Consider the following 55,051-nt stretch of genomic DNA (forward strand, 5'->3'; position numbering starts at 1 on the left):
GAGCCAGATGATGGCAAGCTCTTGAGTTCAAGGGCATGTAAGAAAAGTTTGGAAGGAGCAGAAATGAAGAGACTTTCAGAAGGATCCAGGAAAACAGAACAAGAATGAGGAAAGACACAGATGTGGGCAGCCACTGCCTCCCATTTCTTCTGAGCTTTCTCTATACATTCCGTAGCTGAGCTCCATGAAGGTCCATTGAACCCTGATACTAACATCCTTCCACTGTCACTCACAGAATAGGCCAGAGGTCCTTGCAAGCAAAACACAGGACTAAAGTCCCCATTAACGCAGCAGAGGCTGTTAATCTCCACACCTATGAGCTGCATCCATCCTCTTGAGTGGATGGAATGTTATCTGTATTTACATGCCAGGCCTCCAAGGCTAGAGGCCTCAGTAACCCATGCAATGAGAAGGAAATGTCTATCAGACAATTCAAGCAACACATTCCAATCACATTGGATTGTTTTCTGGACCTCAGAGTCACCAAGCTCAACTTTGCCCTTAGGACCTATGCCCTTGCTATTCTCTGTGCCTGGAACCCAAATATTTCCATGACCCAAGGTAGGTTCCGTCCTTCCTTTCAGTGTAGACCTTACTTTTGCAAGAAAACTAATATGTCTCCTCACCAGCACTATCCAATGCTCTGTTCACCCATTGGCTTATTTATTTTCTGCCTCCCCACCCCCACTTTGGAATTCTTCCCAAAGACGTCATATCTCCTTGCTGTACACATTATGAATATCCCCAGTGCCCAGAACACTGTTCAGCACATGCTTATTTAGGAGCTACATAAGCATTTGTTGAATGGACAGACTGGCTCAATCCAAATAGCTAGTGAGTGATCCCAGGAAGATATAAAGGCTTATCTGGTTCCCAAAGCCTTGGTCTTCTTACTTTTTTAGTTACCTCTCCTTGTTGAGTTTTGGGGAGAGATTTTAGCCAGAGGAGTTATAAAAGAGTGATTCACAATTAGAAATCCATAAATCTAGACTAAATAAGAGGGAAATCAACAATGCAGGCAGAGGAGAAGAAACATCTGTTTCTGATTATTTCATATAAAATAAAATCTATGTCATAAGGTCTGGAGACATGGTTGTTTTTACCTCATCATTTCTTCTTAAAATTTGTGTGGGAATTGATAGGTTTTTCTTTTTTCAGCATAAAAAAAAATCTATTTTAAAAGCACCAGGGAATTTGTTATTTAAATGTAGCCTGAAGCAAATCCTTTTACACAGAAAATAATCTTGCCTTAATTTGTGTGTTATAAGCTGCCTTGTCTGTATGATGGAGGTTTTTTCCCTCCTAATATGATGCAGTTTTCATAGTTGATTGAACTTGTTAGATAGGCTTGACTTTGGCTTAAAGATACATTTCAAATGCAATCACCTAAGCACCTCAGGATCAGTATATGAACATACCCCCAGAGACTCAACTAAGCAGAAACTTTGAAACTGAAGAGAGAAAACCTAGAAACACAGACTCAGAATGTTGCCCTGCAGGGTTCTCGATTGGCACATTTCTCTGGTTCCCCTGCAAGCTTTCCCCTCTTGTTCCAATGGGATTACTGTTTGTTCAAGATAACTTTCCTGGAAAGATGGGAAAATGACATTATCCTGCCAATGACATCACACTGTTATCCAATAAGAAAAAGCCTCTTCAACATGTTTACATATGGAAACCTATTTTTCTCTTGGATTTATAATGATGTTCTTAATACCTCCGCCATTTGGGATTCCACTACCTGATTGTGTTACACCTGCTCTGGGATGCAGGAAAAAGCAAAAGGCCTCCTTTAAATAACCAGCACAACATTGCCGCATTCGTAAGAAAATGGAAGGACTTGGAAAAAATTATACTAAGTGAAGTGAGCCAGACCCAAAGAAACATGGACTCTATGGTCTCCCTCATAGGGAATAATTAGCACAGTTTTAGGCTAGTCATAGCAGAGTATCACAAGAGCCTAATAGCTATGCCCCTATGAATGCATAAGATAATGCTAAGTGAGATGAACTCCATGTTATGGAAACAAGTAATATATCACTGTTGTAATTACTTTCAACATGCCATGTGAAACCGTAGTTACTATTGTTGATGATCCTCTTGTATCCCCCTCCTGTGGTTGTACCTGCACTATCACTGTATCTTATCTGAGTACATTGGAAACTCTATGTACTGGTATTAGAACTAGGAAAGTGAAAGGGAATACTAAAATCGAGAGCCACAGGATAAAAAGACAAACGACTACAAAAGCAATACTTGCAAAACTGTTTGGTGTAAACCAACTGAACAACTCATGGGGGGAGAGAGAAAAGGGGAGAGGGAGGGGGGAAGGAGGGACGAGGTAACAAACAGTACAAGAAATGGATCCAATGCCTAAGGTATGAAACTGTAACCTCTCTGTACATCACTTTGACAATAAATAAGAAAAAAAAGGAAAAAAGAAAAAAACCAAAAACAAAAAAAAACTACCCTGGTAATGCTAATATTTTCTTGGGCTAGAGAAATAAAGTAATGAATGTATAAAAAAATAACCAGCACATCGCAGCTGCTAGTCATGGGCAGAGGTGAATCCAATGCTCTTATACCTCTGTTTCTAAATGCTTCAGCTATTTCTGGTTATTTCTGGATATTTTCTGAGCTTTGGTTTTTCTCCTAGGAAAGGGCACTGAGCTGGAGACAACGTTCCTAACCGGGAAGTCAGATAATACAAGATTGATTTTGAAATAAAAAATCAGTCCTGCCCACTCATGGGCTGGTTGCTAGCTCCTCAAGAAAGGGCTCAGTGGTAGCTGGCACTGGGGGCCATGAAGACCAGTCTGAAAAAAGGAGCAAGACAGAGCTATCCATCAAATCATGCTCCCTCAGGAAACCCAGTATCCTCTGGGTAAGGAGGGAATCTGCTCCCTCAGAGGAAAGACCATTATCTGACTAGCAACCAAATGATTTCTAATGTCAAACACAGCCTGCTTCTGGTCTTGTATCTGTGTATTGGAGATGGGGGACAATGATGCCCACTGAGTTCCCACTAGGTCCTGTGGGATAGAGAGTCCTGTTTGTTCCCAACCCTAGAAGATAGGTGCATCTGTTTTCTTTTATCCATGAGCAATCAGAGATTAAGAGGTGAAGCAACCTGCCCGAGAACACACAGTTCTAAAGGACCTTGGCTTAAAGCTGGTCCAGCAGGACACATGTGTTGTGGTCCTTCCACATCTCCCCACCGCTTCTGAAGATCCACATCCTAAACAGAGAGAATCAACTTCTATTACGGCCGCAGAGAGTTATTCGGCATTCTGTTTTGCATTATCTTATTGAACACTTGCAACAAGTTCTCCCAGAGCTTCTGTAATGAAATATCTAGGGGAGAGGGTGGTTAAATATTGTGTTCCAGGTCAAACAGAGTTGAAGCAATGCTTCTGGGTTCTTGTACCTCTAATGAATCTAATGACAGCTTCCTATGGACTTGCAACTGTGTCAACTTCTAAGAATACAAATCTTTTGATCTGAGAGATGGTTCCTCACCCCATTCTGTGATATCCACACTCACAGCCCCCGCCCCTTCTTCTAAGTCTGATCACCCCTAGGTAGAGGAAGGAATCCTCTGGCAGGCAGTGGAGCACAGGGCTTGGGTTGCCCCATCCCTGTTCAATTTGTGGCAGAGTTAGTGATCCCAATGTCCCATGGGACATGGCCTTTCCTATGCTGGCTCCTGCCTTCCAGAGATGAAGGTAACATTAGGGCAGATTAGAAAATCTCTTTACTCTTTAATCTGCCAATGTTTTCCACAGTACCAGGAACACTACAGACTCAGTAGATGCGTGTGTAAAGGGATACTCTCTTCTTCCATCTGAAGACTTGGTGGAAGCCACAAACTACACAGAGTGGCCAAGCAGAAAGAGGTGTCTTTGAGTTCTAGCCATCTGCTTACTGTGCTATGTCCAACAGAAGCCTTTCTGAGATTCTGTTTCCTTCTGCATGAAACAAAACAATTTCCCTTGCAGTCTTCTTGTTTGAGCTTTAGTAAGATCACTGTGTGTGGTGCCTTTTCCAAGGGCAGTGCTCAGTCCTTGCCTTCCTCTGTTCTTCCCCAGTTTACCCTTTTTCTACTCTAAGAATACCAACATGGAGCTGCAAACAAAACAGCTGTGAGTTGTTGAAAAAGTGGTCCTCGGTGCCGGGGCACCCTGCATGCCAGAGTAGGCGGCATTGATCCCGGGCTGTTTGGGCAGAGGATGTGGAGCTGCACCTGGCTCTGCCTCAGCGGAACCACATGGCTGTAGGGAGGTCACTGTAGGTTCAGTTCTAGCTATTTCATTTGTAAATTTGAGGTGGTAAGAAGAGTAAGAAATTTTAGAGGAAGTAATTTAATTTTTTTCCAGTATTAGGGTTTGAATTTAGAGCCTCACACTTGCTTAGCTGGTACTGTAACACTGGAGCTACTTCTCTAGCTCTGCTTTTTGCTGATTAATTAGAGATAGAGACTCATGAGATCTGGAGGAGCTTAGCCTCCTGATTAGCTAAATATTATAGGCATGAGCCCTCTGTACCTGGTGTTAAATCATTTATATCAAATAGATCTAAGGTATAGAACATACTAGTACGAGGACTTGGACTCAGAGCCTCTTGCTTACTTGATCAGTTTGTTTGCTCATGCTGGTGCTCTATTACTTGAACCACACCTCCAGTCCAGCTTTTTGCTGGTTAATTGGAAATAGAGTCTTGAGGTTTTTTCTTCCCAGGATTGTTTCAAATCATGATCCTCCAGATCCCAGCCTTCCTAGTACATAGATCACAGGAATGAGCCACCAGTGCCTGGCTCAAATTATTTTATATAAAAAGAAATTTAAACATATAGAAAAAATGAGAAAGAGGAAAGAAAAACTTGAGTAATAGATATTAGGAAAAAGCCTCTCTCTTAATGCTTTCTTTGTGTGATTTACCCAGTAGCTATGTAAAGGTTTATTTGTTGTTTCTTAAATGGTCATGAAATTTGACAGATCACCTAATGATCTTTGCAGTCATCTTACAATGGATGACATTGCTTTTGTCATTCCATCTGTTTGTTATTTTGTTGATTTTTGAACCAAGGAAAACATTTTTCTTGTATTTTCAATAGACACAGGCCACATTTCATCCTCGTGCGTCTATGTGCCTACATGTGTGTTTGTAAGAGTGTAGGCTTCCAAGAGAAGAGATTCATTCTCAGGAATAGGCTTGTGACTTCTAAATATTTGGTCATTTTCACAACTCTTAGTACAAGCCATCAGAACTGGTTTCCAAAAGCGCTGCACTGAGTCACAATGCCATCAGCTATTACCCATTTTGCTACAGCTTCTCTAGAACTGGTTATTATCATTTAAATGTTTGGAGATTTAATAGGCAATGTAGCACCTAATTGCTTTAATTTATATGCCATTGATTAACTGAGGCAGCCAACCTATCTTTTCATATTTTTGTAGCCCCCTCTCCTCATAGGTCAACTGATGTCTGTGATCCTTTCAGCCCTTACTCGTAACATTGAAAGGCTGAGAGTCCCCAAGAAAGCAGTTAGACAGTACATGATTACCGGGAACAGATCGGACAATATTTGGAGATGCAAATAACAGGGATTGCTGGTGGGGGGCATGGAAATCTAAGAATTAAGTGGAGAATGTCTATGGAGTTATTCCGGTCGAATTTAGAAGGGCTGTCTTCTCTTCTGACCAGCAGCTCCAGTGATATGTGATGGAAATAATAACCATTATTTTCCCTTCTGTGATTAAAAACAGAGCAAATGAGAGCCGAGCAGAGTGGCTCATACATGTAATCCCTAGCTACCTAGGAGGTAGAGACAGGAGGATCAGCCAGAGCCAAAAGTTAACAAAATCTGTCTCAAAGAACAAGCCAGGTGTTAAGGGAAATGCCTGTAATCCAAACTAAAGGGGAGACAAAGGTAGGAGAAAGTCAGTCTGAGGCCAGCCCTAGGCAAAAGTGTTAGACCTCATAAGAAAAATAGCCAGAGCAAGAAAGGCTGGGGTGTGGCTCAAGTAAGTGCTTTGCCTATCAAGTACCCGGCCTTGAGTTCGAATCCCAGTGCCACCAAAGGTGAAATGAAAATTTATTCCAGAAATAAAAGTATGAATGATATACATTATTTACATTGCACATGCTTTAAGGCAGGTTTTAAGAGTAGAGATTAATATTTTCCTTAGAGTCAGATATACTTTATCCTTTTTTTTTTCTGGATCTAGTCAAGAATTAATCTTGTCGCAACTGAATCTTTTTGAGAACTTTCATCATAACATTAGAGTAAGGCTAGTCATCTAACTGGCTTAATCAAGAGATCAGCAAACACTGCCACCCTCTAAGGACCTGGAATCTCACTGGTGGCTCCCGGGCTCTATTGTTTCTTTAATACTTACTTCAATGTTTCCCATATCTCTTCACCAAATTTCTCTATGACCAGCGACTGCAGACAGGTGTTGATAAATCCATACTAGAACGCAGAAGGAGAGGAAAAATATGTATAATGAAGCATGAAATCCTCACTGACCTTTTCATGATGTCTCTCAGGAAATGTACACCAAGACTCAAAACCTGGAAAACCCTGAGACAGAGCCCAGGTCCTGAATTCAAGCTCCAGTGCCAGGAAAAAAAAAAAAAAGAAGGGAGGGAGGGAGGGAGGGAGGGAGGAAAAAAATATCTGAAAATGTTGCAAGGTAGCCCAGTCCTTGTCCTGTAACCATGACTCCTCACTCCGTCTTGAGTTTTGCTTGCTATTCTGGCTTCTGGGTGGGGAACGAGGGGCTCCCTACCATAATGTGGCCCCCATGAACCCAGAGAGAGGTGCAGCTGAGAGGTAAGGGATTGGGCTCTGGAGACAAATAGATTTCTGTTTCCGTGTCTTGAAGCTGTGAGTTAAGGTAAATTGCCCAGCCTCTCCGAACCTAGTCTTCTCATGAGCTAAGCTGGAAATCATAATAGTGCCTTCTCTGTTGGAGGGCTACTGCAGTTAGTAATGGAGTAATTGAGTATCATGAAGTCAGAACCAACTGGCTGATTGCTGAGCCCAAGTCTTACCTGTTGTCTGACCCTGACCTTGACCCTTCAATCTCCCCCAGTTTCCCTTGCTTCATCTGGAAAATGGTACTGGGCTGATCCTTTCTTCCCAATGCTAGCTAAATGACATTAACAGGTGAAGCACACAGCAAGTGTAAGTGCTTGGAAGGCCACAACCATGCTTCTTACACACACACACACACACACACACACACACGTATATATATATACATATATATGTATATATATATATATGTATATATATATACACTGAACTGAAGCATTGCTCCACAGGGGAGGTTCCAGGGGTCAGAAAGTGAGTGAAAGGGCTGCTTACCATGGTGCTGTCCAGTGGCTTATCTTCAGGTTCCACGGTGGAACCCCAAGGATCCCTGATCTAGGGGGTTGCTTAGGTCTGCAGCACCACCCCAGGCCTATCTTGACCGAGGCTGATCTTGAAGGAGTCTAGATGATCCCAAAGGAAATTAGGAACACATCACTCTCACTTGCCTCCTAGCCAAGAACAAAGGGGTGAATACTGAGCCTCCCAGGGAGTAAAAAGTACAACTCTTCCTGCCCGTGGGTGAGTGGGACCCGCACCTGGCACCCCAAGGGGCACCCATTGTGGATGTCAGCCTCTTGGGGAAGCTAAAGCATCTCCCTGTGGTGCCAACACACAGTAGCACCACCAACATGCAAGCTCCAAGCCAATGCCTGGCTCTGTGCCATGAAGAAACAGAGCACTGGGAGGTGAGGCTCTGCAGGTTTGCCAGCCACATGGGGCAGGGGGAGGCTTGGGGAATGAGAGCATCCAGGCCCCGCTAGACCCTCAGGCTTATCTTCTATCCCTATGGAATCCAGCTGCAAATTCGGAAACTCACTGAGCATCCCACCCCCACCCCCACCCTCGCACACACACCTCTAGTCCTCTTCAGAGGCACTGGCTGGGGCCGGAGTCTTTCTGGGATGGGCTGACATGGAAAGCCAGGATCTCTGACAGCTTATGAGATTTTTAAACTCACCCCTCTTCATATTTGACAGGCCAGCAATGGTCATTGATGTGCATGACATCACCCTGGTGAGCACCCAAGGATGGAAGGGACTGAGGGCATCCGCTCTGCTCCCAGAACATCCCCAGAATTCTGAGCTTGGCTATGGAAATACCAGTAGGACCTTCACAAGGCCGCCTCATTGACTGTGGAGGGGTCTCTGATCAAAGCACTCTGGGTACCACCCAAGAAAGGCCTGCCAGGGGCAGCACTTGGCCCTGTGTTGCTACACCATGGAATCCTCTAATGCCTGATAGCTTCAAACCCCAACACTGTCACTGTTCCATGTTGATCTAGATAGGCTGTTTATGGTCAGGAGAAACCCAGCCACTAACCTGGTCCCATGACTGTTGCCTGTGGTAGTTCCAAGAAACCATCAGCTCTGGTGTAAAAACAAAATGCCAGACACAGTGGCTCATGTCTATAATCCAAGCTATGCAGGAATTAGACATGAGGAGGATCAGAGTTCAGCAAAATGGAGGCTCATGCCTGTAATACTAGCTACTCAGACGGCTGAGATCTGAGGATCAAAGTTCAAAGCCACCCTGGGCAACAAAGTCTGCGAGACTCTTATTTCCAATTAACCAACAAAAAAGCCAGAAGTGGAGCTGTGACTCAAGTGGTAGAGTGCTAGCCTTAGCAAAAAATGCTCGACGTCAGAGCCCAGACCCTGAGTTCAAGGCCCAGAACCAGCAGACACACACACACACACACACACACACACACACACACACACACACACACACACACACACTGCTTGAGACCCCATCTGAATTAGTAAACTTAATATGATTATTCCACCTGACATCCAAGCTACTGGGAGGGTTAAGTAGGAGGACCTTAGTCTGGGTACACAAAGGCGAAAATACAGAAGTCTGTTATCAAAATAACTAATGCAGAAAGACCAGAACATTGTTCATATGCTAGAGCATCTGCCAAACAAGCTTGAGGCCCTGAATTCAAACCCTAGTACTGACTACATAGATAGAAGATAGTTGGAGAGATAGATGATAGGTAGATAGGTAGGTAGATAGGTAGATAGATAGATACATACATACATACATACATATACACACATAAATATATACATGTAGATAGATAGGTGATAGAGCCAGATGATTGATGATAGAGTGAGATACAGATGATAGAGAAGGATAGATATATATAAATAGACAGGCCTCCAGGGTGAACTCTATAGGTACAGGATGGCTATTTGCATGTGACCCAGGATTAAGAAAGTGTCTCTAATTGGATGGTGCTAGAGGCAGGCACCAGGCACCCCATGGAAGCTTGTCATCCTACATCTTTATCTCAGCATATCCACCCTCACCACCCTCCCCTGTTCAGATTCCTCTCCCATCCAGCCTAGCCACTGTCTGAAGCTCCCCTGAGAAAGTACCAGACACCTCAGTCCCTGAGCCTTTCTCATTTCCTTGTTGACTATACTCCCGCTTCCCACCTGCTTTCCTTCACACTACCTCTTGGGTGCAGGGACCTAACACACAGACAGGACTTGCTTAAGTCCCACTGCTTTCTAAAGCAGGGACATGGCGTATTTGTGAATGCTGAGCTCTCTGTGCTGATCCTATATAGAAGAGACATGTGGTCAGGAGGAGAAAAATAGTCTCTGGAATAGTTGATTTCCATAATTATGCTTCCCAAGCCTTTGCCACCATTCAGCTGACAATTCTTCTTTCTGTCCTGCCAAGTGGGCTTGCTCTGGCTCTCTCTCTTCCAGCCCTCCACCCCACCCTGCTTTTTCAAACACACACTCCCGCACACTTGCATTTCACAATAAGTAAATGGTTAAAAAAAAAAAAAAAGCAACCTCTCTCCTTTTCCTTTTCATGCAGCAGATGGCACATCTCAGGAACTTGGTGGAAATTAGGCTTTCTGATTTTCTAATAAATTTCAGCAACACACACACACACACACACACACACACACGCACGCCAGTTCATTTTGATTGTGATGTTAAGGGCCATATGGTACACTATCCCAGGAACATGGCGGCTTCATAGTTAGAGTAATGAGGAAGGGATTTATTTCTTATAACACTAAGGGCTGGTGTGCAGGAACCAAGTGGATTCCTGAGTGAATACCTCTTGATAATAATATTGTATATGACAGTGAAGTCATTATCCCTCTTTGATGGTATGTTAATTTTTGCTGCCAGTTTCACTAATGACAACTGCCACCCCAAAGACTACTTTTTGTAAATACTCTGCAAACATTTGAGAAGATATAGACTGGGTGTGCATGAAGAGAAATGTCCTTGGATTTTGAAACTGGCTGACGTTTTCCTATGTTTATCCATGACACGCACAGCCAAGGGGAGCTGCCCCTGGGTCTTTCTCTCTTCCACGACCGCACGGGCCTTCTTGCCCTGTTGTGAGGGTTGTTTGGGGGATATTTTCTATTGCTATTGCTTTGTGGATCTTAAGTGAGAAGTTCCAACAGCTCTGACAAATGTATGTACCCACTTAATGCACACTCTAATAAAAATATAGAGCAAGAGGGCACTGGTAACTCTCTCCTGTAAGCTTAGCTACTCAGGAGGCTGGGATCTGAGGATCCCAGTTCAAAGCCAGCTCAGGCAGCAATCTTGTGAGCCTCTTATCTCCGATTAACCAACAAAAAGCCAGAAATGGAGCTGTGGCTCAAGGGGAGAGTGCCAACCTTGAGTGAAAAAACTAAGAAACAGCAATCAGGCCCTTAGTTCAAGGCGCAGTCCCTGTGTGTGCGCGCGCGTACACACACCCACACACACACACACACAGATATAAAACATCTCTATCATTTTAGGAAATTCCTTGAACTTTTCTGCCTTCTTAACTTTCAGCTCGTGTTGGGTGCACTGAGTTCATTCTCCACATTAGACAGTTGCCTGTATGCATGTTCCCTGGCTACATCTTCTATGAAGTAGAATGAGATCTCACAAGACAGCTTGTGCAAGTGTGCAAGGAGAAATGCAACCCTTTTCTTTATCGTAGGGGGAAAGGCAAGGTAAAATCTGTTACATAAAGAAAGATAGAAGAGGAAGAATTCAAGGGCAGCGTCTGGGAGGAAACTATCATTATGACCTGGGGTTGGCTGTGAGTGCTTGTCTCTGGGAACTCACCTGCTGCTCTCTTGTTTCTCCAGGCTGCCTCTGGCTTGTGGGCTCAGTGGCTGTACCCAGCCTATAGAAGCATAGGCAGCTGTCTCAGGACACATGTGGGCTGTAGCTGAGCTTCTCAGCTCCTAGCGAGGCTCTTCTGACCATAGCACACACAGGCTGGCCAGGTCCCTGAAATTCTCATTCTTTTAGCCTAATAGATCTGAAATCTTCTACCAAAACCAAAGAAAATAATCATGGCTTCCCTTGGTAGTCACTGAAGAGTCTGCCACAGAGTGCCATGAGGGGTGAGGGCTTCACAAGGAGAGGGGCAACGTCTTCCAGGGACAATGGAAAGTAAGGATGGAAAGAGCACCGTTTTACTCATACAGGCCTGGGTAAGCCTGGAGTCTCCTTTGGTGGTACTAACACCTATGGAAAGATGGTCGGTCCGTGGGGAAGATGACTTGACTGAAGGTAGGGCTGTGATAATGAGCTAGACTTTTAGGCCAGACATGGGGAATGGAGGGTGAGGATCACTTGAGCCCAGAAGTTCCAAACCAGCCTGGCCAACATCTCAAAACTTTATTAAAAAAAAAAAAGTACCATATTTCTTCCAGGCTTATTTTCATGTTTAGAACTTCTTTTACGTGCAGAAACTAGGGCATGACCAATCAATAAAACTCTTCAGGGGGGAAACAAATCCAAAAAACTGGGCTATTTTGTTTGCTATACATTCATAGGATGTGCCTGTTCTACTCTCGTCACACCAGCTGTGAAAATAATCGCTCATGTCTACTGAGTCTTGCCAGGCCTGGCGCATAGCACATCGCATTTGACCGTGAATCGCAGGGCACTGCTGTATTTGTAGGTCAACGACTACATAATTTTGTGTGATTCAGTCATTCCCCCTTATGACAACCCATTAACCTTTTCTTTTCTGTTTTGTCAGTTGTGGGGCTTGAACTCTGGGTCTGGGCCCTGTCCCTGCACTCTTCAGCTCAGGTCTAGCGCTCTACCACTAGAGTCACAGCATCACTTCCAGTTTTCTGGTGATTAACTGGAGATAAGAGTCTCATGGATTTTTCCTGTCTGGGCTGGCTTTGAACCGAAATCCTCAGACCTCAGCCTGCTGAGTAGCTAGGGTTACAGGCGTGAGCCACCAGTGACTGGTCCATTAACCTCTTTGAAGAATGGAAATATCCAGGTACAGAGAAGTTAAGCAACTTCCTGAGGCTCCCATACCAGTTATATTAGCCCAACCTTATATTACTTCCAGGAAGAGAATACAAATGACTAGGATCCTCTTGGAATCAGGTGATCGTTTCCCCAAACTTTCTTTTTCCAGGAAAATAAAAGCTCTGGCTTATGCAGGTCCTTTTCCTTACACCTACCAAGCTGGAAGATAATATCCCAATTGATATGTGAACTTGGGTGCAATGTTCTGGAAAGAAAATGAGCCCTAACTATGGAAATTTGGAGGGGGGGGTGGGGTTGTTGTTGTTGTTTCATTTTGAATCAGAGCCTTCCCTTAAGACCCAGGAACTGAGCAAGAACTAAAACTTTTTCCATTGTGTGGCGATTGAACAATGAACCAGTATCAGTGACAACGACATCTATGTATGCTAAGAATTAAAAAAAACAAGCAAACAAACAAACAAAACCGGGCCCTTTCCTTTCTGTTCGGATTTAATTTTTTTTCAGTGATACTGGGAAAGGATCAGCGAGATTGTTGGGGATGGAGCGCCACTGTGTGGTCAAAGTACTGAATAACAACTGGCTATGGTATGATTAATTCCTCCCCTGGAAAGGAAACCAAGGGTGTGTGTGTGTGTGTGTGTGTGTGTGTGTGTGTGTGTGTGTGTGTGTGTGTGTGTCTGCGTGTGTGTCTGTGTGTGTGTCTGCGTGTGTGTCTGTGTGTGTGCCTCATGACCAGGCAGAGGAATGAGCACTCCGTTCAGGTCTGTATTACTCAGGAAAACAGTTCACCTAGTGTCAGACAAGCCTGTGATTTCCAGGCTTGGTCATTTTGTGAAAGGTAGTTGAATATGTATTTGCCTTTCCATGTTAAATGCAAAAACGCACAAGACTGGAGGTGAGAAGTCAGACAACACAGAGACATTCCAAGTTAGCACTCATTTTGGATGCATGCAAATCAAATCTAACCTCCTCTATGCTTCTGTTTTATTCAGAGAAGGCCACAAAGAAATCAGGTGATCTGGAAAGAGGTACAAAGTGTTGTCACACTGCAATCAGCTAACAGTGCTTTTTGAAAGACCTGAGAATAATAACTGTAAAGCTGAGCATCAGTGTCTCTCACCTGTAATCCTAGGTATTTAGGAGGCTGAGATCTGTGGATCATGGTTCAAAGCCAGCCTGGGCAGGAAAGTCTGTGAGACTTTTATCGCCAATTAACCACAAGAAAGCTGGAAATGGCACTGTGGCTCAAGTGGTAGAGCCCTAGCCTTGAGCACAAAAGCTCAAGAACAGTGCTTAGATCCTGAGTTCTAGCCCCAGGACTGGCACTCATATGTGCACGCGTGCACACACACACACACACAAACACACAAACACACAAAAGCTGTAATAGTGACCATACCTATGATTCCTGTTTGATTTTTTAGTGTTATCCCAAATCATCTCTCATGTTCCACTTGTGCTTTTTTGTCTTCAGCTGAATGTACTAGTTTATCTATCTTGTTTTCATACTCTCAGTATTTTGGCTCCAACTTGATCCAGTCTATGGGAGGCTTTCAATAGCGCTTTTTTAGTTGTCTTCTTTAGATCTTCATTTCCAGAATTTTAATTTAATTTTTTTCAGAATTCCTACAATTCTACTGAATTTCCTCATTGTGCCCTGCATTTTTGTCTTTATTTCATTAAGCTCTTTACTGTATACTTTTAGAATTCATTCATTTTTAATTCATATATATATTTTAATCTTCTTGATTATTCTTATAACCACAGTGGATCCCATCTACTTCGCTGTTATGTGTACCTAAAATTATGTCCATAGGCTTGTTAGCTTTTGGAGAAGTTTGTGTTGCCTTCTTTTTTCATGGTTCTTTTTATTTGTTTCGGGAATTTTATTTTTGTCTTGTATTGGGATTTGCGCATCTAATTGCCTGCGTGTTACCAGAGTCATTTGTCTAATCTTGTCTTCCTAGGAAGCTAAATTTGGACTCAAGGACCTTTTTCTACTATTTTCTGTTGCCTTTCTCTTTTCTGTTAACCTGTCGCCTCATCTTGATTCCTGATGCTATTGCTTTCATTCTTCCAAACATAGTCTCTTCTTTATTAACCTGATCTTTTTATTCTTGGAGCCAAACAGAGGATGTTTCTAACCTGTCATTTTACTCTGTCTCTTCTCATTCTAATCTTTGATTACTCAATTCTTTATCCTCATCAAATCAGCTCCTCTTTTGTGCCCCCCCCCCATTGATTTTCCATGCATAGAAGCCCGGCCCTTCTATCAAAGACATCTCCTGACTACACCACCACTCCCATGACCATTTTGATAACTGTCCTTCATGTTTCTCCTTCTCCATAGTGCAAGGCCAGCCACCTTCAACAACCTTCTCTTGAAGTCCGAATCCGTCTTTCAAAGCTCTGCCATGACTGTAAAGCTCTTCCTTCACTGATCAAGTTGAAAGACACTTAGCTAAGCAGCAGGCACTTTTTATCTGGGTTCCTCTCTTTGGATCACCAGCTGCTGAGGGTCAGAAATCGTGTCTTATACTGTTGTTGTTGTGTTTTTTAACATCCAGTGGCTTAATAGTCTTGATGAATTGATTGAAGGAAAATACCCGCTTTGACATAGAAAAATCTATCCTCATCATTATAGGATTGAAATGCTCTATTGTCCTAAGTGGGAATTTTGTGTGCTTAAAGAATCAAATCTAAAATTGTAATCCATCAGGCAAGATCAAATTTCACTTTACAAGAATATAGGGTAACAGCTAGAACCAAAGGAATCTAGACATTTTAGCTAAGTCCAAGTTAACCACAGATGTCAGGCTGTTATAATCAAGCTTAAGTGGAAATTGGGCTAGGTTCATAGGAAGGACTAGAATATCCAATGGTACTAGGAGCTGCTGGTTGAATAACAAACTTCTCCAGGGTGTTTTACACCTCAATCCCCCAACAATGAGAATATCACCTTGCATGGCAAATGGAAATCTTCTGATTTAATGAAATGAAAGATCTTGACATGGGGAGAATATGCTAGATGATCCTGGTGAAGACTTGTCTAATCATAAAGAACCTTCTAAAAGAGGCAGGGGACCATTGTGAGCAGCTGGAGATCTGGGGAAGTTAGAGGTTGAAAGAATGTAAAGGAAGGCAGCGCCAGTGAACTGGGAACGACCAAGAAGTGGGTTCTCCCCTGGGGCCTCCAGAGGGCGCTCGATGCTGCTGACCCTGACTTGCCCCACGGTGGCTAAGATTTGGCTGACACTGACTTGCCCCACAGTGGCTGAGATTTGGGTTCTTTCTCCTTACTTCCAGACTTAATGAGAATACACTTGTCTAGGCTTTGTTAAGCCTTTAAACTTAGGATAATTTATTACAGCAGCAGCGAGAAACTAACGCATTCTGGAAAGGTAAACAGTGTTGTGGAAGGATACAGTTTCTTATCAGAGCACTCTGGACTTTGCGTCTGAGAGAGCATTCTGCTTCAGCAGCCATGCATAGCAACTAAGCATGATGCAAACCAAATCCACCCACCCCCCACCCCCTTCATGAAAAGAAAGCATTTTGTAGTGGAAACTAGAAATCAACTGCTAAAAAACAAGCCAGAGTCCTCCCTGCCCCCTTTCCTTTTTTTTTTTTTTTTTAACATTTTGTCTATGGATAAGTAGTAGATTTTCATGTATCCAAACTGGGACAGCCAAGGAGAACTAGTGCATGCCTGTAGACTGACACTCAGCAATCAAAAGGCTGAGGCAAGAAGATCTCAAGTTCTAAGTCAGCTTGGATTACATAGCAAGATCTTGTCTCAAAAGAATGATGAGATTACTAAACAAATAAACAGAAATCTTCTTGGGAAAGCTAGAGCTGCTAATACAGCGTCCCAGTGTCCCAGTGAGGAGCTGATTTCACTAAGTAACTGAACAACTCTAGGGGCACAAAAAATCAGTCAAATCAGCTTAGCTTTCCGAATTGACATTTATTATTTTAGATTTGATTTCATTAGGTTTAGATTTGATTCACTGGACTGAGCCTAGATCCTAGGGTTTATTAGCAACTTCAAAGACATAAAAATCATCCCCAAAGACAATCTAGTCTCATGTTTACAAGCATATGTTTCATGAAAATTTTCAGGAAGGCTCTGTATATTTTTATTAAGGATAAAAGCATACAAAACATGAAGCAAAATAGAAAAGCACAGTTTCACATCCCATAAGAAATTGATGCTAAAAAGAAAAGAAAAAAAATCAGGATCCAAACATCTCTGTCCTGTTTATATATGTGTATATTTGGAAAGAGCCAAATCTACACAAGGCCTTTGCTCCATAATGTTAGGTTGATTTGATGATGCATTATAGACTGATAGGGGCAGAGTAAAGAGACCTTTATCCTGAGTTTATCCCCAGCAGAAAACATTTAAACATGAGACTCCAAACAAGCCTCCCCGCCTTGGGGGAAAAGCTATCCAGGAAGGATAAGTTGCAGTGATTTAACGAAGTTTATAAAAACAAATCTCCCAAACATTTATTTTTCAGTCAAGCTTCTGGCTGTCATGAGGTTAGTATCGGCAACAAAAAATGAAAGAAATCTCCTAAACATTGACATTGGCACTCCAGAAATTTTTAAAAGAGAGTATTCAAACATCTCTAGTATGTTTTTCATTCTGAAAAGGTGTTGATATAAAATTTCTAAGAATGTTGCAGGATTTCCCCTTCTCCCTTTTAGAAGTTAAACATACCTACATTCTGATCATTGGGTTCACATGAATAAAGGCTCCTTAAAAAAAAAAAAAGCAATAAGAATATCATCACACAAGGATGGCAAAAAGAATGCCTTCATTCAGTTCTTAGAGTGACTTTAGTAGGAAGCATCCTTGGCTTAATTAGAGGCTGAGGTTTTATCTCACAAATCTCCTAGCCTCCCCGCACCCCCCCACCCCCAACCAGTCAGGCAGGCATGGGCAGGCACTCTTCAAAGGACCACTGTAGAAAATGCTAGAAAAGAAAAAAAAGCAAGATAGGACAGCATGCAGTGTTCTGTCCAAGCCAGGGGTTCTCAAGCACAAGTGAAAAGAGAGAGAGAGTGTGTGTTAGAAACACAAAGAATAGGTTTTTAAATGGAGTGTCTGCATGGTTCGAGTGATATAGCACTTATTTGCCTCGTAAGCATGAAGCCCTGAGTTCAAGCCCCAGTACCAAAACACAAAATAACTAAAAATCAAAAATGATGAAAAAGGATTTCTAGAAACAAGTGATGGCCATGAACATTTTTTGTAGATTATCTCATTTATGCTTTCTCATTACATGACAAAATGTTTATACGTAACATGTTACTTTCTTATACCATACCTTCACTTGAAATTATTTTCTTCTTTTGCTGAAAAATCAAAGATATTTTGCCACAGTTAGGAGTTACAACCTCAGCTCCTGTTATAAATACCATTTTTTAAAATGCTTTATTTGAAACTTAATTCTGGCTTCAGGTGAGTGCATTCATGATTATTAAAAGGAAAATTATGTTTAATTCACAAATAGAGTCCAGGCAGTTCCTGGAATACAGGAATATTTTCGAGACAAAAAGAACTGTATGTTGCTTCTTACCCTCAAAATGTCTGGCTTGTCATAAATTGTTCACATGCATACTTAAAAAGACTTTTTTGGGGTGTGTGGTTATTCAGAAGGAAGGAAAGAAGGGAGGGAGGGAAGGAGAGAGAGAGGGAGAGAAGGAAGGAAAAAGAGAGAGGAAGAAAGAAAAAAAAGAAAGGGAGGGAGGGAGGGAGGGCAGGCGGAGGCAGCAGGCATGGAGTAGCCCTTTCTTTCTCCTTCATGTACTTGCCTTTGGAAAGTGGAGCTTGGCCTGCAGGCTGCAGGAGACTGCATGTTCTCAAGTGCCGAGCCCTTCCTACCACCAGGACCCTGGCTTCATCTTCAGCCTAATTCAGCGGTAGACGTTTCCTGGAAAACTCTGAGAAAATCTAGAGAACAAAGGAGCTGCTGCCCCGACTGCATTCTGCACAAAAAGGCCTCTGAAGAAGCAAACCCACTAAGCTCATGGAATAGGGACCACCTTCTGGAAAACTTTGGCCCAGAGCTCTGGGGGGTGGGGGTGTTGGAATGTCCTGGTACTGAGCAGAGTGCAAGCGCCCCTTGTGCAGGCATCTACAACAAACCAGGACTGAGCTAGGACACACCAGGCAGGCTCCAGCCCCCTGCTCACTCATCCACCCTGTGGAGAAACCAAGCTTCAAGTTCCCTGAGGCACACCCTCTGGGAAGCCACAGGTTTGTTTGGCACGAGCTAGGCATGAGCTGGGCACCAGCGTGCAGTACTGAGGAGTCTGGTTGTATTACCATGCTCTTTGCCTTCTATCGACCATCTCATGCTATACTGAAAGTAGACGGCTTCTCAGAAACCAGCCTGAGACAAGTCAAGGAATCCTTCTGGAGTCAGGGCACTGTCCGCTCCCAGAGTCTTTCCCGAAGTAGCCACTGTCCCTTGGGGTTCTCTGTCTCACAGTAGTAGTTATCCCCGGGCGGTTCCGGGGGCTCCGATGCAAAGAGCTCTGCATCCCAGTCCATGTCTTCTCCGGAGAAGTAGGAGAGGATCTGTCTGGAGCTCCCCAGTCTGCAAGGGAGGAATGAAGCACAGGTTCAAGTTCAGCTTGGCCACTGCACACACAGAGGGAAGAGATGCCTGGATTGCCACTATGCTTGAGGAGAACATCAGATTGAACCCCCAGTCCAGGGTCTCGGGAAGTATCGAGCCGTGGCATCAGGGGGGTTGTGGATGGACCTCAGGTGATTCTTGGCCTGGCCTGGAAGGAGAAAAGCAAGGATTGGGCTGGGTCATGTTATGGGGGGGAGGGGTTGTTGGCTTGTGTTTTGATGTTGATGATTGCTTTTACTATGTCTAGTATAAGTCTAGCAAGGGAGGGAGGAGAAATCTATCTAGGGAACCTTGGATCTAGTAGTGTTGAGTTACTTATGCAAAGGAAACAGCTAGGTGGCTTTCACCAGGCCTGTTGCATGGGACAGGCCTTGCAGGATGGACTAGCCAGAGCAAGAGAGAATTTACAGCACCACACAACTAGGCAGGGACCTGGTCCCAGGGGAGGAGAATTCCAGGGAAGGGGGCCACCGGACAAAAAGCCAAGATGGCCCCCTGGGGCCTAGCCAGCAGGAAATCCTCCACCTCAGAGGCGGTAGGGGTACCTGCTCCTCAGCTTGCTACTTCTTCCTTGCTGGTACTCTGCTCTGTTCAGCCTGAGCTCTCATTAAAGAGCAGTAGCGGGGTGGGATGTAGCTCAGTGGCAAAGCGCTTGCCTAGCAAGTGCAACATCCTGGGTTTGATCCCCAATACAAAAAAAAAAAAAAAAGGAGCAGTGGCATACCATGTGTCCTTGGCACTGGGTGGTGGAGGATGAATGGGGAACCCAAAGCATGAGGACTATGTAAGTGGGTCAGAGAGAGAAAGAGGCAGATGAAGAGCTAGAGCAAATGCCCAGGCAGGGATAGCAGTTCACCAGGCTAGAGTACCATGAAAAAATTATAAAACAGTCCCTGACACCTCAAATAAACAAGAATAATGCTGGCATGTAGGACAGGGTCCCCAAACACCTTCAAGAACCATTTCAACCAGGTGCCAGAGGTTCATGCCCATAATCTTAGCTACTCAGATCTGAGGATCAAAGCCAACCTGGGCAGGAAAATCTGTGAACATCTTATTTTCAATTAACAAGCAAAATGTTGGAGGGGGAGCTGTGGCTCAAGTTGTAGAGCACTGACCTTGAGCACAAAAACTCAAGGATAGTGTCTGAAGTGCCAGACTTTGAAGTCAGTCCCCACTTTACCACGCGAACCTGAGATAAGCAGGTCCTGTGAGCAGACCCAGGACAAGCTTATTAGGGCCCAGTCAGTCAAGAACTCTAACCGCTGGGAATGCTTAACTCTAACCACCCCTAGAATGCCTGGAGCCCTGTGCCTTGAGCCCTGAGCCAATCAGATTTGTACTCGTGTCCGGGTCTTGCTTGCTTGAACACCTGATTGCTGTAACTTTGTTTTTTTGTCTTGTTTGAACACCTGATGGCTGTAACTTTGTCTTTTGCCTTTATAAGCCCCGTGTAATCGCAGCTCGGGGCGCCCTCCTAACCTCCGCTGTGTCAGTGGGTAGGACGAGGCCCGAGTTGCAGCTGGCTTGAATAAAGTCTTGCCTTGCTTTTGCATTTCGGAACGTCTGAGTCTCGGTGGCCTTCTTGGTGGTCGTTTTGCGGCTTGGCACAACAGTGTCCAGACCCTGAGTTCAAGCCCCATGAATGGTACACACTCCCCACCCCCACACAGAGAACCACTTCAGAGGCAGAGGCGTGCAGCTGGGAAGAATGAGCGAGAATGATGGAGAATTGATCATGATGCATTGTACTTATAAACAGACATGTTGGATGGTAACCCCTTTGTACAACTACTTACAGGGATGGAAGGAAGGGAGGAAGGGAAGGAGGGAGGGAGGAAGGGGGGAGGGAGAGAGAGAGACAGAGACAGAGACAGAGACAGAGACAGAGAGAGATTCCAGAAACTGGGACACAAGCAATCCTCTTGGTTGCATTCAAGTACTTACTCCTTTTTATGAGCTTTGGGCTTAAATTTCAGGGTGTTGAATGCCCCTTCTACAGCCTTAGGAAGGTAAATGGGGTGTCTCTCAAGCCTCCTCTGAATGCCAATGGTCCTGCACTCTGTGCTCCTGCGCAGCTGGCCTTCGGGGCTATGTGAAGCATGCAGGATCATGTCCTCTGAATGTCTACGCGGAGCCCTCAGGATCCAGTTGGAATGCAGGCTGTGCTCTCGAGAGCTGGTGGCCACTGGAAGAGAGATGCAGGTGCCCCGGCCCAGAGGACTCATTCTCAGGAGGAACAGAAAGGGCAGGAGTGAGTGGGCAGGCTGAGGATAGGTAGAGACAACCGTGCTCATCCCAGTGAGCACTTGGAGGTCTGGAGAGCCTAGCCAGGGGGGTCAGACCCTCCAGTTATGGTGCAGGCATAACATGGAATATACTTTCCATTCACAATGAGGGCAGCCAGGCACTAATGGCTCACACCTGTAATCCTAGCTAGTCATGGACCTGAGATCATGGTTCAAAGCCAGTCCAGGTAGGAAAGTCTGTAAGACTCTTATCTTCAATTAACTACCAAAAAGCCAGTTCTGGAGCTGTGGCTCAAGTGATAGAGCGTTGAGTGCAAAAACTCTCAGTGGCCAGGTTCTGAGTCAGAGACCCAGGATTAGAACAAGAAAAAAAAAAAAAAGGAGGACATAGCTCTGTATTTAACAACTTGAAAAGTTGCCAAAGATGTATTTTATGCTAGTAAGTAAAAAGAACTTTGGGCCTATCTATCAATAGCTAAATAATATATTTCTATGGATAAATGAGCATGAGGCATGAATGGGCTGAATTTTCGCTCTCTGTCAGGATAGTACTAGGGATGGTAAGGAGAGAATCAACCTCAAGCCAGGCTTCCTCCCTCTTTTGGGGTACACTAGGAGCCAAAGTAGATTCTGAGCCCCCACTGCCCTTACACCCCACTGCCTAGCTTACTTAGTAAGATCTGAGCTGGATTTTCAAAATGTGGTTTGTCTTTTCCCTTTCTAGTTTTACAAAATTTTTAGGTGGGTGTGCATAACACCAAATGCTCCATCTTAGCCATGTGTAAGTCTGCTTTTCACTCATGCTACTAAGTGTATACACATTATTATGCAAAAATCTCTAGAACATTCCCATTTGACAGCTGAAACTGTCCCTGTCAAACAAAACCCCAACCAACCAATTCTTTCTTTCATCATTTATCTATTGCTTTGCCAAATAGAAAGTTTCTCAAATAGGAAACTTTCCCAAATAAGAAAGTTCTCCCCTGCCTTAGCTGGGCTAAGTAGAGTATATGAAAGTTTTTGTCCAGACATTGTCCAAGCAGCAGAGGCCTGGACTAGAGCAATGGCTACAGGGACAACTAAAGCAGGAAGTCCCACATGGGATCAAAGGGAGGTGACAGGGTTGGTTGTGCAAGGGCAAGGCTAGGGCTCCCTTTGATGGGAGAGGTGGGATTCCTGAGGCTTGTCTGAGAAGCCACCCACAGCCCTGCCCCCCTCCAGCCACCATGCTCCAGTGTCTTTCCAGTGCTCACCGTCGAAGTCCACATCTTCATTGGGCAGGTCGGCCTCAGCCCTTGGCCGCCTCTCAGTCTCCAGCTCTGCGATGATGGAGTCAAAGAAAGCGATTGCCTCGGCCACATCGGCACTGAACTGGGAGTATTTCTTTGAGGATGCTTTCTGCTCAATGTGAAAGGGAGGAGGAGACACGGGGGTCAGGGCCAGTTTCTGAATGCCTCCTGCACAGGAGCCAGAGATCCTGAACAGATGCTGTGCAGAGGTAGGAACGTGTGGGGTTTCAAAGGGAGATGTGATAGTCACAATACGGAATCGGCAACGCTTTTCAACAGATGAATGGATAAAGAAAGCGTGGCATGTGTACACACACAAGAAACTTAATTGGCCCATTAAAACAATAAATCCTTGCCATTTGCTACAACATGGATGGAACTGGAGGCCTTTATCTAAGTGAAATAATTCAGGCACAGGAAGCAAATAATGCACATACTAAGTCACAGGAAGAATTGAAATCATTTGTTTTGTACAAATGGAGAACAGAATTGTGCTCCTGGGAGGAAGGGAAGGTGTGAGGTAACATCGGAGGAGGTCAGACAACAAGCACCAAAATACAGTTCATTTGGAGGAACAAGTTCTAATGGCTTACTGTATGATCAGGTGTCAAAATTCAGAACAATTTATTATGTATTTTATAAAGAACTGGAAGAGAGGAATTTGAAGGTTCCCAAATAATGAATAACTAATGTTGGGTGTTGGTGGCTCATGTCTGCAATCCTCCCTTCTAAGGTATCTGAGATCTGAGGATCAAGGTCCAAAGCCAGGCCAGCAAAGTCTGTGATACTGGTACCTACAGTTAATCACCAAAAAAAGCCAGAAGTGAAGGTGTGGCTCAAATGGTAGAACATGAGCCTTGAGCAAAAAAGCCAAGCAAGAACTTGGCCAAGCAAGCTGAGTTCAAGTCCCAGTATTGACACAGAAACAAAACAAAACAACAAAGAATTATAAATGTTTAAGGAGAAGGAAATGCTAACCACTTAGCTTTGATTATTATGTGTTGGATATATATATTGAATCATCCCACTGTATCACATCAATGTTTACAACTATTGTATGTCAATTAAAAGTGTTAAAGGTAAACTTAATTAAGTGCCCTGTGGAAGGAAGGCAAAGAGTCCAGATCCATAATTGCCATAGGTCAATGGATTTTCAATTATCTCAAAGAGAAAGAGAAAGTGAAAGGTCAATACGATCTACTTCTTTCATGATCACAGATTTGTCAGCAGACATTAGGCCAAATAATTTGTCTTTCTCTGGCCATGTTTCCTGCTGACAAAATTATAGAGATTTTAGTATGATTATTTGAGAGGTACAACAAACAATAAAACACGGAGCCAGAAAAATCTGTTCAGTTTCTAACCAAGTTTCAGGTTCTGTGCTGACTCAAGTTATCATCTTCAACATGGCTCACAAAAAAGGACTGGGAGCTGAGAGCAACTAACAAATTGGGGCACTGGGTGGTCAGTGTGGAGGGGAACTCCAGATGAGAGAGACAGAACCAACAGGGGAACTGAAGGGTTTAGGAGGTAATAGAACCCTTCCCAAGTTTTGTCATATGGGCTATTTCCTTTATCCTCTGTGGGCATTTTGGAAGTGGAATGTGGGGATGGCTATATCAGTGACTAGGATCACATTATAGACTGACAGGCTGGGAAAGAAAAGAATGACATTTCCATGTGTGTACTTCATTTTGTGACATGTATGTGCTTTATACTACTAGGAAAAACTTTCAAATTAGTGGGTTCTTTTCCTTATTGTAATTACAAGGATTTTTCTTAATAAGAAATAGCAGAGGACTACAGCATAGACCTGGATCATTTTAAAAAAATACTATATTTATTATAAAGGTGATATAAATAGGTACTACAGTTATATAAGTCAGGTAATTAGTATATTTCTTTTTGGACAATGTCACCCCTTCCCTCGCTCTCTCCTAGTTTTCCCCTCCCAAACCTACCCATATATTTTATAGTTCATTTTCAACATAGTGTCTAGTTAATACCACTGCTGCATTTGTTAACCTTTTGTCCCTCCATTTCTGTGCCTCCCCTTATCCTCCCAATGACATATAAATGAACAAACATAACAAAAAGAAAAGAAGGCAAAAAATGAAAAACCTCTTGACTTCATTCCCTTCAGTTCATTTTGATAAGTATTATTTTGTATGATCAGATGCACATAGTCATTGTGCCTTCCCATTCCACTCCTAAGAGTTTCCTCCTTTGGTCTCAATATGTGAGACCCATATAATTTATTATGTCCTGGTATTTTAGATCTAGCTTCCACATATGAGAGAAAACATGCTGTTTGTCTGTAAGCTTGGCTTACCTTGCTTAACAGGATTTGTTCTAGGTCCATTCATTTCCTTGCAAAATGACATAATACTATTCTTTGTAATGGCTGTGTAAAATTCCATTGTGTCTAGGTACAACATTTTTAGGATCCATTCATCTATTGTAAGGCATCTGGGCTGTTTCTACAACTTGGTTATTATGAGTAGTGCAGTAGACATGAATCTTTTTATTAAAAGTGGAAGACTGGCTGGGGGAATGGTTCAAGTGACAGTGCCATGTCTAAGAAGCTTTTGATCCCGAGTTATAAGCCCAGTACCATAAAAAATGGAAGATTAATTTTATATATTTATCCAGTCTCTTTAAAACATAAAGTGAAGACTAGTGAAAAGTAGGAATCTCATGGACAAAGAGAACAAGAGAGAGGTCATTCTCCTCTTGGGGCTAGCAGGAACAGAGGAGCCAGCTCCCAGAGTATCAGGGGTGAGAAAGTAGCTGAGATGAGAAGAGGACAATCTGACTCCCAGAAAGCAAAGATGCTCAAGACTTGGTGATGCCAGATACACCAAAGGTTAAGAGTTGGATGTTGGCCCATAATCCCCAGAGTCTGATCGGAAATCTTTGTTAGTGTAGTGCAGGGAACTCAGTCAATAGGCATCCTTCTTACTGATGAATGGCAGGGCCCGTGTCAGGGGCGGGTCTAGATTCTCTCAGCCTTCCTGTGTCCTCCTGCTACTTCCTCCACCTTCAGATGAGATAGACAGTTACACTGACAAACTCCTGTTTATCCATCTGGACGGGAGAGAGATCCAGCTCTTGACTTCAATAGCTAGAAGTTCGAGAAATAAGCAACATGACTGAATATTCAGAATAATTAAGTGTGGGGAGATAAAAGAAAAATACTATCCACTAGCTTCCATGAGAGAGCTCAGTGATTAAGGTGCTGCTGCACACTTGTTGATTACTCCAAATACTGAATGATGTGGCTTATTCCCCAGACTTCAAGCCACAGCATTCAGGTCCTGGGTCTTCTTTCTGTACCTGGCCCATCTGTTGTGGGTGGCATCCAAGAATCACCCAAAAACATAGACCCCACTCCTGCTCTCTCTACTGAGTCACTCAACATGCTGTCGTTATGGTTTTGTTTGTATGGTTTGTTCCTGTAGAGAGTTTTGTATTCTGGCCTGGCCCATCCAGATCACTGGAGTGGGGTGGGGTGGGGGGACACAACACCGATAATGTTTCTCACAGCTTTCTCCTAGGTGCTATGTGACCGAGTTCCATCACAACACAAGGTTTCCCCTTGCTTCCCCATCACCTGTATTCAGTTCTCAGATTGTTCATGGCATGAGCATAAATGAATAAGCAAATCACGTCTTTGCTTACTTAACCTTGCCTTTCTTTCCTGCAAACAAAAGCACCCAGCCCTGGACCTCATCCTGAAGGCTCAGCCCAAGAAGGTGGCAGTCAGAGTGGTACCAGCTGAATGTAGGAATGTCTGCATTTGCCCTTTTCCCAGACCAATAAACAAAGGTGATGCAATGACTCTTACCAGGAAGCAACTGAAAACTGCTGCCCTCTTCAGGGACCTGGGCGAGGGGAGGGGCCCACAAATCCTCATCATGATGGCTGCTTTGAAATGAAAAACTCATAGTCTGTTATTGGAGATGCTTGCCACAGGCTTGACTCTGCGGATGTCAACAAGACCACATACAGTCACTTATTTGCCTTGCTTAAAAGGAAGAAACGTCTTTTGCTAAAAAGCACTGACTCCAGCCGGTTGCCTGTGATTCATGCCTGTTATCCCAGCTACTCAGGAGGCTGAGATTTGAGGATCATGGTTCAAAGCCAGCCTGGGCAGAAAAGTCCCTGAGACTCTTATCTCCAATTAACTACTCAGAAAAAGCCAGAGGTGGCGCTGTGGCTCAAGTGGTGGAGCTGTGCTAGTTTTGTGCACAAAGAGCCTCAGGGACAGCATCCAGGGGCTCTGAGTTCAAGCCCCAGGACAAGAAGGAGGAGGAGGAAGAGAAGGAGGAAGAGTAAGAGAAGGAGGAGACTCCTTGCTTGGGGCCATGAGTTAACTAAAAGCCAGATTCATCCCAGACATCTCTGCCTCCATTTTGTATGTCTCCTTTGCTCTCAGTCTCTTTCGCCTAGGGTCACCGAGGATTCCAGGAATGACAGGGCTGACTGATAGGATATCTCTTTACGAGAAAAGATCCAAACTACCCCCAAGCAACAATGATCCTCCAGGACAGACCACCTACAGAAGGAGGGCAATTATCTCTAATGATGAGGCTCCTGGAGTAAGAAGTCATCTGCTGGGAACCAGATGGCCCTCACCAGTGACAATAGTGATAACAACCTCAGCTCCTCACAGGGCCAAAACTGAAATAATGACCAACCACGCCACACTTTTCCCAGGGTTGCTTAATTATGTATACTGTAACCCCTGCCCTATTTCTTCCTCTGTTTTATGGGAAATCTCATGTGGGTACTCCATAGATGAGCTGAAGTGTTTACCCCACCCTCTTCCCCAAAGCAGCCAGTGTGCTCATCAATCTCCTTTCCCTGACGTTCACCTCTGCGTATGTGTTTAATTGGCATATTGGAGTGCTGGACTCACTGAGCCGGACATGTTGAACCGTGGAGCTAGGCCTCTGGCCTAGGTTCCTGTGACACTGCCTTATTGAAAGTCTAATTTACAAAGAGAGAATTATGGTAAAGCAAGAATTTATTCTGTTTAACCAAAACCAGGAAGACAGTCTAGAAATCTGTCTTCCCTATTTGAACAGCAGCTACAGGACTAAACAGGAAAAGGACAAAGGCAGGTTGCCAAGAACAGCATGTGCATGTCACAGCTCAAGTTCTGTGGGTTCCCCTGGCATCGGGACTTGAGAGAAGACTTTTTACTTCCAGCAAAAAATGAATCCAGAAAGAAAAAGCCACTTAAGGAGAATAGATTAGAATGATGGATATGTCTTTAAATTCTCAAAGTTTAATGTATTCCCTGTTACAATTCTAAGTCTTACTCTCTGCCTTTACTAGTCATGAGAAGTACCTCATGATGAGGAGGGCACAGGGCAAAGGGCCCAACAACTGGTCATGATATACAGGTGAGTGAGGACAGAGAATAAAAGCTACTGGACTAAGTGCCCTAGACTCTGCTGGTGCTTAACACACAGAGAGATCAACCCAGCTCCTGCAACTTACCCTGGAAACAGAGCATCCCACCCACCAGGGACGTACCTTCCCAACCCCAAACCTTACCCAAGCCTTCTTCTGGGCAGGATCTCACTGCTGTATCCCTGAGGTTTGTTTGCTTCTAGGTTCAGTGTTTTGCACCCAGCCCTGCTTTCTGGTTAGACACAGCTGCTGCCTCAATATATTTTTTTTCAATACTGGGATTTGAACTCAGAACCTCCTCATGTTTGTGCTCACAGGGCTAGTGCTTGACCACTTGAGCTATACCTCCTAGGGGGCAGAGTTGGGGGCAGGGCGAGGTTGCTGGTTACTTAGAGATAAGAGTCTCACAAAGACTTTTCTGCCTGGATTGGCTTAGAACTGCCTACTTCAGATCTCAGCCAGTGCCTGGCTTCAATGAGTTTTAAAAGCTGAGGATTCTAATAGTTTCCCATCATCAAGGTGACCATACATCTTGTTTTGCTCAGGAATCATCCCAGTTTAAGAAAGATTTTCCCACTCTCCCTAGTGTACCTAGGACTGGGAATGTGGCCTAGTGGTAAAATGCTTGCCTAGCATGCATGAAGCCCTGGGTTCGATTCCTCAGCACCAAATAAACAGAAAAAGCTGTGGCTCAAGTGGTAAAGTGCTAGCCTTGAGCAAAAAGAAGCCAGGGACAGTGCTCAGGCCCTGAGTCCAAGCTCCACAACTGGCAAAAACAAAAAACAAAAAAACAACAACAATTTAGATGTTCACAATTTTTCTTTGATCTTCTATATTTTCTTTGTCCAAGTTTGTTCTTTCTTTTTAAAAAAACAGCTATATTTTTAAAGCCTTCAACTCAATTTTCATAGAAGAAATTTTTTCGTATTCATCTTACCACCTGTCATACTTAAATTAGTATATTTGATAAATTAGCATATTTGATAAACCCCAAAATCAAACAGATTTGGGTAGAAATGTAACTACTTTAATGAGAACATACTCATTGGTGATTGGAATGAATGTAAGTGTAGACTAGCTTGAGAAACATTTTTTTTGTGTGCTTGTGTGCCAGTTCTGGGGCTTGAACTCAGGGCCTGGAAGCTGTCCCTGACCTTCTTATTCTCAAGTCTAGATCTCTACCACTTGAGCCATAGCTCTACTTCTGGCTTTTTGCTGGTTAATTGGAGATAAGAGTATCATAGACTTTCCTGCCTGGGCTGGCTTCAAACCATGATCCTCACATCTCAACTTCCTGAATAGCTAGGATTACAGGCATGAGCCACTGGTGCATGATTTTAAAAATAACTTTAAATGTAAAAACTGTAGGAGTTATGACCCAGCAATCCCACTCCTGGACATCTATCCAAATCACCACAAACCAGGTCACCAGCACAGCCATGTTCACTGAAGTATTGTTTATCACTGCCAAGACATGGAATCAACCCAGATGGCCCTCAGAGGACTAACGATCAAGCAAATGTAGTATATACACACAATGGAGTTCTATGCTTCCATCAGAAAGAATTACATAGCTCCATTCATAAAGAAATGGATAAGACTTGGAAAAAATTATACTAAGTGAAGTAAGCCAGACCCAAAGACACACAGCCTGCATGGTTTCCCTCATTTGTAATAATTAGAATGTGCCTGCAAATCTACAGGTAAACTCAATGGATAGTAAAAGACAAAAATTACACCTGAACACAATTAATTGAACAACAGTCTAAACATTCACACGGTGAGAACAAAGGGATATTCTTAGGGGAGGATCACAAGGGCTTAATAGCTACATGCAGATGATCATATAAAATGATGCTTATCAAAATGAACTCTAAGAAATGGAAACAAGAGGTTTTTAATTGCACTGTGTGTGGTTCTTTTTGTCTTCTTTCCTTTTTGCTTTGGTTTATTCTCTTCTGCTGCTGTTTTTGATTTCTGCATCCTTTTTCTTGTATATAAGTTTATCTGACTGGGGGAGGGGAAGGGGAATCACAGAAATAGTGGGACCCAATTCAGTTGTAAAACCCACTAGACACTGTGTTGGAAATGAACTATACAACTTGAGTGGGGTGGGGTGGGGGGGAGTCAGGAAGAGAAAAACTGGGAGGGCCTGAGGGAGGGGTGACACTGTTCAAAAGAAAATGTACTCATTGCTTGATTTATGTAACTATAACCACTTTGTGCATCACATTACAATAAAAATTTAAAAATCTAAAAAAATATATACTTCAGAAATCAGTACCACGAATCCTTCATTCTCATCACCAGATTTCACAACTACCACCTGCCATCTCTCATTTGTTAAAGCTAATCTTAAACATATATAATTTACTCTTAAATACTTCAAAATATGTCTCTAACAGATAAACTTTCAATAATATATTACACTCAACAAAAGGTATTATTTTTTTTTTGGGTTTTTTTTTGTTTTTTTTTTTTTTGGCCAGTCCTGGGCCTTGGACTCAGGGCCTGAGCACTGTCCCTGGCTTCTTCCCGCTCAAGGCTAGCACTCTGCCACTTGAGCCACAGCGCCGCTTCTGGCCGTTTTCTGTATATGTGGTGCTGGGGAATCGAACCTAGGGCCTCGTGTATCCGAGGCAGGCACTCTTGCCACTAGGCTATATCCCCAGCCCAAAAGGTATTGTTTTTTGATATCAGCAAGTGCCCAGGATATGTTGTCTTTTTCCTAACTGGCAAAAAAAGTATTATGCAAGTGGTTTGGTCAGATTAGGATGCAAACAAAATAGACATTTCTATGTTCTTAAGCTCTTTAAGTATTTTTTGTCTGCCAAAAGAAGAGTGTGTATGCCACTGAAGAATCTGAGGGATTTGTTCTGTACAGTTTCTCACACATAGGGCATATTTTCCTGCAGAAGGAAGGTAGCAAGGGAGGAAGGGAGGAAAGAAGGGAGGGAGGGAGGGAAGGAGGGAGGGAGGAGCAAAGAAAGAAAGGAAAGGAGATTAAAAACCCAAAGCAAAAGGGACTCAGGAAATAGTGGCTTATATTTCCATTCCTACCTACTCAGGAGCCTGAAACCTCCAAGTTTTGGAGACTCTACCTCCAAAACATCAGTGAAAAGCAGAGTAGGTGGTGGTAGAGTAGTAGAGCATGAGCAAGCTAGTGAGATCCTGAGTTCAAGCACTGGTTCCAGAAAAGAAAAAAAAAAAAAAAGGAAGCTTACAATGCACAGCAAGAACACTGCTTTCTCTGTCTATGAAGGATCACTCCCCAGCTTTACACTGAGAGCCTCCTCAGCCTCTTCAGAGCTGCATAGTTCTCCACTAAATATACCCATTGTGGGAACTAATGACAGCACCATACAAATGGAGCTATCAGTCTCTGCATCTTCTGCTACAACAATTATTAGCACTGAAATGTACATATGTCATTTTTGCATTTTGTCAGTAGAATGCTAGCTCAGGCCATAGCTGTATGCAAGTTTAGTACTTTAAAGTACAGTATATATTACAGAGGAGATAGTACGTAAGCATCAAGTGACCTGGAAAGTTAGTTAAATGGAATTTGATGAATAGGACTTCTATTGACCTTTATAAGTATACTTTAAAATGTCTCCAGATTAATTTTGTGATCATATTCTTTATGCCAAAGATTAACTATGAGTCAAGTCCTGGCTCGATTCTAGCTTCTTCTGCCTTCCCAAGATTCCACGGTACCTTTCTGCCTTATGATCTTGGTGATTCCTCCTACTGCACTGACAGGGACTCAGGGTTTGGGGCTCAGGCTAACATCATAGGAGTATCCATTTTACAAAGAGGTGATTGTGCAAATTGAGACAAGAGTCATCAACACTAAAATCCATGAACTTGTACACTTGAGAGCCATTCAGAGACTGACTCATTTACCTAAATTCTCATATTTAGTTTCCTATTTCTCACTTCATTACAGATCAAAAACAGCAAGATAAAATACCAAACTGCATTAATATCATCAAAAGTTACCAGTGGATTTTAGTAACTAAATGCCTTTTGCTATGTATTTAGTGAAATTCATTTCTTACTTGCTCATATGTAGATATGCTATTGCTAAACAGAAATTATGATTGCTTTTAGGAGGCAGTCAAATGAGTCACTACACATCTGCTAATATATACTTGTGAAATATATAATTTACTTAACAATAACAACATCCAAAGAAAGTCTTATATCTTGCATGCAGGATGGTTTGGTTTGAAATATATATTACAGCAAAGCTTTTGGTTTTTAATATGTGATACTTTCTGGATTCTTTCCTAGGTTTTCAGATCAATAAATTTGTGACTAAACTCCAAAAAAAAAAAAAGTCATCAATACGCCTGCATACAACCCCAAGTGATCTTCCTTTCCTGAACTCAGCACTCCAAGCAGAAGGGAACATTGCCCTTTCAACCTTGACTATCTTCTAGAACTTTTGAGCTATGTCTTTGTAAAGGCCAAATAGAACGCAGGGTGTCCTACACCACCTCTGTAATCTTATCTGAGTATATTGGAAACCATGTATACTGGTATTAGAAGTAGGAAATTGAAAGGGAATACCAAAATTGAGAGACACAGGGTAAAAAAAGACAAACAACTACAAAAGCAATACTTGCAAAACTGTTTGGTCTAAGTGAACTGAACTCCTCATGGGGGTAAAGGGAAAGGGGGAGGAGGGAGGGAGGGTATGAGGGACGAGGTAACAATCAGTACAAGTAATGTATCCAATGCCTAACGTATGAAACTGTAACCTCTCTGTACATCAGTTTGATAATAAAAATTTGAAAAAAAAAAAAAAAAAAGAACGCAGGGTGTCTGCTGGTGCAACCTGGCTGTGCCTGAGATCCCCCGGCTCCCGTTCCCACCCTCCCTGCAGCAGCCCCAGGAAGAAGGAACATCTCTAAGCTCATCTTCATTGTACCCTGACTCCGCTCACTTACCTTTCACCAGGCCCAGGGCTTAACTTCCTTTTCCCAGATGGAATCTTTGCATTTTTTTCCAAACCAAACTCAATGATATTTCTCATTTCCGTTTCTGAATCCCTAGAGGCAATTGCTGGTCTTTTTCTGTATTTCCTATCTGTTTGCCAACCTGCCCTGATGTCATCTGCCCTGTGGGTACCTACATTGTCCCCTCCTCCAGTCTGTCCATTTTCCTGCTGGTCTCAGTAGGAGATAAAAAATGTACAAAATGAGCGTCCTGTTTTACACAGCAGTATTCTGTCACTGTATTGGGGAGGGGAACATTCTAACTCCAGCCAACACAAAGGAGATCATCATGAGTGTTCAATCCTCTTTCCCCCTCTCCTATCCATCAATATCTTTGTCCTCCCTAACAGTCATTTTATGGGTTCCCCTTCTCCATGAAATTTGTGCTGATTGCAGCATGCTCAGTTTCTGCCTCATGTGCACCTGTCGCACACTGTGTTACACCCTTGCAGGTCTATCCTAGATCAAGGATTCTGAGCTTCTTCCTTGAGATGGCTTTGGGAAAACAGCACTCACAAATGGAATATAACTGCTTTTGATTGACTCTCCTGACTGCTGCATACATGAGACAGATTGGATATTGGAAACTCCAAAAACTCTGTTCGAAAATTTTATTTTATTTTTGTCAGTCATGGGGCTTGAACTCAGAGTCTGGGTGATATCCCTGAGCTTTTGTGCTCAAGACTAGCACCCTATCAGTTTGAGCCACAGCTCCACTTATGATTTCTGGGTGGTCTGTTTGTAATTTTTTAAATTATAATTTGATTGTCTTTAGTTTACAAAGGGGTTACCATCCAGCACATCATTTTACGTGGAAAGTGAATCTCAATGTCATTCTACCTGCTTTCACTTCATGGAACCTCACCACATATGTGTGGTTCTAGCTGTGGTAATGAGAGTCGCTGCTTCAGATCATGGCTGCTCACACCTGTCATCCTAGCTACTCAGGAGGCTGTGATTTGAGGATTGTGGTTCAAAACCAACCTGGACAGGAAGTCCATAAGACTCTCATCTGCAATTAAGCACCAAAAAAGCTGGAAGTGGAGTCGTGTGGCTCAAGTGGTAGAGCACTAGTCTTGAGCAGAAAAGCTCAAGGACAGTGCTCAGGCCCTGAATTCAAACCCAAGACCCGCTTCAAAAAATTATAAAAAGTTCTTTTAAAAAGAGAGAAAACATTGTCTTCACATCTAAACATCAAGCACGACATGGTGTAAAACTACTTTTGGAGCCAATTAATAGGACCAGTGTATGTACTATCACCTAGTGTTATATTCGCCATTCAGTTTGAATGTTGCTAATTTATGACTCTGGAATTTAACTTGACAGATTTGAAAAGCTCTATACTTCTCAAGATGTCCTGTCAGCTTACAATAGTTACATTCTGATAAACTGACATTATCTTGAAAATATTGAAAGTGCATTCAATACACCTAATCTGCCAAGCATCATAGCTTAGCCCTAGCCTACATAAACATGGTTAGAATACTTAGAGTGGCTTACGGTTGGGTCAAGTTCATCTCTCTCAAAGCCTGTTTTACAAAGTGTTTGATATTTCATGTATTTTACTGAATACTGCATGAAAACCAAAAAGCAGAATAGTTGCCTAGAAACACTCCCACATCATGAAGTCAGAGTATCAGAAGTTGAACCATCATAAGTTGCAGATGATCTGTATTTATTATTTCTATAGAGTTGTGGTAACACTGTTCTGGGCTAGTCAGAGATATAAGCCCAAATGTCACTAACAGTAATATAATTGCTAGAATAAAATGTGAAATTGGTCTGGATTGGGAAGTTGGTTCTACCATTGGTTGGATCATTCACCTGGGTGAAATTAAATGTGAAATGGCTCATATCAACCCACATAAAAATTAACATCATTGAAAGAATATTTTCGGGATAAATCTTAAGAGCTCCAACTTCTGCCATACTTTAGATGGAGTTTCCGAACCAAGTCAAAAGTGATGTTTATCTTCTCCTTTTGGCATTGTAGCACTAAGAAAATAGACACCCATAACCCAGATTTTATGAAAAGTGAACGGTAGTTTAAAAACAAGAACTGCAGTTATTAGAACAGACAGCTTAACAAAAATACAGTCACTGACATTTAAATACTCACACAGGCACATAAACATGTTTTCAATAGATAAGCTAAATAATTGGTAGACTTGCCATAGCTGAAGAAAAAAAATCAGTGAAGTCGAAAATCAACACAAAGAGATAAAAAAGAGGAATGCAGATCTCCAGATGAATGAAACATTGGCACTATTACGAATAAACATCAACAATCCACCCAAAAAACTTCTGTGACAAAACATGGGGGTGATTTTCCTGCACATCAAGTGAGCAACCAGCGCTGTGGCAGACAATGAGTAGGTGTCCTCTAAGTTCGGGGGCTATCTACCCAGAGTAGTGTCAGATACTGCAGGTAGGGAGCTCAGTTCCCAAGATGGCCCTCTCCCCCCTTCAGATGCCAGTCATGAGCCCCAGCTGTTTCACCTGGGCTTCTGATTAGCCAAGTTGTAGATCAGCCTTTCCACAGTCTCTTTCTTGGGTTCAAATAATTTGTTAGACTAACTCACAGGACATGGAAACGTGTTTACTGTTCTGTTTGTATAAAGCCTATTGTAAAGGATACTCAGGAGCAGCCGGTATAGATAGAAAGTCTAACGGTATAGATAGAAAGTCTAACTATATGAGACAGTTTCCATATCCTCCCTCTAGGGGGAGCCTCACTATAGAACCTTCCCAATCTTTTTGGGGGGGCTTAGGGAAGCTCCATTACATGGACATGATTGATTCAATAATTTCAGTCATTAGCCATTGGTAATCAATTTAACTTTCAAAGCCTCCCCCTCCCCCGCTTGCATGGCCAGTTAATAGAGCTAAAGACCACAATCCTCTTATCCTGCCTTGGTCTTTCTGGTGACCAGCCCCATCCTGATGCTACCCAAGGGCTGTCAGCCATCAATCTACTCAGCACGCAGACTGATTTGGAGAGTTTGAGGAACTTGAAAGATGAAATCAATATTTCACCTCATCACATATATAAATAAGAGTCTTTAAAAATTAACCATCTTTCTAATTTTACCCATTAATCACACCTTTAGAAATCTGTTTAAAATTCTTTATGGCCCATAAGATATATTTATATTTAATGCTTGATAATTGAAGTATTGCCAAGTTTTTGCCTTTAAAACTTAGATTTACAAAAACTAGTCAATGCCATACATGCCTATGTATATCTACACACACACACGCATGTACACTAGACTTTCCAGATTTAGCAGAGAAAATACAAGTTGGATATTAAACTTTAATTTCAGGTGAACAATGAATAATTTCTGAGTTTAAGTATGTACCCAACCATATGTCCCTTGGTGCCACATCTCTTTTTGTCTCTCATCTTCAGGAGGATCACTCAACCTCAAGCCCTCAAGACAAACCTGGGTCATATAGACCAAAGTTGGCATGGGGAAAATTTGTGCTTAAAAATATTATCCAACATAGCAAGTAGCAGTGGCTCAAACCTGTCATTTTACTCAGGAGGTGGAGTTCAGGAGGATTGTGGTTATAAGCCAGCCTGAGCAAAGAAAGATCCTGCCTCAACAGCAAAATGGATATGTGGTTTGGGTGGTACATGCGATCCCATCTACAGTGTGAAATGCAAATAGGAGGATCACAGTCCAGAATAGCCCTGGCAAGAAGAGAGATCCTATCTCAAAGATAATCACAGCCAGAATAGTTAGAGGTAACTAGGTTCAAGCACATGCCTAGCAAGTGAGAAGCCCTGAGTCAAGTCCAGTACCACCAAATAAATGAATAAACAAACACGCCTACCCATCAGATACCTGAAATACGAATTAAACATCCTCATTTTATTTACACTAATATGCATATTAAATTTAAATACATTTGTAGAAAAATTATTTTAAAAGATGTACTTAAAATTTATGTAATGATTAGTTCTAGATGGTAGGATTCATAAATTAGTTTTGGTTCTTATCGTTTTGGGTGTTTTGTTTTTTTGCCAGTTCTGAGGCTTGAACTCAGGGCCTGAGCACTTTTCCTGGCTTCTTTTTGCTCAATGCTAGCACTGTATCTCTTGAGCCACAGTACCATTTCCAGCTTTTTTTGGTTTGTTTGTTTATGTGGTGCTGAGGAATCGAACCCAGGGCTTCATGCATGCTAGGCAAGCACTCTAACACTAAGCCACATTTCCAGCCCATTGGTTTTGTTCTTATGCCTCCTATGTTTCATAAATTTCATCTAACAAGCAAATATAGCTTTGTCACCATAGAAAATGTACAATTAAAAAGCATCCTTTTGATGATGGGCTCTGGGTCAATTACACATTGAATGCTTTGATCATTAGAATATGACTCCATATAAACATATTCAACCAACATTTTATCCCCATTAAAAAGAAAAGGCAAATCTTTACCCATCCAAACAACTGACCTCTGCTTTTTCCCAGTCTACCATGAAATTTTGTAAACGTTTTTTGTTGTTGTTGTTTTACTATTAGAGTTTCTCGGCTATTGATTACTATGCATCTACCATGTGCCTGGATTTCTGCTAGAGATTGGGGTTAAGAAGATCAATGAGAAGATGAACTCCCATCAGATGATCTCACAGTCAGTGACCAGGATTATCAAGTGAGCAATTTCAACACATAGGCTGGGTGCTGAGGGAGAACTCTGACCCAATCTACAGAGTCAGATTGCATATGTGAGAAAAGGCAGTCTGGGGAAGTGCTCATAGGATAAGAAGCCAGTCAAATAAACAAGGTGGAAGGAAAGGAAGAGGAGGAAAAAGTATTGCTTCTAGGTGGGGCAAAGAACTTTGGTGTGGAGAGCAGGCTTAGAAATGCAATCCCATATCTGTGGCTTGACTGAGAGCAAGTGACTGCGGGGCTCACACGCTCTGTTATCCATCATGGTTACAGTGCCTGCCATCTTGCAGAAAGTTCTGCCAAGAATAATGGAATACTCTTTGCAGGTCATATTGAATTTTTACTGCCTTTCAACTCTGCAAACTAGATATGGGCCAAAAGATAGATTCCTGCACCCACCCTCTAGTAACTATTCAGAAAAATCTGTGCTTTAGTATCACTGCATCTGAACAGTAGTTCCCAGAAGTGCAAACCAGAATCCATTTTCCATCGCATATGCCATTAATCTATGGATGATTTGGAATATTTACTTACAGCACTAGATTCAGACCCTTCTGCTATTTGCTACTGACCCTATCTTTTTTTTTAATGAATGAAGACCATATGGTTTTAATAGAAAAATGATTCTGAAAGATAACTATGTTCAGAATAAAACTGTTTTATCACTCTGGGCAGCCTTTCTCCAGAGCTCAACTGGTTCCTTTGAAATCATTCTTTCTTCCTTTTTATTTTTTTTGTGGGAGGTGCTCATTCTGGGATTTGAACTTAGGGCCCAGGCACTGTCACTAACCTTTTGTTCTCAAAGCCTCAAAGCTAGTGCTCTACCACTTAGCCACATCTTCACTTCTTGATTTCTGTGGTGCTTAATTGGAGATAAGAGTCTTGCAGACTTTCCTGCCTGGGCTGGCTTTGAACCGTGATCTTCAAATCTCAGCCTCCTGAGTTGCTAGGATTACAGGTATGAGACACCAGTGCATATCTTGAAATCATTCTTATAGCAGGTGAATTTCTTTAGTCAAGGGACGGAAATGGGTGTTCATTTTGTAATTAGTACAGTCTAGGCACACATATACACAAGCTTCCCATAGCTTGTGTTGCACACATAATTCTTTAGTATTTTGGAGTGGAGCTCACTGACTTCAGATTCTTTGTAGGATGAGCTGTGAGGAAGCACTTGTGCTGGAATGAACAGAGGCCCAGTTCCTACCCATGACAACATGCCCATGGAAAGACTGTCCCTGTAGTCTTTTCCTAAGGGAGGTTGAAAAGTGCAAAAGTAGATAGGACAGGCTCAATATTTCAGTGATGAGGAGACCGTGGTGAAGTAGAATCAATAGTAACCATGTAAAGAAAAGGTGTCCGAATGGAAGAGTATTTTATATCTAAATTTTTCAGAAGCATTCATTTAGTGCATTTCTGGTCATCTGTTAGCCATATTTCTCCTGGGAAAAGGGAGCCCAGGTCCCGCACACCCCTTCAGGGGACTTGTAGCACAGACATGCTCAATAGCAGGCAGACATCGCCCTCACCATTGTCCCTGACCCAGAAGGACAGGATAAAGCAGCCATTCATTGCATCCCAAGCTGTACATGCCAAAATCTTGTGTTACATTTGCTCAAAATGTGTTTCCCCAATGGAAAGGTGCTGGGACACATGAACATGTGAGCTGTGACGTGGTACAGAGTAGATTTAAAAACTTGGCTCTCTCTTAGTCAGGAATTTGGCCTTTCATGAATCCATCCATGCCTCTGATCCCATACTTCTCATCTGTAGAGTGGGGCTTGCTTACCTTCTATGTCAGAAGTGAAGGATAACAGCTGGTTGTCCCTATTGTGTCATGGCTGAGCTCTAAGGCCAGAAGAATTGGAGGTGTCTTCTCTCCCCTGACAGACACAATGAAGAGGCCCAGAGCAGGAGGCTCTCACTTTGTCAGTTCAGAGACTCTACATTCTGGGACAAACTCCATTTCAAATATGCTGTCCTTCTGCAGTGGGCATCAGGCCTTGAGTTAGGCATTCTAACATCTGAGCATCTTGACCCCAAGTCTCAAATTGCAGCTCAAGCCCAACACTAGTGTAAAATTCACCAGATTGCTGTTGTTTAATTTTTAAAACATTGAAAACTGTTTTAAGTTCATTTTTACAATGACTTCTTGCTCTGAGGGAAAAGCAGATTGCCAACGAGACTGGCTGGGACTCCCACATGCAGGGTCTCAGGGGGCTTGCTATACTAACCTCAGGTTCAACTCCTTTCCAGATTGTTCTCACTGGCTCCTCTCTCTTAGGCTCAGAGCAATGAGATGGAAGACCAGCTGGCATCCTAGTACTTTATGTCTTAAACCTCATTCGTGCTTCAATCAGCCTATTAAAATTAAAACTCCAGAGCATGACACTCAGCACCTCTGGACCCCAGCAGTGGCTTGTGAGAGCAAATTAATGTGGCCTGTCCAACATCCCAACATAAAATAATACAGAATGTTTTGGCAAAACATTATAGCATCAAACAAATAAGGAGGAATAAGTGTATATCTCAAAATCTTCTTTATGGTTGTATGCTTATCTAAACCAGTCAATATCTAATATTTCTTAGTTCTGTGGATCTTAATCAAAATAGGTTTAAAGCTACTTCTCCTAAGAGAACAGATAAAGAAAGCCAGGTTCTGACAGGTCCAGAGGCTGCTATTTGGAGAGAGGGAAGGAGAGACCACCATGATAACTTGGGGCCACAGAACATAGCTCTCATACTCCCCCATCTCTAAACAGAGCCTATAATCCTAGAAGATTCAAGCTAGAAGAAAATCTAGAAGCCCTGTCATCAGAGGTGGCCTCCAAAGAGCAAAAGGTTGGATCTACAGCTGACTAGCCATAGACCTTGGCTCAAAGGCTTTTCTATAGAGCCCAACACTGACATACTTTTGCAGTTAAAATGATTATTTAAACGAGTCCCACTTGGTATTAAATGCAGACAGTTGAAACCAGTAAGTAAGGTTAGGCCAAGTCCTAGAGATTTGATAACAGTCCAATCAGTCATTCAACATTAATGGATGTTGTATGGCCTGCAGGCCGCTGCTCTGGAAGAGCCAGGCAGGAAGACAGCGACAGGCCTGTTCTGAATGCCTTCTAGCCTAGCTATCAGGAAAATGCTTGGCAGATATGTGCAACAAGAGAGCCTCAACGACAGACACAAAAAATAAAACGAATTTGAGAAATTGAAAGGAAAAGAAACTGACTGAGATGCGAAGGTAGGCCACTGACACCAGGTGATCTGGCAGGTAACAATGGGGTAACTGGGTGTCCATTTTCCATGATGGGGAAGTGTCTTCCCACCTTCTGTATGGGCCTTATATGTATGCTCAAGAAAACCTTAAGAGTTACAAAACTCTCTGTAAAGCATAAATGACAAAGTAAATTCAAGTGATTTCTTTCACTAATTTCAAGCTTGCCCCTGGCTGGAAGCCCCAGTCCCCAGCCAGAACACCTGGGTCCAAGTCAAGAGTGAAGAAAATCTCCCACTTGTTTCACTGGCCCTAGAGTTTAACACTAAGACACTAGGAATTACCTAGTACATGTGAACATTCCACTTTTCACTGGCATGTCTCAATGTAATCACAGTAATTTTTTAGGAAGTAACAAAAAGTATTGAGAAATTATTCATTATCATCCAAATGCCATATAAACATCTTATCTATAAAGTCTAGCCACAAGTGACAGATGAAGATGCACAATCTCTTCCCAGCAGGCAGCTCTGAGATTCCTCACTTGCTCTTCTGTCCATCCTCAGCAGGAAAAACTGTAAGCAAGGGCTGGGAATATGGCCTAGTGGTAAAGTGCTCGCCTTTATGAAGCCCTGGGTTTGATTCCTCAGCACCACATAAACAGAAAAAGCCAGAAGTGATGCTGTGGCTCAAGTGGTAGAGTGCCATCCTTGAGCAAAAAGAAGCCAGGGACAGTGCTCAGATCCTGAATTCAAGCCCCAGGACTGGCAAAAAAAAAAAAATGTAAGCAAGAAGCTGGGGGCTGGGGACTCACACCTGAAATCCTAGTTACTCAGGAGGCTGAGATCTGAGGGTCATGGTTTGAAGCCAACACAAGTAGGAAAGTCCATGTGACTCTTAGCTCCACTTAACCACTCAAAAGCCAGAAGTAGAGCTACTCTGAAGCGGCAGTGAGTGCACCAGCCTGTTGGAGGAAAAGCTAATGGAGGGTTCTTGGGCCCTGAGTTCAAGTCCTAGTACCGGCCAAATAAATAAGCAGGAGCCTAGGCCACTCCCAGGCCAGGCAAAGTCTTTGAGGACTATTGACCCATTGCTCAGAAGGTATCTCATGGATTAAACAACACATGCCTAAGGTTGTCCGCCACACTTACCTTGGTCTCTTGGGGCTTTTTCCCTCCCTTGGAGGACTTCTTGGAGGAGGTGGAGGAGGAGCCGTACTCACGGCGGGGCTTCAGGTCGCTGAGGCTGCTGAGGTATTTTCTGCGCAGGGCCAGCAGCTCCTGCAGGTACTGCAGGCAGTCCTGCGTGCGCGAGTACATCCACGCCCGGTCCTCCTCCTGCTGCAGGTAGTACAAGCTGCTGTCCATGCTGCTCGTGCTTTTATACTTCTTTAAGGACTCGCTGAATTTCTCACCGTGGTCCCCAGCCACGTACATGGAGGTGCTTCGAAGGAGCCTGACGTTGGCACCGGCTCCCGGGTAGTAAGGGCTCTCGGCGGTTGCCTTCCTCTGGGGGCCTGAGCTAAAGATCGAATGGATCTTTCTGAACATGGTGCCGGGTTTCTACCTGTGGGTCCCTTCCAGCTGCCTGCGCGGCTGCCACTTGATCTAGCTGAGGGTACAGGAGCCCACACCCAGGCCCCGTGCCATCTGCTTGGCAGGAGGCTCTCGGGGCTGGAATCCCAGCACGCGCCGGCTGGGTCAGGCTGGGGGCCTGTGGCTGTCCGGTGGGGTGCTGCTCGCACCCATGCAGCGCCCGGAGGATGTGCAGGGATCAGATACAAGCGTGCCAGCCGGCGCCCGGCGCGCTCCGTGCGCTCCCATGGACGGCCCGGGCTGGATGGAGGCAGGAGGTGGAGGCTCGGTTACGCCCTTTCGTCCTTTTCCTTTTCCATCTCTGGGCGTGGTCTCACTCAATTCTCTGACTCCGTCTCTCCGGAGGATCTCTTTTCACCTTTCCACTTTGCTTGATCTGGCTGTGGTGCGGAAGCCTCTGGCTCTCAAAAAAGAAGTCCTACTTAGCAAGGACATCTCATAACCAAACCAAACATGAAGAAAAGGGGGAGGGGTCGTATTGCTCAGGGTAAAAATCTAATAGCCCCCCTCCCCCCACGCCCAAGGTGAGCCAGGAAGGACAGAGGCAAGGCCCTTGGCAGGAGCTCGCAGATGCCCTGATAAGCTGGGTTCCAAGCAGGCAGCAGAGAGAGGCCTCGGCCTGCAGTAAGGGGACCTGGTCCGTCACCGGATAGCAGCTCTTTGTGTAGGCGGAGGATTCAGATATCTGGACCATGACTTTTTGCATAAATACATCTGTGAGCTGGAGAGTAGCCATGTATATGGAGAAGGCTTGTTTCTTCACTTGAGCTCATTTTAATTCAAAACAATTAGAATCTGACATATGCTACTTCTTTCTCCAGAGCATTGCCCATTCATATCCAAGGGCTATTTTCTCTAGGCAGGTGCTGAACACCATGACTATATTAATTTCCATTCATTTCTCTGCAGAGGCTATTCTTCTCCAGAATTTCGGTCCAGCAGCTGAAACCTATGCGTGTCTAGGGACAGGCATTGTCCTAAGAGGAAATGCATATTAGAGACGCTGATGAGCCTGGAAAGTATTATATGATGTATGTATCTGAATGGTTTGTTGTTGTTGTTGTTTTGTTGTTGTTACTTGCTAGGTTCGTTTTATTTTATTTTGAAAGAGAAAAAAAGCCCTTTGTTTTATCAGATAAAAAGAAAATCTCAATTTTTGAAATTTACATTGAAATTACAATTTCAATGTTTATATCCTGCTTTCCCATAGCAGCCGTGTCTTTTTATGAAGCCACAAAATGGCATTAACCTGTAATTATATGGAGGGTATTCTTCTAGGCCCTATAGAAACTCAGCTTCTATTATCTATAAAAGTGTTTAGGCCTAGTTTAGGCAGAGAGCTGTAAGGGGGGAGATATGAGTCATTTCTTCCTATTATTTAGTATTCCCAAATAATATTAGTATTAGCTTCCATGAGAGAGAAGAGTCATTTCCATCATTATCTTTTGTGGCCATCGATTCCTGGGTGAAGAAGAGTGATGAGTTTTTCAGGTCTTAACATCCTGATTGCAAGTCTAATCTGCCCCCCTCATCAAGATCCAAAGTCTCCTGGGAGGTCAGGACCCAACATTGCTCCTGCTTTCCTCGGGCTTCATGGTCCATCCAGGTGGACAGTGACTGACAGGATTTCTTCTCAGAGCTATCTAAGATTGATGTCACGACCTTTCTCATTAGATTGTGCCAGTGGGTTCAGGATTATGTTGATTTTACATGGTTTGAGAAAAAGTATAAGTAGATAAAAATTACATGGACTTTCCTACCTGGGATGTCATGTACAACCTAACCTCTTGATCATAAAGGGAATACAATTATCTCCTCTCTTTTCACTCCAGCTCCTCTACTGGGTTCTTCCTGAAGGCCAGACTTCCAGAGAACATAAAGAGAGAATTATGCTGACATCCACTTGCACAGAACTTCATGCATACTAATAGACCAGACATTTAGCAGAAGCCACATTCCCACTAACTGACACTCCTTACCTGCTGTGCCAGCCCCACCCTCAAAGCCGCCCCTCTCCCAGAGCTCCTAGGGGAAAGGGTTTGAGAAGAGAGAATGATGTCTCCTTACAAAACACTCATCATCATTTCTGCACAATGATGGAAATCCAGCTAGAATGGTGACTGCTTCTTCTGTGTTTTATTTGGATTTTCTCTTGGCCTCAGCTATTTTTAAAAAAGTGGGATTACAGTTTAATGCCATCACCTTGTGGCTTTCCAAGTGTCTATAAAGGATACTGCAAATGCCCTTCAGACTCCAAGTTGGGCACCACAGGATTAACTCTTTCTCATATCCTGAAGAATTCTGGAGGAACCTGCAGCTGCAGGAGTGGAGAGGCTGTGTCCTTTCTCAGCCCAGCCTCTGCCCTCTAGTCCCACTGTGGGCCAGACACAGACAAGAATTCTACTTAAGTTGGCATCTGGGCCTTGAGGTGTGACCAAGGAATCTGCCAGAAATGATGACTCCATGTGGTAAATCTCACATTATTTCAGACTAATAATAATTTCTCAAAGGTAAAAGGTGGAATCCTCAGGCAGTAGTAGAGCAGTCCAGAGGATTTGCTTTGCAGTAGTCATAGAAAAAGGTGACTGAGCATCTGCCTATTCTTATGGAGCCTTGTCTTGTGTTGATGCTCACGGCCTGGTAGCCTTGTGGGCAGAGCAGAGTGCTGGAAGAAAATGTGAGTATGGACTCACTCCAGTCCACTTTGAATCTCAGCTTAGCTGCCTACAAGCTTGGGGAAGTTAAACTCTATGAGCTTGGAATCGCTCATATGCAAAGTAGCTACCACTCATTTCATAGGGCTGCTGAAATGATTCAGTGAGATAATACAGAATGAATGCTTAGCATATATGCTCCATCAAAAATGCACACTGCTGGGCTGGGGATATGGCCTAGTGGCAAGAGTGCCTGCCTCATATACATGAGGCCCTGGGTTCGATTCCCCGGCACCACATATACAGAAAATGGCCAGAAGTGGTGCTGTGGCTCAAGTGGCAGAGTGCTAGCCTTGAGCAAAAAGAAGCCAGGGACAGTGCTCAGGCCCTGAGTCCAAGCCCCAGGACTGGCAAAAAAAAAAAAAAATGCACACTGCTAAAAAAATAAAAAACACAATACTACCTATTTTCTAGGGTTCTTGTAATGATTAAATGAGATTATGGTGTTAGTTTTTCATTGCTGTAACAAAATACCTAAGGCAAGCCACTTAAGGGAGGAAAGATTTATTTTGGCTACAGGTTCAATATGGTCAAGTGCTAGTGGCTCACAACTGTATTCCTAGCTATTCAGAAGTCTGACATCTGAGGATTGCTGTTCAAAGCTAGCCAGGACAGGAAAGTCTGTGAGACTCTTATCTTCAGTTAACCACCAAAAAGCTAAAAGTAGAGCTGTGGCTCAAGTGGAAGAATGCTAGCTTTAAGCAAAAGAACTCAGAAGCAGCCCTGACCTTAAGCCCTAGGACTGGCACAGAAACAAAACAAATTCAGTTTCCGAATATGGTCAGCGAGCTCTATCATTTTGTGCCTGAGATAAGGTGGAACATCAAGGTGATAAGAACACTTGTGGTGAAGGCTGTTCACCTCTCGCCAGGAAGCAAGGATAAGAAAGAGGAAAGGCTGGGACAAGAGATATCCTCCAAAGGCATGCATGCTCTTGGTGAACTAACTTCCTCCAGCGAGGCCTCATTCCTAATCCTGCCACCACTCCCCAATAATGCCAACAAATTAGGAATCCATTTTTGGTAATCCTTCATGATCCAATTGCTTTCATAGCCTCACCTCAGAAAATCTCAGTGGTAACTAAGTCTTCCACACATGAGCCTTCTTAGAGGATACTTATATCCAAGCCATCCAACACTATAGCCCTTGGTTCACAAGTCTCCATTCCCTACCTCCTTCCCATCATGGTTTTATTGGCTATCTCTGTGGACTCAACTTTTTTTGCTTTCAGAGTTCACATATTAATGTGATTATGCAGAAGTTTTTTTTAATATATATTTTTATTATCAAACTGAATTACAGAGAGGTTACAGTTTTATACATTAGGCATTGGATACATTTCTTGTACTGTTTGTTACCTCGTCCCTCATTCCCCACTCCCCGCTTCCTCTTTCCCTTCCCCCTCCCGCCCCCACGAGTTGTTCAGTTGTTCAGTTCATTTTCATCAAACAGTTTGAAAGTATTGCTTTTGTAGTTGTTTGTCTTTTTTTTACCGTGTCTCTCGATTTTGGTATTTGCAGAAGTTTTTATTCTATCTTAACATGATATCCTTCAGGTCCATCTATGTCATGGCAAGTGGCAAGATATCCTTTTGTTAAGACTGAATAATACTCCATTGTGTTCACAGACTATGGGCTTTTTCTGCACCCATTCATTGTTCATTAGACACTTTATGTGATTGTGGTGAACACTGTGGACGTGTGCACCCATGAAGGATAAATGTCTGGGAATCTAATGTACCACATGAGCACTAGAGTTCGTAATATCATGTTGTATTTGGGACTAAGTTTTCAGTACTCTTGTCCTCCAAAATGGGTGATTATGTAAGATTATGAATATTCTAGTAATGTATATCAAAACATCATATTGTACACCTTAAATCTATACAATAAAAGTGGAGGAAGGAAGAAAATGCAGTCATTATAGCTAATGTACATTATGTAAAAAAATCAACTATATACCTCGAGGGTAGGAATTGGAGGGAGAAAATAGGAGGAAGAAAATGAGAATGATGGAAGGTGTGACACTGACCAAGAACCATTGTAGTCATAACCTGGCTTATGGAATTGTAACCCCTTTGTACAACTACTTAATAGTATTTTTAATTAATAAAATAAACAAAAACTATGCAAGATAATATAGAGCACTTAGCTATCATCTTTGATCAATCTGAAGTAACAATGATTATTTTATAAAATATGAAACATTATTACTAGTATTTGTGTGTTTGCAGGTCCTGTCACACAATTGCCAAATTTCTTGTAGGCAAATATTTAGGGCTCAGTCATAATTCAAAAGGCCTCCCATATTCAGATAAATATAATCCTTATTTCTAAGGATTCACAGAATCAGATGCCCCAGCAGTACCAGGCAGCTCAGAAACTGCTAGATCAGCCCATCGTTTTGAATGTGGCTAAGTGGGTCACATATCAGAAACACCCTACCTGTTCATAGGACACCTGTCCAACACAGCACACCTTCATGGCATGGATTCAGGTGAGCCTCTCATCACCTGTCCTATGGTTGGGCATGCTGGTGACCTGGAATTGTGCATGGAATCACCTGGAATTGTCTCAGTGAGATACTTCTCAAAGTCATGGCAATATCCATCCCAGCAGCCTGCAACTACTACCTCTAAAGTGTCCTGACTCAAAGAAACTAATGAATAGCTTTGTCCCTTCATTGTTTGTATAGAATTCCCATTGGCTGTGGCTCTAACAAGAAAGACTTTGAGTCAATTCAGTATTTCCAAGAAGGTGGGAAACCAGGGGTGGGGCAAGATGGAAGGAAGTGTGCAGAGGAACAAGGGAGAAGCTGAGAAAAGGAAGAGATCAAATAATTGCATTGCATATTTAATGAAGGATAAGATGACAAAGTAAGACAACCTATATCCCATGTCACGCTGGTCCATTTGCACAGTGTACTGGAACATCTTACTTTGGTTGTGCTACAAATGAGGAGGAAAATAGTTTTCCTTGTAAACCAGCTTCCTGTATCAGGCAGTCTCTCTGACTAAAGGAAGTAGAGCTGCCCCTTCGTCTGACAAAACACAGTCTAGGGACAGTGCAGCTCCAAGTCTCCCTGGGCTCAACCCTCCTCCACATAGGAAGACCAAAAGCACAAAATCAAGTGGCCTTGCCCATATGCTTATTTTAATGTGCTCAGAGATCCTAGAAACACATCTGCTAGGAGCAAATATTAATGTCCCTGTGATTTGCAAGACTCAAAACTCCTAGTGACTGAGTCTGCCCCAGAGAAGGCACAGCCTCCATTTTGGGACATGTGACAACCAGACAATAAAGAAGCTCAGCCAGATTGGAGAGTAAGAATGAGAGGCTGGACTAGAGAAAGTGGAGTCGATGGAGAAATGTTAAAGGTGGGACTTGAAGGATAGAACTACAACTGTTTGGGTTTGTTTGTACATTTGTTTTTGAGGTGATGGGGATTGAACCGAGGGTCTCTCTTGTGCTAAGCAAATAACATAAATGTGAGCCAAATCCCCAAGTTTTTGTGGGTTTTTGTGTGTAGATACTGGGGCTTTAACTCAGAGCCTTGGTTTTATTGCCCAGGACTGGTGCTTTATCTACCACACCTCTACTTCTGTCTTTTTTTTTGTTGTTGGTTGGTTGGTTGGTTAATTGGAGATAATGGTCTCACAAACTTTTTTGTCTGGTCTGGCTTCAAACTATGATCCTCAGAGCTCAGCCTCCTGAATAGATAGGATTTCAGGAGTGTGCCACTGACATCTGGCAAATGCAACCTTGGATTTGATTACTGAACGTGTCTTTATTCAGTAAGAAAACTCACAAGCCATTTTCATTCCATTCAGAAAACATGCCTCTGCAGGAGAAGGCCAGGCAAGCAATCTGGCTTCCTAAAAAGAAGTCCTTGAAGTCGCCAGTCCCCACAACCACACATAGCAACAGTGACTGCTTAGAAACCTACTGCAAAAGATAGGACAAATGGAATTGTAATAAAATTCCACTTAAATTCCATAGACTCAAGAAAGCTTGACTTCTTCATTTCTGTGTCACTATGTGTAAACCCCAGCAAGACTCGTAGGCTTAAAACAACGACTGTTTTGGTTCACATGTCAGCAATGTAGACTTCTGGCTTTGTCTGTATATATCAGTGGCCATTCTGTGCCCACCTTCAGTGACTGTTATCTAGGTTTCAGACATCAGTGAAACTGGGACACTAGCCTGTCCTTTCTGCAACTCATCTCTCCAAAAGTATAGCATGCTGTTTTTATGTTTCTTCTTTCTGTTTCTGTTTTTGTTTTGTACTAGGGATAGAACCCAGGTGTTTTCTACCACTTGAGTCATGCTCCCAGCCCTTTCCATTTTTTGGTTTGCTTACTGGATAATTATCCCAGAGAAGCTGGGATTACCCAACAGGGCCTGGCATACTTACATAGCCACTCGGGGCTCCCACAGCAGAAAAATAGAGGACAATCAGCCTATCTGCTCCATTTCCTTCTGCGACATTCTATTCATCTAGTCAAATCACACGGCCAGCTAAGGTTAAGGGCAGGGGTTACACATAGGTGCCTACTGGGGCCACCAGACAATCGTGTACCAGTCCTTTAGGGAGCTAATAACCTACCAGTCGATTAGTTTTCTTTTTCTAGGTGCATCTGCTAAGATTAAATGAGATTAAATTACTCAAAATCAAGTTTAATAAATCGTTGAAGAAATACATGTCATATTCCCAACATGAAAGATAAATGTGGATAATTAGAAGTAGATTGTGTCACACTTAGACAAACTGAAGGGCCCAACCTTATTCTTAATTATTTTCCAGTACTGTAGCATTTTATCAGAACTTTCAGAAACAAGCATATATTCTTCTCACGGACAGTTACATTTCTTTACCAAACATTTACACAACAATCAGAATAGAAAACAGTTTTCTAATCTCCAGCTGGAAGGCAGATCCTGCAGATGTGGAATGAAATGAAGTATCTGCTGTCCACACTTTTTTCACATTCACGAACACCAGTCTCCCCCTCCCTACCTCAGTTCCCAGTCCCTCTTCTCCTGGTATGGGATCAGTTAGACTTCCAGAAGAGAGATAAGAGGGTTCACATTGTTTCTCTCCATGTAAACACCCTAGGGCCCAGGAGCTTTCCAGATTTCTTTCTCTTGCCCTCATGGTCAAAATAAAGATTCTTGCCTTTAGAAGGTTCACAGTTATGCTGAGGAGCACCACCAAAGAGCCATCCAGTCAGAGTTGGAGCCCAGAGCCCTCCAACTCACAATGGGAAATGTAGACTGATCCCAAATGCCATTCATCATAGATAATCAAAGATACTTACATTCAGATTAACACTTAATATTTGTGGGAAAGAGCCTTTCTTTTCTTTTCCAACACAAGGAGGTGAACCTAGCACCTCATGTTTGACCACTTGAGTCATGCCTCTAGGACTTTCAGTTTGTTTTACAGATGTTGTCTCATGCTAGTCCAACTTTGATCTTCCATCTGGGGGTAAAACTTTTAGAAAATAAGTACTCTATGTTATGAGGATGGGAAAAGTTGAAAAGAAAGAGGGAGTGGGGGACATTCAAATATACCAGGAGTGAGAGTACATACTAGAATAATGTTGGTGGAGGTAGTTTGTAAAGAAAAATTCATATCCTCAAGATTGTGCAAAAACTTCAGCCTAGTTATTCTACTTCAAGCATTCCAACCTACAAAAGCATACATGGTTATGTGTAAATATTTGGCTGTATGTTTTCTACAACTGAGAATCAGCTAAATAAATAATACTCACATGAAGCCCTAGAACCATGGTTAATAACACAATAAGATGTTTATAATGCCCCAAGTGAACAAAATCTAGTGTAAAATAGTCTATAAAATAATATTCCTTTTTATATTCAAATCATAAATATTTCATATACTGTTGGTGCTATAAGTACAACTGCATTGTTTTTTAATTCACATAGAAAAGAATACTTAAATATGCAAGAATTATTGATTCACTATATTGAAAATGAACTACACAATGTGTAGGTGGGGATGGAAGAGAAAACCTGGAAGAGAGTGAGGAAAGAGGTGACATTGTCCAAAAAGAAATGTACTCTTTTTTAAATTTAACTTTTATTGTAAAGGTGACTGCAGAGAGGTTATGCAACTGTGCCCCTCTGGCTGGCTCCTTCAATGAGTTCTTCAACACAGCTCTGGGCCTCATCCCAGACTTCAGTTACCATCACTTCATAGTGGTTCCTACTTAGAATCCCAGCTACTCAGGTGGTGGTGTCATGAGGATCACAACTTGAAGCCAGCCCAAGCAAAAGTTTAGTGGAGAGACTCTATCTCAGAAACAGACTAAGAACTGAAAGGGCTGGAGTAGGGGATGTCACTCAGGTGATTCAGGGTATAGTATACACAAGGCCCGGGGTTCAACTCTCAATACCAACTAACAGAGTTGTCAGAGTTACAGTTTAAATACTGCATTCCCCCTGTGCTCTATTTAGAATGAGATGGAAAGCAACAGAAGGCAATAAAATATTTTCTTAGAGAGCTTATATCAGATTTGTCCTATTAAAATATTAGCAAGTTCTGGGTGCTGATGGCTCATGCCTGTACTCCTAGCTACTCAGGAGGCTGAAATCTGAGGATTATGGCTTGAAGCCAGCCTGGGCAGAAAAATCCATGAGATTCATATCTACAATTAAACATCAAAAATGCTAGGAGTGGAGCTGTGGCTCAAGTGGTAGAATGCTAGATTTGAGCACAAAAGGTCAGGGACACAACCCAGGCCCTGAGTTCAAGATCCAGGACTGTCACCAATAGATGTGTGTGTATGTGTGTATGTAGGTATGTATATATGTAGGTATATATGCATATTTAGGTATATATGCACATATATATGTATATGTTTGTGTGTATATGTATACATTTTTATATATACACACATACATATGTTTGTATAAGCAAGAAGGTATGTTTCCATTGAATTAAAATATCCCTATGATATAGTCCAAAGAAGTACATGTCAATGGCTCTCACCAAAATATAAATCTGAGCAAATGTGTGCACAGCTCTCCTTGCAGGTTCCTTCCTGCCCCTCCACTGCCTTCCTAATGAATAAGTCCTGACTCTGCTGCCTGCTGGTGACATAGCAATCCTATGTCCAAGATGCTGCTTTTCTGCTGGTCACAGATTTTTACAAGTTGTCTAATTCACTGGCTCTACTTTTGGCCTTATCACCTCAGGACATATATGAAATAATAAACTCTGTGCCTAATAAATATGAGCATTTTACAAAGAATACACACAAATGGTCATGGTTAGAATTAAAATCTGTCTCCTAGATGTGAAAATACAAGCAAAGAGCCCCTTCCTCACCTTCTTTCTCTCCCTCTTTACTTTTTGAGAAACTATGTTTGGTACAACACTAGTTTCAAGGGGCAGATTTAATAAAGGCCACTCCCAGAAGATAATTATTCCTAAAAATGAACACAAAGGCATTAATATGGGGATTGTTATTATCTTCTTACTTTGAGCATTAAGATTCATTCTTTAATGCTCAGCAATAGTAACTAAAGTATACATACAGTACAGTGGCTAGATAGCCTGAACCAACCTGACAGGCACAGAAATACATATACACCCTCCTGGCTTCTCCTTCTCAAGCTTTGGTGGAAAGAGGGCCTATATCATTTCTCGGAGCTCTGAGAGTTAGCAGCATGCCTCATCTTTCCTTTCAGCAACAGCCTTTCTCCTGGGCAGAGGTGCCCGTCTTGTTTGTGACAAGTAAATTAGGAACAGGTGTAGCTCAAGGCAACAAATCTTTCCAGGTTTGCAGGAAGCTTGGCAAACATGCCAGCAGCCTGTCCATCCTAACCTGTAATTACATTATCTCCCCCTGGAAGTTCTTGGCTCCCCAGCTTGGCCCTTCCAGCCATACTTATTCTTTGCCTCTTCTTGAAAGGGCCGGGTGAAATGGCTACTGCACCTCACATTGAATATTGATGCCCAGCTGAAGGGAGGTTTCCATGGCAGGCCTTGCACCTGTCAAGAATGCATATTTCATCTCTAACCCCTTTCACTCCCTTTGAGTGGAAAATGGCTGACCATCTCAATACTATAATTCAAACAGCTGATGAAGGAAAGCCTCACACCTCATTTACAGGGCTGGGTAGATTGAGTGGTTACTGAAAGTGAATACTGCAATGTTTCAAGACTCAGCAGGATTCCCAGGGCTATGCAGAATTATTGAGGCCACCTCAGCAGTCAGCCTTCAGGTCCCCACCCCCACCCCCAGTGTCTCCAAATCAGCATTGTCCACAGCTTATGCTCTTAATTATACAACAAATAGTTACTCGGAGAGACTCTGTGCAGCTCATGGATATCATGGCCTCTATGGGGATTTCTCTCCAAGTCCTTCATAGTTCCCTCTTCATCTGTCTGGTGTTAAATAAATACAACCGCAACACAAGCTAACACTGAGCTCTCGCTGGTTGATGGTTGATCTTTCTTTAGCTAAACATGCAATTATTCTAGCTTCCACCAGAGGGAGCACCTCACACACTCAGCCCCAGCTCTGGGCCACATTCTTTGCACAGCAAACAATCCTGGCAAGGGTTGGAGGGAGAGAGGGAAGCCTGTCAGAATTACTAAGTGCATCTTTAGGGGCTGAGGATATGGCCTAGTGGCAAAGAGTGCTTACCTCGTATACATGAAGCCCTGAGTTCAATTCCCCAGCACCACATATACAGAAAACGGCCAGAAGTGGCGCTGCAGAGCCCCAGGACTGGCAAAAAAAAAAAAAAACTAAGTGCATCTTTACTTTATAGCTATGTATGAGGACAGTGGAACTACAAGTACATATTGCTGCCAAAGTCATTGTCACCACGTTATGCAGTGTTTATTGAACACCTACCATAGGCCAGAACTTGCACTACTTGCTTGAGGTTTTGCCTTTAATGAAGAATGATCTGTCATGGGCACGTTATACGAAGGCTAGCACAATGAAATGCATTGAAATACATTTGTCTTAACAGATAAAATAAGCCTTTCCCTCTAATCTTGATGATCACCATCTAGTTGGCTTGTGAAACCATCTTTCCCATTAGTAATATCATTATAGAGTGATTACATGCAGACAAAACTCTGTTTTAATGAGCTGAGAATAAGAGAGAGAGAGACTCAAGAGAAAATGTTAGAATGATTTCTTTCAGGGTAATGTATTTACTGTACCTACACATTTCAAAGGCTTTATCTTCTCATTTGTTTGCTGAATTGTCCACAAGCACTCAGTACTGTCTGATGTTATTTTTTGCTAATACATATAATTATATATAACATATTATTTATTATACATATTATGTATATATACTATATATTATAATATTATAATATAATGTATGTGTGCATATGTATACATATACACATATGCACACACACACACACACACACACATATATATATATATATATATATATATATATATATATATATATACATAGATATATGTGGCTAGGTCCAAAATAGAGACTTCTGAGAGTGACGACTACTTAGTTGGGCTGGCAAGTGACCACAAGGACCAGGATGTGGGCATGAATTGTCCAGGAGCTCTCAGTCCAAGATTGGAGGAGATCACAATAAGCTTTATTTGATTGACAAAGGCCACTATCAGACCTGATTATTTTGACAAATGAGGAAATCAGTAATGGTTAATTTGACATATGATACATTTTTTAAGATGGAGAAGAAGAAGGAAATGGATGAACTGCAAAGAAGTTGCCATGTCTTGAAGGAAAAACAATCAAGAATTACTAGCATCCATCAGCTCAGGTAATTCACTGAGTCATTCATCATTCACTCCTGACAACAGAGAGGAGGTGAAT

General features: G+C 42.7%; 1 protein-coding gene across 1 annotated transcript; it reads right to left on the bottom strand.

Annotated features, from left to right (window-relative positions):
* Positions 1–18,814: 18,814 nt before the first annotated feature.
* C3H13orf42 (chromosome 3 C13orf42 homolog) lies at positions 18,815–42,435 on the bottom strand. The gene is made up of 4 exons (XM_048340821.1): positions 42,037–42,435; positions 22,537–22,681; positions 20,982–21,222; positions 18,815–18,992 (listed from the first exon to the last, which is right to left on the bottom strand). The coding sequence occupies exons 1-4, from the start codon at positions 42,433–42,435 to the stop codon at positions 18,815–18,817; spliced, it is 963 nt and encodes a 320-aa protein (XP_048196778.1).
* Between the last annotated feature and the right edge of the window lie 12,616 nt (positions 42,436–55,051).

Source organism: Perognathus longimembris, chromosome 3, assembly GCF_023159225.1.
Source record: "Perognathus longimembris pacificus isolate PPM17 chromosome 3, ASM2315922v1, whole genome shotgun sequence".
Lineage (NCBI taxonomy): Eukaryota > Metazoa > Chordata > Mammalia > Rodentia > Heteromyidae > Perognathus > Perognathus longimembris.

Excerpts from the sequence above, each read along its gene's own strand:
- C3H13orf42 (XM_048340821.1), bottom strand. The coding sequence starts at position 42,435 with ATGTTCAGAAAGATCCATTCGATCTTTAGCTCAGGCCCCCAGAGGAAG. Across the intron at positions 22,682-42,036 it reads AAAAGCCCCAAGAGACCAAG|AAAGCATCCTCAAAGAAATA; the intron begins GTAAGTGTGGCG and ends CACATTGAGCAG. Across the intron at positions 21,223-22,536 it reads TGAAGATGTGGACTTCGACG|TGGCCACCAGCTCTCGAGAG; the intron begins GTGAGCACTGGA and ends TCTCTCTTCCAG.